General features: G+C 42.1%; 1 protein-coding gene across 4 annotated transcripts; it reads left to right on the top strand.

The window, feature by feature from the left end:
• Positions 1-20,360: 20,360 nt before the first annotated feature.
• Positions 20,361-35,297, top strand: THNSL2 (threonine synthase like 2). 4 transcript variants are annotated; one of them, XM_090269929.1, is made up of 9 exons: positions 20,361-20,476; positions 23,347-23,580; positions 25,022-25,216; positions 25,641-25,793; positions 28,668-28,898; positions 31,674-31,822; positions 31,933-32,058; positions 33,432-33,583; positions 33,981-35,297. In XM_090269929.1, exons 2-9 carry the CDS (start codon positions 23,358-23,360, stop codon positions 34,204-34,206), a joined length of 1,455 nt encoding a protein of 484 aa, XP_090126055.1. In that variant the 5' UTR covers positions 20,361-20,476; positions 23,347-23,357; the 3' UTR covers positions 34,207-35,297. The 4 variants fall into 4 exon arrangements, with proteins under 4 accessions (XP_090126055.1, XP_090126052.1, XP_090126053.1 ...); XM_090269926.1 differs by having other exon boundaries at positions 20,408-20,660; XM_090269927.1 differs by lacking the exon at positions 28,668-28,898 and having other exon boundaries at positions 20,408-20,660.
• The last annotated feature ends 36,792 nt before the right edge of the window (positions 35,298-72,089 follow it).

Genomic DNA, 72,089 nt, shown 5'->3' with positions numbered 1-72,089 from the left:
TTGAGTTTATTCTCGTGTGTGGTGTAAGTTGGTGGTCTAGTTTCATTTTTTTGCACGTCCCTGTTCAGTTCTCCCAGCACCATTTGTTAAAGAGGCTCTTCTCACTCCATTTTCTGTTCCTTCCGCCTTTATCAAAGATTAGTTGACCATAAAGGCCTGGGTTTATTTCTGGGCTCTCTATTCTGTTCCATTGATCTATATGTCTGTTCTTATGCCAGTACTAGACTGTTTTGATCACAGTGGCTTTGTAGTATTGTTTGATGTCTGGTATTGTGATTCCTCCTGCTGTGCTCTTCTGTTTGAAGATTGCTTTTGCTATTCAGGGTCTTTTTTGGTTTCATATGAATTTTTGGAGTATTTGTTCTAGGTCAGTGAAATATGTCATTGTTATTTTAATAGGGATTGCATTGAATCTGTAAATTGCTTTGGGTGGTATGGCCATTTTGATGATGTTGATTCTTCCCATCCAAGAACATGGTATTTGCTTCCATTTCATAGTTTAACTTTCAAATGAAAACAACCTTTAAATGAAAATAAACTTTAAAGACAGTTAGCTGCACTAGTTTATAGTGTACCACTGAGCATAATGATTATCCTTGAATTGTGCTTTTCCTCAAGATTACCCTCCTTTTCATTAAAGGGACCACATTAAATCCAGTTTTAATTTATCCTGTTTATTTGCATAAACATAATAAGACAAGTAAATGATCACATATGATCTTTAAGTCTGCTTTGCTGCAACTTACACAAGAAACACTTAGGGTGACTTTCAGTCTGTCTCTCAGGGCACAGAAGCTGAGCCACATACCTGACATTCAGCCTTACCTGTAAACACCTGTCTTTTCCAAGTCCTTCAGGTTTTCCATTGTGCCTTAAGGTTCCTTCTAGCTATCTTTCAGGAAAGCAATCTTTGTTCCTTCCCTGGAAAGATTGCCATGAACTGCACAACCAACCAAGGTACCAGGCCTTTTATCTCATGGGCTTTTATTACCTTTGAAAGTCATTCCCAGTTCCTCAGGGCTTTTTGGTAACAACCAGAGCCCAAGCATGTCTCCTTTAGGCATGACGTTTCAAAGTCTGGGTTAACAAAACCTCTATTAACAACTGATCTTATTAGTTTTATGCAAAGAATCTTATAACGTTACTTCTTCAGAATGCCCAATTCTGGAGAGATCAGATAGGGAGAAAAATATACAGTGTGAAGGAAAATCCTTGTCCTTCTAATATTCACTAAAATTGCATTTCCATACTTCACATTTTCTTTTGTTCACTACTTACACATGAGGTTCTTTGGGGGAGGGGGAAGGGGGATTTTCTGGCTCACATATTAATTTATTTTGCTTTCATTTTTTCCCCCCACTAAACATTTTTGTTTGTTTTTCTATTACAGTTGTCCCACATTTTTTGCCATTCTTTCCCCGCACCCTGCCCAGCACTTCTCCCACAGTCAATCCCCACCCAGTTATCCATGTCCATGGGTCATTTATACATTTTTTTACTAGATCTTCCCCTTCTTACCCCCTTCTCTCTCTCCCCCTCCCCCTTGTCACTATTAGTCTACTCCTTGTTTACATACTTCTGGTTCAATTTTTTTCATTTGTTTGTGTTTGTTCATTAGTCCCCTGTATTAGGTGCTATCATATGGTATTTTTCTTTCATTGCCTCGCTTATTTGGCTAAACATAATTCTCTCTAGTTCCATCCATGCTGTTGCAAATGGTAGCAATTCCTTCTTTCTTTCTGCTACATAGTATTCCATTGTGTAAATGTACCACAGTTTTTTGATTCACTCATCTACAGATGGGCACTTGGGCTGTTTCCAGCACTTGGCTACTGAAAACAGTGCTGCTATGAACATAGGGATGCATAGGTTTTTTTGAATTGTTGTTTCAGGATTCTTCAGATATAATCCTAGCAATGGAATTGCTGGTACAAAAGGCAGTTCCATTTTTAGGTTTTTTTAAAAGTAAATTTTATTGATTATGTTGTTACAGTAGTTCCAATTTGTTTCCCTTTGCTTCCCTCTGTCCAGTACCCACTTCCCTCCAGCTATCCCACCCCGCTTAGTTCATATCAATGGGTCGTGCATGTAAGTTCTTTGGCTTCACCCTTTCCTATATTATTATTAACTTCCCCGTGTCTATTTTGTACCAGCCTATTATGCTTCTTAGTCCCTGTACCATTTCCCCATTTCTCCCACTTCCCCCTCCCAGCTTATAACCCTCCAAATTATCTCCAAACTATGATTCTGTTCCTATTCTGGTTTGCTTAGTTAGATTTTGTTTTTATTTTCTAGATTCAGTTGTTGATAGTTGTGAGTTTGTTGTCATTTTAATGCTCATAGTGTTGATCTTCTTTTTCTTAAATAAGTCCCTTGGATATTTCATATAATAATAGCTTGGTGATGATGAGCTCATTGTCTTGAAAGACTCCTGTGTTTGTTTGCCTCTGTGTCTTAGGTAGAGCTGTCACACCTGTTATTTTTGTAAGGGGTAGAGCCTTAGGTATTCATCAGTACAGGATGATGCAACATGTTGTGGTGCTGTATAAGAGAAGGGGTCTGAGAGGGAACAATGCCTCTTGTGTAGCACTCGCCCCTTTTACAGGCTCTTTTTCCACTTCCGTATGGGACTGGTGCCCCTCTAGCTGTTGTCCTGGCCATCGTTCCCAGAGTGGGTGGGTTAGTAGATGTTTTAGGACCATGGGGGCCCTTTAAACAAGTGGACTCTACTGAGAGACCAGCAGTTTCTTCCTCCGTCCCAACCTGCACTGGTTTGCACAGTCAAAAGCAATCAGGCTTTACTTTCCCTGGCTCTGGACTGTGAACTGTGCAGTTTGGCCTGATGCTGGGAGTGCTTCGAGGGGTCCCTCCCAACTATTTAAAATATGTGGCTGCACTTTCTGCTCGCCTGCCACTGCCACCACTGCTGCCACCACCATACCACATCCTCTCCACCCCAACTCTGCTCTTCCTACCTGTCTGGATGAGTATTTCTTCTTTATATCTTTATTTGCTGGACTTCCATGCAGTTTGATTTTCTAGAACTTCTGGTTGTTTCTAGTTTTGAGGTAGTTGTATTCCTTCTTAGTTTGGAGGGAGATGCAGAATGTCAGTTTACACCTCCATCTTGGCCGGAAGTCCTTCTGCAGTTGTCTTAAAACTTCTTCAGTCTTTTTTTTTTTTTTTTTTTCATTGTCTGGGATTTTTTTTTCTACATTGTCCTCCAGCTCTCTGATCCGATCTTCTGCTTCCTCTATCCTGCTTTTAATTCCTTCTACTGTGTTATTCAATTCAGAAATTGTATTCTTCATCTCCTCCTGGCTCTTATTGATAGCTTCCATGTCCTTTTTCATGCTGGTGTAATTCTCAGTAAGTTTCTTTTAGTTTCCCTGGAGTTCTTTTTAGTTTTCTTTGAGCTCACTGAGCTCCTTGAGCTTCCCTATAATCCGTGTTTTGAATTCTATGTCTGATAGCTTGCTTTCCTCTATTTCATTTAGCATTCCTTCTGGGGATTCCTCCTTTCCTTTTGATGAGGGATTGTTTCCCCATCTCCCCATTTTTGTGTGTGTGTGTGACTCTTCTTGTTTGTTGCTGCTTCTTAGATTGATCTGCACTTCCTAGATCTTCCCCTGGTGGCATTAGAATGTGAACCAGTCTGGGCCTAGGCATCCTGTTGGAGACTACCAGAGATCGAGTGCCTTTGTCTGTCTCCTTTAGTTGTTAATCTATTCGATCTGTGATCAGCAGGCAGGCTTAAGCCCTGGGTGGGGCTGATTAATTCCTGTAGGTGAGGCTATGGTTTCCCCTCAGGCTGACCCCACTTGGAGGGGAGAGGTCTGCCTGCAGTGTGGGGAATGAGTCAGCTCTGGGACCCGGTCGGCTGTTCTCTCAGCTCTCTCCTCAAAGCCATTGCCCCAAACTCTCCTTAAGGTGTCTCTAGTACTCTCTGCCCTCCCTCTGCTTGAGCCCAGGGTAAGAGAGTGCCAAAATATTTTTGTACATGATCCCTTTAAGAGCTCTTTGTCTCCAGCTGTTTCTTTCAGGCCAGCAAAAAATAAAAAATAAGAATACAAAATAATCCTGCGACTCTTCAGTTTTTGAAACTGTTCTGTTGCTGTAGTCTGGGAAGCCCAGCTGGGGATTTAGATGCTGCCCTTCCCAGGGATAACCCACAGCTGCTGAGCTGCTTCTCAGTCCCTTCAGCTGCCACCTGTGGGAGCCCAGCCAGCCCTTTCACGTCTCTGCACTCCCTACCTGTCACGTTGTGATGAAGCGGCCTTTTCACTCCCTCCATGGTTATAAGGCTTGTCTCCAGCTAGTGTTCAGTTGGTTATTTCAGATGATTTCTCCACAATTAAGCTGTAATTCCGGATCAGTCCTGGGGGAAGGTTAGTGTAGCTTCCACCATCTTGGATCTCGCCAAATTAAAATTTAATCTTATTTAGCTTAAGCATACATCAAATTTCCTTTTTCAAGATTCCTTTTTCATAATCCTTTCATAACTCTTCTTGCCTCCTTTTCTTTTCTTACTCATTCAGAAATAATCAATTTATTCAAGACAAAGTGCTTTTTAAAAATTTCCTCAGAAATGCATTTCATACCTTATACCCTGTGTTACCAAAAGAATATTATATTTGTCCATTCAAAGTTTTTTCTATTGTTACTTCTATTATTCATTTACATATATTTATTAACATCCAAATTTATCTTTTAGCTCATCTGTAATAAGAATTCAAATGTAGGTAAACTAAGATTTATTTAGTAGTTAATGTTCCAGTATTTTATCTTATTTGGAAATGATCTGGATATTCAGTGACTATTCATCATTTATCTTAGCTGGAAAAACTTTAAAGTCTGAAGTTACTAAATGATTTTGAGAAGCTATTTTTAATTACAACTACTATAACATATAATCATTACTAAAAATTTACAACTTAATAACAACCTTTTCATCCTACTTATATCCATCTAATTTACTAGATTTTAACAATGATTGATAGATTACTTATAAAAATTTCATCATACCAAGTTATTTTTCTTGCTGACAAAATTTTGCAATAAAGATGAATGAACGTATTTAAGTAATAAACCCAGATAGAATAAAAGTATTACACTTAATGTAGATATCTCCAAAGACAAGCCTATTTAATTAAACCAAACCCAAACCAGCTCCAATGACAAATATTTTTCCAGATTATGTGATCCTGTAAAGCATTTGGGTTAGTTTCTATTATATATATTTTTGAAAGCCTCAACTTTTTATTTTATTTTAATTAATTTTATTTTTATCCTCACTGGAGGATATGTTTATTAATTTTAGAGGACAGTGGGAGAGAAAAAGAGAGAGAAACATTTTGCCTCCCTAATCAGAGATTGAACCCACAACTTATGCATGTGCGCTAATTAAGAATCGAACCCACATCCTTCTGGTTTACGGGACGTAAGTGCTTAATTCCTTTAAGCCAATTAAGTAGAGTATTTTACATACCAATTTTAGTAATATCCTTCAGAGGTAGCCATACATGCACAAACATATACACAAACATACCAGAGACTTGATAGTTTCATTTTAAATTTTCGACCATAAGGCAAAACCCCTAATAATGTATAGCAGTTGAACTAACTTAAGTATATTATTTCAGATGTATAAGGTTTTTTCTTATTAATATTTGTGGAGAAGACAATTAAAATTTGTATTTGTCCTTGCCAAGGAGCCTTGGAGCCATAGCAGCAATTTACACTTTAAGAAATTTTAAAGCACCTGCTCAAGTGCCAAAGTTTCTTCTGGGATCCTTTTAAAGCTCTTTTCCAAAATGTCAATTATATTTATTTATTTATTTTTGTGCACTGTTATTGGAAATGCAGATTGGTGTAGCCACTTGGAAAGCAGTATGGAGTTACCTCAAAAAATTAAAAAGGGACCCTGGCTGGTGTAGCTCAGTGGTTTGAGCACCAGCCTTTGAACTGAAAAGTTGCCAGTCCATTCCTGGTTAGGGCACATGCCTGGGTTGCTGCCCAGGTCACCAGCTGGGGCATGTGAGAGATGACTGATTGATATCTCTCATGCATCGATGTTTCTCTCTCTTCCTGCCCCTCTCTCTAAAAATAAATAAATAAATAAATCTTAAATTAAAAATGGAACTGCCACTTCAGGGAATTTATCCAAAGAAACCCAAAACATATTTGAAAGAATATAGGCACCCCTATGTTCATTGCAGCCTTATTTACAATAGCCATGATTTGGAAGCAGCTCACATGCCCATCAGTAGATGAGTGGATAAAACAAATACAGTACATTTACACAATGGAATACTACTCGGCCATAAAAAAAAGAAGAAGAAAATTTACCATTTGTGACAGCATGGATGGCCTGGAGAACATTATGTTAATTGAAATAAGCTAGTCAGAGAAAGACAAGTACCATATGATTTCATTCATATGTGAAATCTGATGAACAAACTGATCTAACAAGTAAAATAGAGACAGACTCATAGAGAGCAAGCTGACAGCTCCAGGAAGAGGAGGTTGGCAGGTGGAGGGATCAAGTTAAAAAGGAAAAAAAGAGAGAGAAAAATAACTCTTGGAAATGACAATATGTGGTGACTGGGGGTGGGGGCGTGTTAGGTGGAGGTGGAGGAAGGGATGGGGGGATAAATGGTAATGGAAAAAATACATTTAAAAATAAATAAATAAAAAGTCATTCTGTCTTTTAGAAGCTTCTGCATATCAATCACATTGTCTCTAAGAAGTTTGGATTCCTCTTCTTTAGAGGAGGTGGGCCCTCCAGGTGGACTTAGTTTGAAAGATCCTGAAGTGGCCAGTGTCATTCTAAATTGTCTTTTGTAACAGAGATCCATCAAGATAGATAATTATCAGAGGATTAACCATAATATTTAAACATAAATCCAGGTGGTGCTGAAGATGCTGGGGGTTGTCGTTCTATAGTAGGTTTAGATAAAGAATGCCCCATTATAAAAAACTGCTATCAGAAAACCCACTAATAAAAGCTCTAAGCCTCAACCAAAGTGGGGAGAATAGAAACCAAGAGAATTCACTACTGGATCCTTAGAGTCATTGAAGAGAAGACAAAGTACAAGGAGTTCAAGCAGCTACCTTGCTCAAAGCCAGCAGTATTGCTGAATCAAACAGAAAACTCTTGAATTTCACAATGCTTACACCATAAATGTCAATAGAGTACAAAGATTCAGAAGACTTTGTCTAGAAATTAATGATAAAAATTTACTGAGAGGTTTTAGAGTTTGAAAACTGGAAATAGAACTAGGCAAAAACCCAGAAGTGTTTCCAAGAAGAAAAAAGTTGAGTTTTATAGTAAAAGTTATATCCTTGAGAATATTCAAGGATATAACTGCATTCTTAGCCCTTGGGTTGGTCCAGGACTATTATTAGTCAGATGTCAGGAGGTCTGGATGATGGGTGCCAGGTGGCCTGGTCGTGTCCTGAACCCTTTAGGGGATAGGCAGAGGGCTATCTGTAGGGTTAATGTATTTCTAGGCTTGAGGCACAATAAACTAGTGTATATTGAAGTACTGACACGGAACTGCAAAGTTCAAAAATTTAAGTTCCCAGGGTAGTTAAGACAAGAAACGAATAATTTACTCAAACCTTAACCTTCATAATGTTAATAATGTGGCAGCTTCTTTAAAATAACAGCATTTTATGTTTTCCCTGTCTTTGCTCTTAGAACCTGTGCAGTAGGCATTCCTCCAGCAAGTTTTGTGCTGGAGCAATGTCTGTTGTGGGGCCCAGCACCAAGCACCACACAGTCTTCTATGAAGCAGCCTCTCCCACAGGGGTTACTTTCAGGAGTCTACCCTGGGGTGGCAGGTGCGACACAGCCACAGCCAATCCTATTTGCCTTATGGGTGCTCAGGTGTCTTACTGATAGTTACCCCAGCTACACTCACCACTAGGCCCTAGCAAGGCAGTCCAGAAATCTGGAGTTCTGCGTTTTGGAAGAATTTCTTAGTAAATATTTTAAGGCTTGGGAAAAGGCATATGCCTTGACTCCCCACCTATGACCCAACCTCTCCCGACTGTACCTAGCTGTAATTCCCTAGCTACCCTGGCCTGCTCTGTACGCTTGCACAGTATGCTCCCTTTCATCATGCTTTGGGCAGTAGGGGCCCTTTAAGCCTGCAGAGCTTGGGCCTGGCCCCAACCACCAGATAGTCTTCATTGACTATGTGGACCACCTCTAGAAAGTTGCCCTGAAGAGCAGCTACAAATTAAGGAAGGTCATTCCTTATGTGGACTCCTGGCATGAGAAATCCTGGAATTTTCCATCACTCATGGTCTCAGGTGTCTCTTTTGTGATGATTCCCCTCAGCCAGCCTGGCCCTACCCTGACAAATAGGCCAGTATCCTCTAGCTTTGCTTTCAAGGAAAATATGTTCACTTGTGTAATTTGGGCTTAGAGGAAGGCAGCTGTCTTGCACAAGTTAAAGATTCTATTCCTGTGGCATTACCCCACCCTCCTACCCCCTACCTATTCCTTAGCATAGGCCCCTGTACAAGTAGGGCATGCATGTGCAGTGTGAACTGTTTCAGCAGGCTTTGGGCAGCAGGGGTCGCCCACTGGTACATACCCGGACCAGGGATGGAACCCGCAACCTTTCTGCTACGGGTCGATGCACCGATAAACTGAGCCACATTGGCCAGGGCCACAGGCAGTTTTTGGGGGGACTTGCCACTTGAGGGTCCTTGCCGGGCTTCTCTGGCAACTAGTGGTCCCAGCTGTTTTTATTAAATGCCTGCTCAGTCAGCCAGTCTGGCCCACCCTTGCAGGGCAGACCTGTATCATCCATCTCTATTTTCAAGGGGAAATATCTGACTTGTGTAGTTTAGAGATTGAATTTGCACACATACTTGTGTCCACAAGATCCTATTTTTGTGACTCAGCCTCTCCTAACCCATGCGTCGTCCTCTCCTTCTCCTTCTCCTTCTCCTTCTCCTTCTCCTTCGCCTTCTCCTCCTCCTCCCTCTCCCCCTCCCCTCCCCGCCTCCTCCCCCTCCTCCTCCTCCTTCTTGTTTTTTATTCTATTACAGTTGTCCCATTTTTTTTCCCCCTTTGCCCTCCTCTGTCCCACTCCCACAGTCAATCCCTACACCATTGTCCATGTCCATGGGTCATTCATACATGTTCTTTGACTAATCCTTTCCCTTTCCACCACCCCCCCCCCCCTTTCCTCTGGCAGCTGTCTTTTCCTGGTTTCCATGTCTCTGGTTCTTTTTTGCTCATTACTTTATTTTGTTCATTAGATTTCTCTTATAAGTGGTATCATATAGTATTCATCTTTAACTGACGGGCTTATTTCACTTAGCATGATAGTCTCCAGTTCCATCCATGCTGTCACAAAGAGTAGTAATTCCTTCTTCTTCTTTCTGCTGTATAATATTCCATTATGTAAACATACCAAAGTTTTTTAACCCATTCACCTATTGATGTGCACTTAGGCTGTTTCCAAAACTTGGCTATTGTATATAGTGCTGCTATGAAAATAGGGGTACATAAGTTTTTTTGAATTGTTGTTTCAGGATTCTTAGGGTTTATTCCCAGCAATAGAATTGCTGGGTAAAAAGGAAGTTCCATTTTTAATATATTGAGGAAGTTAAATATTGTTTTCCACAGTGGCTACACCAGTCTGCATTCCCACCATCAATGCATTAGGATTCCCTTTTTCTACATCCTCACCAGCACTTGTTTGTTGACTTATTCATAATGACCATTCTGACTGGTATGAGGTAGCATTTCATTGTGGTTTTTGTTTGCATCTCTCTGATGGCTAGTGATGTTGAGCATCTTTTCATAAGTCTATGGGCCCTCTGTATGTCCTCCTTGGAAAGGTGTCTATTCAAGTATTTTGCCCATTTTTTAATTGGATTGTTTGTCTTCCTGGTCTTGAGTCATATGAGTCCTTTATATATTTTGGGGGATAAAACCCTTGTCCAATGCAAATATGTCCTCCCATACAGTTGGTTCCTTTTTGGACCCCTGGCTATTCTTATCAGCTCCACACATGCAGGGGCATAGATACCTAGTGACCATCCTATGGCAAGCCAGTGCTTTCATGGCCAGGGGATCTGGGGGTAGTCCCCAACCACCTACATAACCTCCAGATGTTGAGGAAGCCCACCTCATCTTGACAATAGTCAGCACCCATTTGGGCCTTCTGCCCTGTGGTGTCCTGGGCTTCTCCAGCTATCAACTCATCCAGGTGTCTAATTCTGGGGAGGGAAGTTTGGCTTTCTCCAGCAGAGCCTTCAGTGGGAATATGCAAGTTGAGTAATTAAGGGCTACGATCTGCCTTGTGCTCCATACGCCAGCACCTAAGACCCCTGAACTCTCCATACACCTGCCTCTTGTTCCTGGTTCAGGTTAGACTGACTGGCAGAAGCCCAAACATGTACAATATGAATTCTGTCTGCCTGCCTCTAGCAGCACAAGAGCTAGAGGGTATTCCCCAACCACCCACACAGCCTCCAGAGGTGAAGGGTGCTTCCCCCTAACTGGAGCTAATCCATCCTTCCAGGGAATACTGTCTCGTGGTATCCCGCCCTTCTCCAGCTGTCAAAGTGTTCAAGTGTCTCAATGAGGGGAACTGTGGCCAGCCAGGCCAACCACGCGCCCTGGCTGGGCAAAATGTCTGGCTATTTTTAGCTCAGCCTTCAGAGGGAATATGTGCTTTTGAATAGGTAGAGGCATTTAATTTTGCATCTGCTTTGTACCTGCATTATTCTGCATCTGTGCTCTTCATCTGCTTCTGACACCTGCCTCTTGTTTCTGATCTTAGTAAGCCTGACCTGCGGAGGCCCATTTCTGGACAGTATGCACCTTATCAGCCAGCCTAGGGAAGCTTTGGTCCTCAAGGCCACAGTAACTGGGATGGCCTTTAGCCATGTGCATAGCCTTCGGAGGTGAAGGTAACCTACCCCTGTCTGGAGATTGTCAGTTCCATTTTGACATGTTACCCAGTGGGGTTCCATGCTTCTCTAGAAGTCAAGTCTAGATGTATGTTATTGACGGTCCTGTGGAGGACCAGCATGACTAGTCCTGTCTTGGAAAGGCAAAGCAGTTCTACTCCTTCCTGCATTGACAGAGCTTTTAATTAGGCATCTGCCTTGTACTAGATGAGCCGGCACCTGAGACGCTGGATCCCTCCTGACACCTGCCTCTTATTCCAGTACTCATTACCCTGAACTGCACTGGCCAGAGCATGGGCAGCACACACTGTCAGCTGACTCTGTGGAGCTGTTGCCCTCAAGGCCAGGGGCTCTGCGGTAGTCTTCAAGCACTCTTAGCCTCCAGATATGGAGGAGCACCACCCCCTTGTGGTGACAGTCAGTTCCCACTTAGACATACTGCCCTCTGGTGTCTGGGCTTCCCCAGCAGTCACAATGTCCAGGTGTCTTACAGAGGGGAGTCTTGGCTCCCCAGCCCAGTGGCTCCTTCCTGGACAAGCTTGAAGTCTAGCCTTTTGCAGCTCAGCCTTCAGAGTAAATATTTGGTTAGGTTAGGACCTTTAATTAGGCGTCTGTTTGTATACCCAAAAGCCAGAGCTTTGTGGCTTCCTTGAGACACTAAATTAGTCCTAGACTCATGGTTTATACCTTGGTTTCTTTGGGGTTCTCTTTCTAGGAGCCAAACAGTATCCTAACTGTTATGCGTCCCAAGCATTTCTGTGTTTCTGTTCCTCCATCCTTGGTTTGTGGCTTTCCTTATGGTGTAAGATAGCTTCTGAGTCTCTGGGTGTTGAAAGAAAACTCTCCATGAATGTGACATAGTTTTGCATGGTCTAGGATTTCTGAGCAAAGACATGTTTCAATAGCAAATTCTCGGAAACTGGAGATAGTGTCTCCCTAAAGCTAGAGACCTCCAGGGAGATTTGGAGAGTTAAAACCCTCTCCTTCTTCATCCTGGAGACATTTCTTAAATTGCAAGTTTACAAACCTAGTGGTGCCTTCCTTCTCTTTCCTGGAGGAGATTTGATTAAAGAGTAATCTGAAGGGGCAAATGTACCAACATCTTATAAAACTCCTAACTTTGGGGTTCCCTTACTGTGATGCAAACCCCATTGTGTGTGCAGGTAGCATCCGCTTCTCACCGCATCCTTCCCTGGGGGTTCGGAAGCTGCTCCTAAGATGCTGCTCTGACTGCTTTTGTCCTGAGTAATCACCTATTTTTCTGATCCAGAACACCTCAGGTCTCCTGTCAATATATTTACAGAATATGAACTGTGGCAAGCTAACTTGTTAGCTCACAATTAGGGCAATATCTCAGACCCTTCAGTTTCTGAATTAAGAAATCTGGGTTTCAGGTGCACAGGCTGAGTCTATTTCTTATAAAAACCGTCTTAGGACCTTTGGTTTATATAATTGTCAGAACTTGACAACTTAGCACTCCCAAAGGCAAAGAAGTTTCTGGGTACACGTGAGTGTTCTAGCTCCATGTCTTGCCACTACAGACTAGATTAGAGTTTGATATCAAGGAATAAGGTGACAATAGATGTTAGTGATGCATCTCGCAGTTGTTTATCCCAGGAAGATTGTTATCCTGCTGTTATGCTGCCATCTTTCCCAGGTTTACACAAAGTCTCATCAATGGAAAAATATTTTCCAAGTTCTAAACAACTTACAGTTGTGATGGGAAATAAAATTAAATAGGAAATGGGTAGACCTGTGTCTGAGTCCAGCTGTGCTGTTTACTAATGGTGTGTCCTTAGGAAGGTCATGATCCTGCTCAGTCTCAGCTCCTGAAAAATGAAAACGATGATTAGAAATTCCAGACATGGTGACTGGGAGGGAAACGTGCCAATGTATGTGAAGATTTGTAGTGAGCATGAATCTCAGCTGAGAGACTGGAAGGTGAAGGGCAAGTCCGGGTCGCATGGAGCTGAGTCATCTTTCCGAGTAAAGCAAAAGTCTGCTCCGGTGACGTCACGCATCCTAGTTCACAAAAGGTCAGCAGAAGACCTCATGTCCTGATAGCAACGATATCCATGACTGCTAAACTGTATAAGCAACTTACAGTTACTACCTCTCTGTGGGAATAATGCAGAACACAGAGCGCCAGTCTGGACAATGGCCTTGAGATAATGGAACAGGAGTCCAGGCTTTCACTTGATGCTCCTTCAGTGGAGATAACTGAGTAGGCATGCGTTCCAATTTTCATAAACAAAAGTACCTTTCAACTTGGCAAAGATGCTTTCATACATACAGAGCAATGCTTAGCATTGGCCAGGAGAAGGAAAAACATATGACTGAGAAATCAGCATCCAGTCCTTACCACAAACATCTCTTAAAAAACACACTCTGGCCCTGGCTGGTGTGGCTCAGTGGATTGAGTCCAGGCTTGCAAACTAAAAGGTTGCTTGTTCGATTCCCAGTCAGGGCACATGCCTGAGTTTTGGGCCAGGTCCCCCGTTGGGGGTATGTGAGAGGCAACCAATCTGTTTTTTTCACACATGTTTCTCTCCCTCTCTTTCTTCCTCCTTTCCCCCCTCTCTAAAATAATAAATAAAAAAACTTTTTAAACACTTATTAAAAAAAATACACACTCTGGTCAGATGGCAAAAGAGTAGCACCTGAAGTTATAATAACAACTAAAGTATTTGTGAGACATCACTGATTTGTATTAATTATATATCATTGACTCCTATTCCAATAAAGAATGCATAATTAATACGCATAAGAAAAAAGAGCATAATTAATACATATAAGAAGCTCCAATGATGAAAGATGCTTGTTTGTTCTTTTCTGGGTTTTTATAAATGATTTCTAAAGTTTTTACTGACAAATTAGATCATATCTGAATGAAAACCATTATCTGATTGTTTTGTACCCCAGTGGAAACAGCCTGCCCCTCTCCAGGACTGTCTGCCCTCTTAGGCCTTAAAATCTTTCCTCTCTGGGCAGCTGTTTGGATAATGTGCCCTGACTCCTGGACAATCAGTCGTTGTAGTTCTTTTTTTTTTATAATTAAAAAATATTACAACTGATTCAGCCAAGGTGGAGGCGTAGACAGACACGCTGCATCTCCCTCCACAACTGAGAAGGAATACAACTACCTCAAAACTAGAAACAACCAGAAGTTCCAGAAAATTAAACTACATGGAAGTCCAGCAAACAAAGATATAAAGAAGAAATACTCATCCAGACAGGTAGGAGGGACAGAGAGCATGTGGTGTGGCGGCAGCAGCAGGCCAGCAGAAAGTGCAGTCACATGTTTTAAAGTCAGGAGGGACACTGGGGGAGCATTTCTAGCTCCTCACTGGACCTCAAAGCTCACGGTCCCAGCACCGGGGAAAATCAAGCCTCATTGCTTCTGACTGTACAGACCAGTGGGGTTGGGGGGAAGCAGAAACTGCTGGTCTCACAGCAGAGTCTGCTTATTTAAAGGGCCCTCACAGTCCTAGAGGGTCCACAGATCCAACCACTCTGGGAACAATGGCCAGGGCAACAGCTAGAGAGGTGCCAGTCCCATACAGAAGTGAGAGAAGTGCCTGGAAAAGGGGGGAGTGCTAGACAGGGGGCATTGTTCCCTCTCAGACCCCTCCACCACATACAGAGCCACAACGCTGTGAAACAGGTCGCCCTGTACTGATGAATCCCTAAGGCTCCACCGCTTACAATGTAACAGGAGCAACAGCTCTACCTGGGATGCAGAGGCAAACAAACATAGGAGCCTGTCAGAATGAGGAGACAGAGAAGTATGGCCCAAAAGGGGAAACGGATCAACGTTCCAGCGGGAGAACTAAGCGACAAGGAGATAGCCAACATCACAGATGAGGGGATAGACAACCTAACAGACACAGAATTCAAAACGCTGGTGATAAAGATGCTCACAGGCTTGACAGATATGCTTGAGTAAGGCAAATGCATAAGAGAAGAAGTGAAGGCTATACTAAGTGAAACAAGGAAAAATCCACACAAAACCAATGGTGAAGGGAAGGAAACCGGGGTTCAAATCAATGATTTGGAACATAAGGAAGAAAAAAACAGTCAACCAGTGCAGAATGAGGAAGCAAGAATTGAAAAAAATGAGGAAAACTTCCCAAATTTTGCGAAGGAGTGGGACATACAGGTCCAGGAAGCATGGAGGGTCCCAGGTGAGCTGGACCCAGAGGGGACTACACCAGGATGCATCATGATTGATATGCCAAAGGTGAAAGATAAATACTGAGTCCTGTGGGCAGCAAGAGAGAAGCAGAGAGTTGCCTACCGGGGTTTGCCTATAGGACTATCAGCTGATTTCTCAGAGGACACTTTGTAGGCAGGAAGAGACTGGCAAGCAGTATTCAATGTGATGAGAGGCAACCTGCAACCAGGATTACCCTATCCAGCAAGGGTATCATTTGGAAAGGAAGGACAGATGAAGTGCTTCCCAGACAAGGTAAAGCTAAAGGAGTTCATCATCATCAAGTCATTGTTATATAAAATGTCAAAGGGACTTACTTAAGAAAAAGAAGATCAATACTATGAACACTGAAATGACAACAAACTCACAACTATCAACAACTGAATCTAAAAAATAAAAACAAAATCCAACTAAGGAAACCAGAATAGGAACAGAATCATAGGTATGGGGATCATTTGGAGGGTTATCAGCTGGGATGGGGGTGGGGGAGAAATGGGGATATGGTGCAGGGATTAAGAAGCATAATCAATTGGTACAAATAGACAGGGGCAGTTAAGAATAATATAGGAAAGGGTAAAGCCAAAGAACTTATATGCACGACCCATGGACATGAACTAACGGGGGTGGGATTGCTGGAGGAAAGAGGGGTACTGGGCAGAGGGGAGCAAAGGGGAAAAAATTGGAACTATTGTAACGACATAATCAATAAAATGTTCTTAAAAGAATAAAATAAAATAAAGTAAAAAATATTACAACTTTAAGTGTACAATTAAATACCTTTCGTATATTACATATTGTGCAACCATCAGCACTAGCCCTAGAACATTTTAATTATTCATAAAAGAAACCCCATTCTCCTCAGCAGTCTCTCCTTATTTCTCTCTCATCTAGCCCCTTGCAACCACTAAACTTCTGCCCCCTAAAGATTTGCCCATTCTGGAGATTTCATATAAATAGAATAATGATATGTGGGCTTCTGTGTCTGCTTTCTTTCACTCAGCATAATATTTTCTTTTTCTTTTTCCTTTTTTGTATGTTTTATTGATTATGCTGTTACAGTTGTCCCAATTTCTTTTCCCTTTTCTCCCCTTGGTCCTGCACCCACCTCCCTCCACCAGTTCCTCCCCCCTTAGTTCATGTCTATGGGTCATGGAAGCATAATAATTTCAAAGCTCATCTGTGTCATAGTATGTTCATCCATGCTCCAGCATTCCTTTTATAGCTGTTCATTGTATGAACAGACCACATTTTTTTTTATCCACTCATTAGTTGATGGTCATTTGGTTTGTTTCCACTTTTTGGTAGTTATGAATATGTTGCAATGAACATTTGTATACGAGGTTTTATATGAAGATATGTCTTCACTTCTTTTGGGGATGTACCTATGAACAGAATTGCTATGTCATCTAATAAAACTCTTAACATCTGAGGAATAGGCAAATTGTCTTTCAAAGTGGCTGTACTAATTTGCATTCCCACCAGCAATGAGTTCTAGTATGTATATGAGGATTCCATTCACTCCACATCCTCACTAACATTCATTATCTGTCTTTTTGATTCTAGCCATCCTAGTGGGTGTAAAGAGGTACCTCATGATTTTGATTTGCATTTCCCTAATGACTAATGATATTAAGATTTTTTTAAGTGTTTATTGGCCATTTTTACATTTTATTTGGAGATATCTATTTAAATCCTTTGTTCATTTTTAAACTAGGTTGTCTTCTTTTTACTGAGTTGTAATAGTTTTTTATGTATATTCTGGATACTTGACTCTTATTAGATACATGATTTTCAAATATTTCCTTTCAGTCTGTATGTTGTATTTTTACTTAATAGTGTACTTTGATGTGCAAAAGGTTTTAATTTTTATAAAACACAAATTGTCTATTTTTTCTTTTGTTGCATGTGATTTTGATGTCATATCTAAGCAACTGTTGCCTATCCAAGGTCATGAAGATTTACATCTATATTTTCTTTAAGTGTTATATAGTTTTAGTTCTTACCTTTAGATCTTTCATTGATTTTGAGCTAATTTTTGCAAATGGTGTGGGGTAGGATCCAAATTCACTCATGCATGTGGATGTCCAGTTGTCCCATCATCATTTATTGAAAGCCTATTCTTTTCCCATTAACCCTGGCTGGTTTGGCTCAGTGGATTGAGCGTCGGCCTGCGAGCTAAGTGTCGCTGGTTCGATCTTCCAGTCAGGGTACATCAGAGAAGGAAAACTCTGACTCCAAAAAACCTCCGCTGCCTTGCGGCATACCTCTTCAGGGGAAAGGCTAAGGGAGTAAACCCCGACAGAAAATCCGGAGCCGGAGTCCCTAAGGCGGTTTGACGTTGTAGTCAACACCGGCAACTCCTGCGGCGCACCTGAAGCCAAGCTGTATTGACTCCGTCTTTCCCTTGGACCCTTCAGCTGCGAAGAGAGGGGAGGTCTGCTGCATGGGCAACAGCAGACACTCCATATCACCCTGCCCAGGCTCTGTAGCTTCAGCTTCACTGGAGAGGACACTCCAGCGTCATCGCAAGATGTCGATTCAACACGGGAGGAGACAGATACCATGTCACTCCCGAGTCGGACTGCACAGCCATTCTCGGCGGTGCAGACAGACTCTTAAGAAGCTACACCATCGTCTCTCGAGACGGACGGCTGCCGACGATTCTTTTCCCATTGAATGATCTTGGCACACTTGTTAAAAATTAATTGACCAAATGTTTATTTCCAGACTCTCAATTCTATTCCATTGATCTGTGCATCTGTTCTTAAACCAGTACCACACTGTCTTGATTTGCACTCGCTTTATACTAGGTGTTAAACTCAGGAAGTATAAGTCTTCCAACTTTATTCTTCTTTTTTAAGATTGCTTTGGCTATTCTGAGTCCCTTGCATTTCTATATAAATTTTAGGATCAACTCGTCTGTTTCTGTAAAAAAAATAAAAAATAAAAAAAGGCAGTGGCATTATGCCAGTCGGTTTTTGCTTGATAATTAATTTGAGACTATTTATTAGAAACCCTTACTTAGAGAGTCAAGAACTCAGCGATCTGAGGGTGACTCAGAGTACTTGAGCTTAAATATTACCCCATCTCTTCAAACAACCACCATACACAGTAAATGAAATGATTGATAGTCAGTTTAGAAGGACCAACTGCCCAGAGAGGCCAAGCGTGTCGTAACTCTGAGCATTGTCTGCTGTCCCCGCTGCCTTGCAGTCCTTGCCAGCTTGGACTCAAGGAAAAGCCTCAGTTCTGGCCTGTGGCCTGCACAGACGGGCAGAGGACTTATGGCAGGTCACTTTCTACTCCAGCAGTGCAGGCCCTGTATGCTATTGCATCTTCAGAGAGGGCTCTGGTTCCTAACTCCTACATCCCAGCGCACGGAGACCCTGTGAATCCTCTGTGCACCCAGTCCCGCAGAAGCCTCCCTTATGAGGGCCTTGCATGGACAGCACTATGAGGACACAGGGCTCTGATTTGAAGATTGCTGGCTTTAAAGTCACAGACAGCTAAGCACTCTGATCCATGAAGGCAAAGAGCAAAATAAATAGCTAAAAGCAGTTTTTAATCTTATAAAAACTAGATATTGATCCATGTAGGAGTGTCAGAGAACTATACATTCCCACTGCTCTTTCTTGGGACTCATAATTCTGTTTTCCTTGTGGGCCATGCAGTTTTTATTTTCTGTAGCTGCATCTTCTGAGAGTACTGCGCAGGGATTCCCAGTGAACTGAAGCTCTTGTTCCCTGAGCCTTTTGCTCCTATCCTTTCTCAGGGAGTTAGAGTACGATTCACAGAAGAGCTTCTGGCCTCTTCTCCTGCTCATAGAATCGTGAAGACCTGCAGGTCTCTGTGAGTCTGTCAAGGGGCCTGGGGGGACAGCTCTGTGGAAGGTACCCTTGTCCTTGCAATTCATTTTGAGACTCCACCCTGGATGTTTATGAGCACTGTAAAAAAACACTGCTGTTTTGGATGGGAGCCTCAGTTTCCCTGGCCTTTGAGTGATTAAGTACACCTGATGCCGGGGTGGACACTCTTTGAGAGTCTCTAGTTGGCCTATATCCCTTTCTGGGAATGGAATGGACCACCTGGGCTTCTGTGTATCTTCCATGACTACAATCCATTAGCTGAGCAGTGACCAGTCATACTCTCTCTGGAATCTGAGGACTACCCAACCTGGAGTCATTCAATGGTAAGTGCATGGGCTTGTGTCACTATGTCAAATGGACACTAAGTGTGGGCCAAAGTTTGGAGAGCAGGTAACTTGAGTGAGCAGAGAAAGTAATATACAGGAAGAAAGGAAAAGAGACAAAGGGCAGCCATCCATGCCCACACTCCCATAAGGCCCAGCTGGGCCTGCTATAGTGAAAAGGCCTAGCCCAGAGGCAAAACTAAACCTTAGACAGCATCTGTCCTGTCTAGCTTCTCAAACTTTGCTACTTAAGTGGGTCAGGATCCAGGAGCATGAATGTGAATCCAGGGGTACCTGGGCATATCTTGAAGATATTTTTTAGGTATCTTGCCTATTTTTCTTTAAAATAAATTGGGGAACCCTGGCTAGTTTGGCTCAGTTGGTTGGAGTGTCGTCCCATAAACTGGAAGGTTGCGAGTTCAATTTCCAGTCAGGGCACATGTCTAGGTTGTGGGTTCGATCCTTGGTGGGGCACATACAAGAGGCAACCAATCCATGCTTCTCTCCTCTCTCTCTCTCTCCCCCCCTCCCTTTCTCCTTTCTCTAAAATCCTCAGGTGAAAATAAAATAAAATAAAATAAAATAAAATGAGCCAATTTACCGTAGAACAAATATATGCTTAATGAAGACTGTTTTCCTACAAAGAATTTTTAAGCTAAAAGGGTGTCGTGTGTCCCCTGGGTTCTGAACGCCTGACTCACTAGCCCCACTGTCAGAAACAAGGAGTTCGTCAGGTGGCTGATCTTGCAGTTGAGAGGATGAACCGAAAGACAAGGATCTTTTTTCTTTCCACCTTCCCTTCAGTTTTCTAATGTGAAAAAATGAGATTATATAGTGCTTCAAAGGCTGTAATGAAGATTGAGACTGAATAAAGCACGTAGCAAGTGCCTTATAGGCATGCGAAGTGAGGAATAAATGGTTGTACTCTCAATTATCATTGCCCTTAGCTCCCTCCTCCTCTCCCCGCCCCCCCTTTCCTCCGCCCTCAGCTCGCTCCTCCGCCCCTGCCCCCCTTCTTGTCCTTCAGCCGGAAGCCTGTGCCCTGCACTCTTCGGGAACTGGGCCGCCCCGCGACCTCCACACCGTGGGCCGGGAACCGCTCGCAGTCCTGGCCGACGGTACTCTGCCTGCAGGTCCGGGCCACCACCGTTCCGGGCGCGATCGGGGGTCCCCGCTAGCGGCAGAGACCACACCGCCCTACTCCAGCCAGCCGGCACCCCAGCGGCCTAGTTCTCCTACGCTTGGGTGCCCTCCTTGCCTTCCTCCTTGTGTTCCTCCTTGCGGATTGCGCATCGTCCTAGGAAAGTCGGTTTATCGGTATTTCTAATCTCTTGAACTTCTTTCAACCCTGATTTCAGCAGAACTGTGTCGGCTCCTGCCCCATTCTGTAACTAACCTTTGATTCAGGCACTGCAACTTTTTGGGACCTAGGAGGGTTGAGGCCTTGCTATGCTTTGCCCCCAGGGCAGGGTTTCTGCGGTGTTTTCTGAGGCTGGGAGTGTAGCCCTATCCTGAACACCTGTTCAGAACCCTCCTGGCTCAGGGCCTGGCTAGACAGAGGACGAGTGAACAGTGACCCTAAAGAGGCAGATGCATGTGTGGGTCCTGCAGGGCCCTCCACCCCAAGGGACACAGCCTATGATCTGCCCACAGTGGTCAACGGTTTTGCTGCTGGGATCTAAGTCTCCACCCTGCCCCACCCCCTCACAGAAAAATCTCTCCACCTCTCAGAGGAGCCCTTCCTCAAAAGGTTCCCATAGAACAGGCAGTCTCCTGCTTCCCGTGTTACTCATCAGCTTACTGGTCAGTGTTTCTGACTCATCTCCACTCTAGAATAGGATGCGGAAAGAACCACAAGGGTAAATTATAAAATCTTATATTTCAGAGGTCACTTAGTCTAGTCCCCATCAGATTGTGTGCTTGGAGTCTCCATACAACAGTCCAACAAAATTTCTTCATTTTCTTCCTCAACTTCATCACCTTCTGTGGCAGCTACTTCTACTTCTGGGCTTCTGTGTTTGGTTTATCTTACATTGAACCCAATGATGTGTATTCTCTATAGCTTTGCCCTACTGGCCCCAGAGTGCTGGCCCCTGGGGTCACTGGACAGAGCAAGAGTAGTCTTTCCCAGGCAAAGGTCATCACCTGCGTGCTCATCAGTCCATTTCTTGACACTGACGTGTGCAGAGCCTGTTGTCAGGCTCTCTCCTTTGTTCCTGGGTGTTTGTCCGCATTCTTCAAAAAATGCAGAGCCCGGTGGCCCAGGTGTGATGTAGTCCAAGCGATCCAGGGAAAGGCCTTTCACAGATCCTTTCTGTCTGTCCTTATAACCCTTCCTGCCCCTGCCCCTGGCCTGTGACAGCTGCTTTGGCAGTTCAATTGCCTCCTTTCCTTTAGTCTCGTCCTATGAAGTGTCCAGGAAGGATCTCCTTGTTACCCCAGGGCCTTGAGCAGTTGGCATTGACTGAACTTGCCTCAGAATTACAGAAATTCTTTCCCTTATCAAAGGTGTTGCTGGACCCCAGTCTCCCTACCCTGGTTCTGTTTTGTGACATACTGTGCTTGCTTTGCTTCCCTGCTGCAGTTGACTTTTGGGGTTACCCCAATTTCATTTCTTTGACATGCATCCCTGTACTATATGTCCCAGTTTGCCTGAGACAGTTCGGACTTAGACCTCGGCATAATTATTAATAGTACCCACTTTCACTTTCAGAATATTCATTATTTGGATAATTGTACTTGTCTCTCTCTAAGCTGGATTCATTTGTATTTGAAGGCAGGGGGTGGCACCTGGCAGCCCTTGTAGGACTGGCACAGGGCCCAGAGACATCATCCACAGTCTAGAAAACTAGAGTCCTTCAGGTGGCTAGCTCATACCTTTTCTTATAGATGGGAAGCTTCTCATGATTTTGCCCACAGGGTTCCATTCTGCTCTGGCCCTGGCATAGAAATGAGTCCAGGCTGGTCCTGAGAGCTATTGTATACCTGGTCAAATTCATCCCCAGAGGTGCTATGGGGCTTTAAAATCAGGGTCCCTGAATTTATAGTTATGACCCAGAGAAAGATATCCAGAACTCAAGCCCAGCTTCTTGATGTGTTCCTGGTTCCTGGAAGTTCAGCTACTGTGGCAATGTGACCCAAATTAGCCCTGAAGATCCCTGGGTCAGCCTCCAGTCTGCCCCAAGCAGAGGCCTCTGGGTACACACAGGCCAGTCATCATAGCTAACGTATATTGAGGGGAGCATCTCAGCACTTCTAATTTCTCTTCTAGGATTAGGCTGAGATAGGGCACTGGTTTTCAACTAAGATGACTCACTGTTCTAATTTGCCTGGTACTAATGAGTTACCTGGAACATAAGACTGGGAAGACTGGGATGAGCTAGTCACCCTATTCTTAACCCTGGCTGCCCATTAGCCTCAAAGCAGGAGCCTCTCATTTAGAGATTCTAAATTAATTGACCCAGGTAGAGTCCAAGGTAGAAATATTTTTTTTAAGCTCCCAGTTTGATTCTAATGAACTTCCAGAGTTGAGAACCACTAGGTTATAGGCCACATGGCTAAATATCCATTGGAATTGGTGATTTTTCAGCAGAAGTGGCACAAACTTCTCTAAAGGGTATGTGACCAAGAGTGGTGACCTTCTCCTTATCCAAAGGATTATCAAAATGACAGTTACTTTCATTTCATTATCATCTTTCCCCACCCAAGGCCTTCCTTGCCAGTGAGGACCAAGCTGTCTTTCCTGGCATACTCTGGTACCCCCTCTCCCAAGGTGGGAAGTCAGTGGGATTGCCTCATTTTGACCAGATGGTTCATGACTTGCCTAGTCCCAAATGAAGCTGGAGTGAGACTTGAGGCAGGAGGGCTCCAGTATTCTGGTCTGGGACACTCACCGCAATGAGTGGTGATCCAAGAGCTAGCTGAGTGAGCTGTGTATACTTCAGCTTTGCCCATGGGGTGCTAGAGAAAGAGACCAGGTATCTCTGGACTGTCCACTCTGCAGGCTCCAGGATCATGCGGTACATCAGCACCAGGGGGATGGCCCCATGCGTTGACTTTGAGGGGGCCCTGTTTTCTGGCTATGCACCTGATGGGGGCCTCTACATGCCTGAGAAGCTCCCCCAACTGAGCAGGGAGACCCTGTGTCAGTGGAGTGCACTCTCCTACCCTGGCCTGGTGATGGAGCTGTGCGCCCTCTTCATTGGTCCTGAGCTCATTCTCAGAGATGACTTAAATGGTGAGCACCCATCCCAATGCCACTTTCCTACCCCTGCCAGCGCAGCCCCCACGAAGCTGAAAATCTGTCACTTCCTTCCTAGGAGATCTTTGGTCACATTTCTTAAAATTTAGTGTTTTTTTTTTCAAATGCTAGAATTCCAGAACTGGAAATATCCCAAAAGAGTTAATCTATTCCACCTCCTCCCACCAGCCAAAATGATCTGCAGAGAAATTTTATTTATTTATTTATTTATTTAAATCTTTGCCCAAGGATATATTTATTGATTTTAGAGCGAGAGAGAGACAGAGAGAGAGAGACAGAGAGACAGAGAGATAGACATTGATGTGAGAGAGAAACATTGGTTGCCCCCCATACATACCCCAACTTGGGATTGAACCTGCAACCTAGGCATGTGCTCTGACTGGGAATCAAACCTGCAACCCTTTGGTGTAAAGGATGCCGCTCCAACCAACTGAGCCACCTGGCCAGGGCTGTTTTAGTTTATTCTTAAAGCACCTTTCAAGACTAGTAGCTTACATGTTGGGATTTTTCCTTCCTGCATATAAGGTACACAGACTCTCAGATTGCTATTTTATTTTTTTGATTGGTGATTCCAGAAGGGATTTTGAGTGTCCTGGACCTGCTAGTCTCAAACTAACATGTGCACATGGATTCTCCTCAGAGATCTCATTAAAATGCAGACTCTGGTTGAGCAGGTCTGGAGTGAGTCTGAGAAACTTGCATTCCTAGCAAGTGTCCAGCTGAGCCAGTGCTGCTGTTCTAAGGACTCGATATTTGATATCCATAATGTAATGGTGAGAGTTTGGGGCTGGGAGGGGAAGAGGACCATTCAAAATGTGGTCTGATGACCAGCACTGATGGCATTACCCGGACACTCATTAGCATTCTCAGATTCCCTCAGACCTACTGAACCACAGTCTGCATTTTAAGACCCAGGGGTTTAGTTTGCCAATTAAAGTTTGAGCAGTGTTGTTCTAGACTGCCCCGCCTCGGGTAGGGTTGTATGCAAACCCTCCAAAGGTTCCGGCATCATAGGTGTGAGATGCAACGAACAAACAATATTCTGTCTTACGAAGAAAAATTAGAAGAGATGAGACATTGATTTGTTTGTCACATAACTTTAATTGGATCCTTTATTGGAATGTATGCTCACAAGAAATCTAAATGATAAAGATGTTTATAAAATAAAAAAGTGAAAGTCTTAGTACCATTTCTGCTTTCTCAGGGAATCACAATGAAGACTCTATCAACAGTTGGTGTATGTCTTTCCAGACTTTCTATAAAATTATACAATTATATTCATGTAGGTATTTAGGATAAAAATTTCTGCTCTTTCTATCCTGTAAAAGAGATAAAAACTTCAATTTCGAAAGTGTGAAGAGACTGACAGAGAACGGGAGGGGAGACAAATAACGCCTTTCACCTGCTGTGCCCACAGATCTGATCCACCAAGCCTTCAGCAGATTCCGCCACAGAGAAGTGGTCCATTTGTCCAGGCTGAGGAATGGGCTGAATGTGTTGGAGCTGTGGCATGGGGTCACATATGCATTTAAGGACCTGTCCCTGTGCTGCACAGCACAGCTCCTGCAATACTTCCTGGAGAAGAGGAAGAAGCACGTCACAGTGGTTGTAGGTGGGTATCATAGGAGCGAGCACTGGAACCCCTGAGTGCCCCAACTTTCCTGTGTTCACCCACAGCAGATTCTCTGCTGATGTCTCTCAGGGAATGTGATCCTGGTTCTTCTAGAGCAGGGTTCTTAACCTTTTCTCGTGCCACGGTCCCCTTTGACAGTCTGGTGGAGGCTACAGAATCTTCTCAAAATTTTAAAAAATATATAAAATATATAAAACCATGTGGTACCAAATTCACAGATGCCATGAATTCTATCCATGGGTCTCTTGGTGGTTCATGGACCCATTTTAAGTACTAGGTTCCTACCCTCCAAATATTTCATACTAGATATTGCCTGATTTGGCAACAGTACTTTTAGGGACCATTTTTTGCCTTTTATATCTCCCTGGTTCTAAAGGGGTGGTTCTGTTTTCTTCCCATCCAGGGACTTCTGGGGACACAGGGAGTGCTGCCATTGAGAGTGTTCAAGGTACAAAGAATGTGGACATCATTGTTCTCCTGCCCAAGGGTCACTGTACAAAGATCCAGGAGCTCCAGATGACCACAGTGCTGAAGGAGAACGTCCATGTGTTCGCAGGTGAGTACTGGGACAGAGGCTCCAGGGACAGCGTGGCCTGTTAGAGAAGATGGGCTGGGACAAAACAGGTTATTGACTAGCTGACTGTCCCTCCTCATCCTCTTCCTCCTTTCCTCTCTTTCTTAAACAGCCATATTTTCAGATTGATAATATGCCTTGGCTTAGCTTTGGGCAGGTTCTTGGCTACACAGTCCTATAAACTTTTAGAGGTGACAGATGCATAAACCAATAATGACAGTACAAACTAGGAAGCGCAAGTTTAGAAGCATGCCCCAAAGAACACCACTCCCATTCAGTTCAACCTGCCAGTGTCATGTATATGTGCAGTAACCCAGATCCATACCCTGAGCTAAGTGACCTGAGTTTTTTTTCCCCCCAGGGCATTGAAGTTTAGAGGGCAAGAATGTGTTACAAAATTATTTTAAAAGAATGTGTCATTACAGGTTGACAGCTCATGTCCTTCCTTATAGTATGGAAATAACTAAGCCATGAACTTAATTAGCAGGTCTAAGTATTGAAAGTAAGAAGCTCCTCAGCAGACTCATCACTGGTGACACCTTTCTTGGGCCACATCACGAATCATAGCATTTTGGGAAAGGCAGAAAATCATCTCCTTTAATGTCAGGCCATTTATTCCAAATGAATTTAATCTTTGTGGAGATTTAAGAGTGAAGAAAGAGGGGGTGAGTTTTTGTTTTTATCTCTCCTACAAGACTCCAAGTAGCTCCAAGGTAAGGGTCTAGGTGAGATTTTATACACTGTGGCCTTGAGCAGGCTATCCAGACATCCTGGCTTGGTTTGGTCACATATCTATGAGGACAGCAAATGTGGTAGAAGACATTCTTTCTATAGCTGGCCTGGCCTCCTGCTATAATCTTATAAAGGCCGTTTTTATGTGACACCAAGTTGTTGAGGAGCAAAAATGCAGTGAAAACAAACCTTACCTATGAGAATAACATGAATATCCTTTGTCTGTTTGTTGAAGATCAAGGAAAAAGTCATCTGTGCTTTTTCTTTAGCAAGCTCATACACATTCATGATTTAGCTAATGTAGGTGTTGTAAAACCTTATATATTAGTCTTGTTAATTGCCTGTGTTTGACTGCATTTTCCTGCAGTCATTGCAAGGTTTTCATGCACAAGATTCAAGATTCAAGTTCCTGAGGGTCACTGTTATACCCCAAGCTCCAAAATTGTTAGTTGTAGAACTAGGACCATCTTTTCCTAGAATAGAAGCAATGAATGGTAGCTTTTTGTACCTCTGTCCTGCCACCTACACCCCCTCACTTTGTACAGATATTGAAAGACTTTTACCTGAGGGTGTGCATGAAAGCTGCATTCCTGACCATGAGTTGGAAAATGGTGTCCATTTGCAGAATAATGGCAGAAAAGCGCATGGTGATGAGTGCAGTTTGTCAGAAATGTGTTACTGCTGAGACCAAAGGGCATTTCTGTTTTGTACATGTTCTGAGCTTTAAGAAAATAAAGCAGCAGAATTTAAATTAGTTTTTTGGTTCTAGACATCACTGTCCAAGTTCTTCCTTTCCTTTCTAGAATTTTCTGATTTGGTTTCCAGGAGGATGTGTGTTAGTTCAGGAACAGTGAATATGTATTTTCTCTTAGGCTGGTTAGCTCAGGGAGTAGGGGTGGGTCACCTGGATTGTTATGTGTTAGATACTGTTTTATAAGTCATTAATTTCTATTATTACATGTGTGGTTCTTCTTAAGCACAGAATAATCAGCACATGCTAGTTATATATTATTTGGGATGGTTTTGGCTGGAAGTAACAGAAAATCCAACCAGCTTAACTGAGAATACTTTCCAGGTTATATAACTGAAAGTCCAGAGGTGGAGTGGTCTGCTGATTGGTTGATTCAATGACTCAGCAGTACCTTCAGGAACCTAGGTTCTTTGCATTCCCTGTTCTGCTTTCCCCAATCCTGCAGCCCATTCTTCTTGTGGCCTTCGATGGTTACTTGAGATAACCAAGTCTCTCTCCTCCTGTGGTTTTCTTTTAAAAGCAGTGACTTTTTCTGAAACCACAGCAAACATTCCCTTTGGCATGGTTCTAGAGTCATCCCTCAGACTGCATTGCTGTTGCACAGTGGTGGAGGTAGAATGGATAATAATCTCAATGTGTACTGTGGCACTTCTCCCAATAAATCTTACCAGGCTGTCCTTCAAGTTAGGAGCTAAGGGAGAAATAAATCCAGATTTCAGATACGAGATCAATATTGGCTTAATTGCTGATTGAGCTGGGTTAGAGGATGCAGCTTGGACTAGTAGCCGATTCACTCACAAATTTACCCAATTCATCTGTTAATTAAACTATGTGTATAGTAGCTCAGGGGGGAGATATTCTTCCTGTGCTAGCTTACCCATCACGTTGGAGCAGAGAACAGAACCTCCACCCTTGTGATCTAAATGAGGGAAGAATGGTAGAGCACATAGAACAGTGACTCTTCCTCCTGTAACTCCTGATAGAGGACCGTGGAGTAAAGGATCAGCCTCTTGTTATCCCACTACCTGACAAACCATTTTTTCTTCTTCTCAGAGAGTCAGGGTGGTAGGCATGGAGTAGCGATAGAAACTCTTTTCCCAGTATCCCAGAAGGTTGGCACTTTATATCTTATTTTATATAATGGTAAAAATATCAGAAACATGACCGCAAGAATATGAGACATGGTTTCTATCCTTGAAGAGTTTAATTTTGAGTGTAGAAAGCCAGGCCAAGATACATCAGGGAAAGAAACGAAGGCCGAGCCAAAATCCGTGCTGGATAGGCTTGGCCTGGAGGGCCATGTTGTGGGAAGTGCTGACTGCCTGGGGAGCTTTGTGCACCCAATAGCTGCCCTCTTCTCTCTCTCCTGACAGTGGAGGGAAACAGCGATGAACTTGATGAGCCAATCAAGGCTGTATTTGCAGATGTGGCTTTTGTCAAGAAGCACAATCTGATGAGCCTGAATTCAATCAACTGGTCCCGGGTCCTCATGCAAATTGCTCACTACTTCTTCGCTTACTTCCGGTGTATGCCATCCCTAGATATGCACCCTCTGCCCCCTGTGGAGGTGGTTGTGCCAACAGGGGCTGCTGGTAACCTTGCAGGTAAGGAGACCCCTGAGCAGAAATGGGATTTCCAGAAAAACATCTGTGGCCCTAGTTCTTTCAGCTGCCCCTTGCCTGCAACTGTGAGGAGAAAGATTGAGTTGTAGCTCTGAATGTGTTGGGAAACTATACAGAAGAAGCTCCCAAAAAACTTCCCCCTAATACTTTGGGGGGGACATCTGGCCTCTTGCTGCAGGGTGAGACATCCTCTGGCCAGCTGACCTGATGCCCTAGCTTGGCAGAGTGTGGAGAGATGAGGTCAAGGTTCAGCCACTGTGCTTGGCTGGCAGTGCCCTCTTCCAGAAATATGGACGTCACTCCTAACCTCAACCAGCTGCCTGTGATGAGGGCAGCAGCTCAGCGGGCAGAAACATGTCCGAGGCCTTGGCAGTGGAAGAAGCTATGGATGTCAGGCCTTGTCCCGTTCCAGCCTCCACCAGCAGAATAGGCCCTCAGGTGTAAAAGCGGCAGTGGGTCACTTATCATAGCTCTCGGGACCACTTCGAGGTGCAGATAAGATTATTTTGTTTGTGTATGACCTTTGTACAGCTGCATGATATTACAATCATTTTCTATAATAATTAACATTTATTAAGCACTACCTATACAGCAGGCATTGCTCTAAGTGCTTTTCTGTATTAACTCATTTAATTCTCACATGTCCTATGAGAAGGACAATACTATTATTTCCATTTTAGAATGAGGAAACTGAGGCACAGGGAAGTTAGTTGACCTGCCCCTGTGTCTTAGGTGAAACCATGCAGGCATCTCCGTGGTCAGGAGTCTTCCTGAGTCCTTCCACAGTTAGGCAAAGATGACTCTGCCTTCTTTATCACCCACGGGGTGAAGCCCACCATGCTCTACATTTGCCTCACCCTCAGTGAATGATGCCACCTAGACATGTGCAGCCTGCACGTGTCCCTGTGCCTACCACAGTGCAGAGGGGGTTTCTAACTCTCCTTGCTCCATCAGAAACTAGCTGTTTGACCTTAAGCCCCTTGATCCTCCTGAGCCTCCATTTCTCCTCTTTCAATAAAGCTACCATGACATTTTCATGAGGATCAAATGAAATAAGAATATGAAAGTGCTTTGCAAAATTAAGACTGATATTGGGGTGGTGTGGTTTTCCTAACTTCTCTTAACTACTCACCAGAGATAAAGCATGAAAGTATATGGGGTGGGCAAAAGTAAGTTGACAGTTGTAATACAACTAAATAAGGCAATAATTAATAAATAGTAATGCAAGAATAAATTTTCACAGACTTACAACTGTAAACCTACTTTGCCCACCCTGTCTAATACCTTCCTAAACTCTGTTACTGTTCTGGGCTTCTCCACCTCTCAGGTGAGGAGCTCCTTGTTTGTCCCATAAACACAAGAGCTGTGTTAGGTGGAGCCAGGGGCTGCAGCTTAGTCATACCTGGGTTCATCTCCAGAAGATGCAATCTGAAGGTGCTGTTCTAGGAGGCTGAGTCAGAGGACCAGTGCATGTGTCTGGCCTTAGACCTCATTCAAATCTCCACTCTGCCACTTAGCAGGCTTTGGATGGATCATTTAAACTTCCAAGGACCTCTATTTTCTCTTCTGCAAATGGTAGCAAGCCTGATGGGGCAGGACATGGTGACATTCTCTTCCTCCTCTTCCCTTCTCTGTTTTTGGTAGCAGCTAATTGCTATTTGATTAACCGTACAACTCACCAATTTAAAGTACATAACTCAGTAGTTTTTAGTATATTCAAAGATTTATACAATCATCACCACAATCAACTTTAGAGCATTTTTATCACCCTAAAAAGAAAACCTGTTCTCACTAGCAATCCCCCTGCATCCCCTCATTCCCGCAGCTCTAGGCAACCATTAATCTATTCTGTCTTTATAGATTTGCCTATTCTGCAAATTTTATATAAATGGAATCATACAATATGTGGCCTTTGGTGTCTAGCTTCTTCCACTCAGTATAATGTTTCCAAGATTCATCTGTGTTGTTACATCAGTACTTCATTCCTTTTTATGTCTAATAATATTCCATTGTATGGATAGACCACAATTTGTTTATCCCTTTATCAATTAATAGACATTTGGATTATTTCCATTTTTAGCTATTATGAATAATGCTGCTCTGAACATTTGTGTATAGGTTTTCGTGTGAACCTGTTTTTAATTATCTTGGGTGTATATACCTAAGAGTGAATTTCTGGATCACATGCTAACTCAATGCTTAACTTTTTGAAAAACTGCCAGATTGTTTTCCTAAGTGGCTGCACCATTTTACATTCCCACCAATAGTGTATGAGGAGTCCAATCAATTCACACCCTGACTAAGACATGGTATTATCTGTCTATTTTATTCTAACCATCCTAGTGGGTATGACGTTATATGTCATTGTAGTTGGTTTGTATTTTCTTGATGACTAATGATGTTAAGTAACATTTCATGTATTCATTTGCCATTTGTATATCTTTGGAGAAATATCTATTTAAGTCCATTGCCTATTTTTAAATTGGATTATTTATATTTTTATTGTCAGGTTGTAAGAGTTCTTTATATATTCTGGATAGAAGTCTTTTATCAGATGCATGATTGGCAGATAGTTTTTCCCATTCTGTGGGTTGCTTTTTTATTTTCTTGTTAGTGTCCTTTGCAGCACAAAAGCTTCAAAAACACAGAAGCTTTTAAATTTTCATGAAGTCCAATTTATCTGTTTTGTTTTTTTTCTTTTGTCTGTGCTTTTAATGTCACGCCTAAGAAACCATTGTTCTCCTCTCTCATCTTAAGCCGGGTGCATTGCTCAGAAGATGGGCCTGCCCATCCACCTGGTTGCGGCAGTGAACTGCAATGATATCATCCATAGGACTGTCCAGCAAGGAGACTTCTCTCTGTCTGAGACCATCAAACCAACCTTGGCATCAGCTATGGACATTCAGGTGGGACCTATGGGGAGGCATGGAGTTCTGGTCAGGTGGTGGTTGGGTGGGTTTAAACAAGGGCTGAGATCAGAGTGCCCCCTGGCACCAGCTCCTGCCTTTCTGTGCAGGTGCCCTACAACATGGAGAGGATTTTCTGGCTGCTATCTGACTGCAACAGCCAGGTGACAAGAGCCCTCATGGAGCAGTTTGAAAGGACCCAAAGTGTGAGTCTACCTAAGGAACTGCAAAGCAAGGTCAGTCACCACTCGCACACCATAGAGAAAGAAAGGGTGTAGCTCCAAGACACAACCAGATTTTGGGTTTGAGAATCTGTTCAAGTGATGGAGACACCTGTTTCTTGAGCACCTGATATGAACCTGGAATTTTGCAGTCACTTTATTGAATGAGGAAAGGAAGTAGAGAGTACTGGTTTAGAGTCATATGGGGCTCAACTCCAAGCCAGCTGTGAGACCTTGGACCGGTTTTTTAAACTTGGTGCCTCAATTTCCTCATCTGTAAAATGAGGATAATTAGAATGCCTACCTCAGCCTTGTTGAAGATTTAAGTCAAATAATAACCATGAAGTACTTTGATTACTACCAGGCGATATAGGGCTTGATATATTAACTATTGATATTTTAATTTTTATTATTGTTGATTTCCAGTAATAGCAACAACTGGAAGTCACTTTGTCCATCCACTGTGAGCAGAGACCATTGTCCTGTTAGTTTTTTTTTTTAAGGAGGTGAAATTTTATCTCCTTAGTGGTAGGAATCTAGTTGGGAGGGATTGCTTTCATTTTAATGCCACCTGGTGGTCAGTTATGCAAAAAAAAATTTTTTATATGAAGTTGCGTTTAATTTTGTGGTCATTCAGACTGTGTATATCTCCAGGGACCATGACCTTACTCCCTCACATCAGCTGTAATCATTACACAGTTCTTTACATTGAACTAGAATCTGCTCCTCCAAGCTTGCAAAATGGGTCAGTCTCATTCCCCTACTTAGAGGATCTTTATTTACCCACTAATTCTTCCTGGTTCCTTTAACTGTGTCTAACATGACATAATTTTGAGTGGTCAGTGTCCATCTTAAAGGGTTGTTCCCAAAACTAGATACAGTCTCTGGGCTTAGCTATCCACACAGAGCAGAATGGACTTTCTGTCCTCTGGAGTCTGTGCTGCTTTGATGTAACCTGTTTTACGGTCTGAGAACAGTGAGGGGGTTTCCTAGAGGAGCTGCTGCATGAACTCAATGGGAACTGATAGGAAGGGGTCTCACACTCACAGAAAGAGGACGCACCAATGACAAAGCACTGGGAATGTTTGAATGCTCTTACCCTTCTGTGGTTTTGAGGTTATTGAACCAGACTGTGTATTTGCTGATTCATGAGCCAAATCCTAAGTAGGTTTATTGATCTGAAAGTCAAATGCATTCTTCCCTCAAGTTGAGTGAATCAGCTTGACAACTGGGAGATGTGAGACTTGGCTGAATCTAAGCCATTCAATCTGAACATTTCCCTTGGGTGTCATGTTGGTCTGGCTATGTTATTTAATGGGTTTTACTCACCTTTTTCACTGCTTTCCTCCAAATCTGATTCCCACCCCTCTGGCTCTGGGACTTGTCAGCTTTCATTGGCAGTGACAACTGAGTCAGTGTCAGATGATACCATCATCCAGACCATGGTCCGCTGCTGGAAAGAGAACCAGTACTTGCTATGTCCTCACTCGGCCGTGGCCGTGAGCTACCATTACCTGAAGTTGCACAGGCAGCCACCCAGGTATGGCCATAGGTACCTGGGTCACTGGGAGGAGGTGCCCTTTGGCTTTCAAGCACTCTCTTCTTCCTCAAGAAGGGAGACAGGAATGTGAACAGATGGCTTTAATGAACATAATAGATGCTCTGTGTGCCCCAAGAACCATGGTCCCAGAGAAGGGTTCATGATAGATATCCCACATGAGAGGTAGTGGCTGAGCTGGGCCTCCAACAAGAAGCAATTTGCTCAGCAGTCATTATAGGGATAAGTATAAGGTACCAAACATGTCTCTCTCTTTCTCCTCTGTGCCCCACACTGTCTCTAACCTTCTTCTCCTCCCTCCTCCCCTCCGCCTTTCTGTGCCTGTCCCCTCCATCTGTTGCTTCCCACCCACTTGTCTCTACCTGCTCTGCCCCCACAGCCTTCCCAGGTGTTGTCTGGCCCCAGCCTCTGCAGCCAAGTTCCCAGAAGTTGTCCTGGCTGCTGGGCTGACCCCAGAAACTCCCTCGGAGATCTTAGCCCTGGAGAGAAAGGAGACACGATGTACCCCCATGAAGAAGAGTGATGACTGGATGCTGATGCTTCGGGACACAATTGAAGACATAAGTTGGCAGTGGAGTGATCGCTTCTTGAATGCTCCAGAATAGCCAGACTGGAGTTGGCTTCCTGTAGGCTTCAGACCCCAGGGTGGGGTGGGGGTGCCCTCTGTGCTACCTTGAGAACCTTCACCCTGTTAAGTGTTGATGTAGGAGGTTCCCAGGAGGCTGTGCAGTGGGGTCTGGAGCCAGTGGCTTTGTTGGTTCCGTGGCTGCTCTGTGCTCTCACCTGTGCTGTGGTACCTACTCACCAGGGAGGCTGGGCAGGGGTGTGCATGGTCACTGGAGGGGCACCCCAATCACTGGACAGTGCAGTGGCCATTGCTGCTGCATGGGAGTTTCAGGGCCTGCACATGAAGTGCCTTGGGCACAGTCAACCTTGGTTCCAGGGTTTAGAACCCTAGACCCTAAAACCTTTGTAGGTGGGGGCTTCATACTCCATTTGCACAGGCTTGGGGATCACAATGTCTGAGCCTGTTCATCCAGAGGTCTTGCCTGCTTTGTCAGTTGCTGCCACCCTGTTGAAATGTCAGAATTCCTAGGATACAAGTGCATGAACGCTGTGATGGTGATTCTACATGGCCTGCAGGCCCAGGATGGTGGCTGCTGAGGGGTGATGGTGGTGCCGTGGTGTATGCTACATCCACCAGCTGCTTCAGATTAGCCCAGTGTGAGGGTGCAGCAGAGCAGGCAGGGGGGAACAGGTGGTGGTGGACAGGGTTGAGATGTGGGATCATCAAGTCTAGCCATGTGGGAGTGTGCTCCTCAAGGTGCAAACTGAGTCAGGTTGCCCTGTTGCTCACCTATTGATTCACCAGTGCATGTGTCATACCATCAAGAAGCAGCGATCCTTCTTGAGTGCTAACAAAAGGCCAGTTACCCACATTTCCATCAGAATCACAATGACCCAGAGAAATCAAATTGTTCTTTTCTCTGAAAACATGACTCATGCTCTCCCCTCTCCATGCCTCTGACCTTTCACTTGCTTCTGTGACACTGTCCTTTGATGACATCAAAGACCCATCCCACAGACTGCTTAAGTTTTGTTTCCCGTGTCTTGTTTGCTGTGGAGCTGGCCCTCATCAGCCTAGCTGGAAACAATGATTCCTGTACTTGATTAAACAGACTTTATTTACAAATAATTTTCCACAGTACAGTATGCTTTATTTTCACAAAACCACACTTTATTGCTCCCACTATTATTCCGATCTAGCCCTGCATTGTCCAGTTTGGTAGCCACTAGCCGTTTGTGACTGTTGAGTACTTGAAATGTGAATAGTATAATGAAGGAGCTGAATTTTAAATTTATATAATTTTAATTTACACTTAAATTTTAAAACTATTATTTGATTCAGTTACTGAACAACTTTTTTTTCCCTGAAAACCCTTTTATTTATTTTTATTTTTTATTTTAAATATATTTTATTGATTATACTGTTACAGTTGTCCCAATTTCCCTTCCCTCTGCTCCCCTCCTCCTGGGGGCCCCCCTCCATCCAATTGTCCCCCCCTTTTAGTCCATGTCCATTGGTTGTGCATATAGTTCTTCTCAACCTCTTCCTGTCTATTCCATTCCCTCCTACGATGCTTCTTAATTCCTGTACTATCTCCCTCCCTGTCCCCCTTCCCCCTCCCTGCTGACCTTCCCCCTGTATGTTCCCCATACCTATAGTTCTTTTTCCACTCTCATTGCCTATTTAGTTTGCCTTTGTTTCAATTCCTTAGCTTCTGTTGTTGGTTCTTGTGATGCAATTTTCATTTTAATGTTCATAGTTTTGATACTCCTTTCTCTAAACCAGTCCCTTTAATATCTCATATAATAGTGGTTTGGATCTTTCAGCTTATTTTTTCCTGGAAGCACTTCCTCTGCCCTTCTATTCTGAATGACAATTTCGCTGGATAGAGTATTCGTGGCTGTAGGTTTTGGATTTTCATTACTTTGAATCTTTCTTGCCAGTCCCTTCTTGCCTGCAGGGTCTCCCTTGAGAAGTCAGCTGATAGTCTAATTGGGACCCCTTTGTACATGATTCTCTTTTTCTCTCTTGCTGCTTTTAAGATTCTCTCTTTATCTTTAATTTTTGACATTTTGATTATAATGTGTCTTGGAGTGTTTCTCCATGGGTCCAGTTTTTCTGGAACTCTCTGTGCTTCCTGGACCTGTAAGTCTATTTCCCCAAGTTCGGGAAGTTCTGCTTTATTACTTTTTCACGTAATTTTTCAATGTCTAGTTCTTCTTCTTCGCCCTCTGGCAATCCTATAATCCGTATGTTCGATCTCTTATAGCTTTACCAGAGGTTTCTGATCCTCACCTCACTTTCCTTGCTTTCTGTTTTCTCTTTCCGTACTGGTTGACTGTTTGTTCCTTCCCTGTGTTCCGGTTTGTTGATCTGATCTCTGGATTTTATTTCCTCACCACTTGTTTCGTATGTGTTTTTGTTCTTTTCAGTATGAGTGGCTTTCAATCCTTTCTCGTCTTGTTCCAATCTTTTGTTAATTCTGTAAGCCATCTAATGACTATAGATCTGAATTAAGCCTCTGAAAGGTTTCTTATTTGTTCATCTGTCAAATTCTTCATCTATTGCCTGGTGAGCTACGTCATCAGGGTTTCTATAGTTGTCTGCTTCATTTTGAGGGATTTGTGTTTTGCTTTGCTTCTTGAGCAGGCTATAGGGGGCGGAGGCCGTGTACTCATCACAACCCGGAGACCAGCTGCAATTCGCAACCTTTTTCGCTGCACTCTGGCACTTTGTTGTCACTACGTGGTGACCGGCTGCTATCCACAACCTTTTTCACCGCACTGCGGTGCTTTGTCGTCACTGCGCAGCGACCCGGTGGTGATACGCAACATTTTTCACATCGCTGTGGCGCTTTATGTGGGGGCAGGGGTCCAAAATGGATTACTGCTGTTATTCTCCACTGGGAGACCTGGATCCCTCCTCCCCCCTTCTGGGTCTCACCCTCCGAGGCAATGCGGGTGCTGCCTTTCCCAGCGTTGGGGTCGCGAGCTGCCAGGAGTCGACTGCAGCCGGGATTGCTCTCCCTGCCGCTGTCCCTGGTGTGACCGCAAACAGCACCGCCCGATTTCCGCTCTTCCTACCTGTCTGATGAGCACTGCTGGTTTATAACTTCGTACGTTGGGCTTCTGTGTAGTTTTATTTTCTGGAATTTCTAGTTATTTTTGTTAGAAATAGTAAAAACTGAAACTAAGGAAGCTGAGATGCAAGATTTATTAAGAGGAACCTGCCAGGCTGTCTCAAAGGAGAGAAGAGCAGCTGGCGTACAGGCTGACAAGGTTTTAAAGGGAGGGATAGAGGATGACTGGAACAGGGTATCGGGGTGCCTAGTGATTGGTTGGGCTTGGGGGTAATGGTGGGAACAATGGGTTGGGTCTGGAGGTAACGGCAGGAACAATGGGTTGGGTCTGGGGTAACCGTGAGCGCAATGGTGGGAACAATGAGGCACTTGGTATTTTGCTGGGTATGTTGCTGGGGAGAAGGCACTTGGTGATTTATTGGGCATGTGGCTGGGGAGAAGAATAGAATAAGGGAGTAAAAAATTTTCTACCCCCTGGCCACCTCCGGAGCCCGAAGAGAAAGACTTCTGGCCAAGATGGAGGCTTAGACGGACACGCTAGGTCTCCCTCTACAACTAGAGAGAAATACAACTACTTCAAAACAAAGGATAACTAGAAATTCCAGAAAATAAAACTACACGGAAGTCCAACATATGAAGTTATAAACCAGCGGTGCCATTTGGGCAGGTAAGAGTTAAAGAGGGCAGTGCTGTTTGCGGTCGCACCTGGAGCGGTGGGCAGCGAGGAATCCCAGCTGCGGCCAAGCCCCTGCTGGTGCGCGACTCCGGCGCTGGGGAGAGCGGCCGCCGCCGCATCGCCTTGAACAGTGAGACCCAGGGGGGCGGGAGAACGGATCCCGGTCTCCTAGCTGAATAACTGTGTGAATCCATCTTGGACGCCCGCCCCCAAAGAAAGCACCACAGGGCTGCGAAATAGGTCGCGGACAGGCAGGCGCCGGCCGGTCGCTGATTTGTGATGCGTACACAGGCACTGCCCCCGACAGCCAGCCCAAGAAAACAAAACGCATCTGTCAAAATGAGGCAGACAACTATAGAAATCCTGGTGGCGCAGCTCACCAGACAGCAGATAGAGAACCTGACAGATGAACAGATAAGAAACCTGTCAGAGGCTCAGTTCTGGGCCATTGTTATCAGGTGGCTTACAGAATTCACAAAAGAGCAGGAAAAAGATATGAAAGAAGCGAAAAACTTTCATAACGAAAGGAACAAAACCGCATACGAGACAGAAGGAAAGGAAATAAAATCCAGAGTTCATTTCAACAAACTGGAATATGGAGAAGGAACAAGCAGTCAACCAATGCAGCGAGAGGAAATGGGAAGCAACAATGAGAGGATCAGAAACCTCTGGGACAGCTATAAAAGGCCCAACATAAGAATCATTGGTTTGCCAGAGAATGAGGAAGATGAACTAGAACTTGAAAAATTGAGTGAAAATATAATAAAGGAGAACTTCCCAGACTTGGGGAAGGGAATAGACTTGCAGGTCCAGGAAGCAAGGAGAGTTCCCAAGAGACTGGACCCAGGGAGAACCTCTCCAAGACACATTATAATCAAAATGTCAAAAATTAAAGATAAAGAGAGAATCTTAAAAGCAGCAAGAGAGAAGAAAAGAATTATGTACAAAGGGGTCCCAATTAGACTATCAGCTGACTTCTCAAGGGAAACCCTACAGGCAAGAAGAGACTGGCAAGAAATATTCAAAGTAATGAAAATCCAAAACCTACAACCACGAATACTCTACCCAGCGAAATTGTCATTCAGAATAGAAGGACAGAGAAAGTGTTTCCAGGACAAAATAAAACTGAAAGAGTTCATTAGATCCAAACCACTGTTATATGAGATGTTAAAGGGACTGGTTTAAAAAAAAACAGAAGCTAGGGAGATGAAACAAAGGCAAACTAAATAGGCAACGAGAGTGGAAAAGAAACTGTGGGTACGGGAAGCATATTGGGGGGAGGTCAACAGGGAGGGGGAATGGGGAAAGGGAGGGAGATGATATAGGAATTGGGGATCAAGGTAGGAGGGAATGGAATAGACGGAGAGAGGTTGGGAGGAACTGTATGCACAACTAATGGACATAATCTAAAAGGGGGGGACAACTGGAGGGAGGGGGGCCACTGGGTGGAGGGGAGCAGAGGGAAGGGAAATTGGCACAAATGTAATATTTTAATCAATAAAACACATTAAATCTGAAAAAAAAAAATACCCCTACAGAAAACAATGAATTTTGGACAACAGTGTTCTTTAATTAAGGGCAATAATAGAACTCTAACAATAAGTGCTCTGAATACTTAATTTGATCCATTCATAACATTTAAAAATATCTAGAACAGTATTTTTCAACCTGTGTCCTAAGAAATGAGAAATCAGTAGTTTATTACTTAAAGTGAGATTCTGAGCTCAAATAAGTTTGAAACAGCTGAGTTAGACCAGTTTCGATAGTTTTTACTCTTCCTTGAGTAATGTTCAAGTTCACTCTTTTAAGGGGGGATATATTTTGTGACCTTTTCCAAATTTATTTGACTATGGAACACAAATTGAGAACTACTGAACCTATAGTAATGGATGGATTGCCTATTCTTCAGGCAGTTCTTCATGAGAATTTCCTGCAACTAAAGTTTGATAGGAATTGGAAAGCAAAGTTTGAGGTTATCCAATTTGGTAAGAACCAAAGTGAAGCTAATGTAAAAGTTAGAATTTTAATATACTATATATTTAACACATTGTTGACTGGCAATTTTATGCAGAAGCTGTCTCATGTCACCGGCTATTATTTCATAATTGAGTATGAAAGTGAAACAATCTAATTAACTTCAGTATATTTTATTTATACATATTGAATTGAAATGAAACTTTGTACATATCTTCTATATAAATTTTAATAATTTTTTTGGTATGATAAACTGTATAGCAATCACCTATGTGCAATGGTACACAACAGGTTTTATGAATATATCTGGTTTTGCTGCGCTTTCCTTCTGAAGACCATACTCTGCATGTTCTAGTTGGATTCTTTTTTACATCAGTGATTATTTTTTCTAAAACGTGGTGTTTTAGTTGTCCTGAAAGCTTGAATGGTGAATCAATGCTGAATTCATTTGAATCAGCAGCTATCCATTCCCTAGCTACTTCTAGTAGAAAGTTTTTGTATCTTATTTTATTTTGAAAATTGTAATTACAGTAAATTTTGAATGCATTGAATAAAGTGCAATTAATCGGAAAAAAAAAAAAAATTTTCTACCCCCTACTGGTGTTTTGCAAGATTTGAGGAACTTTTCACTGGACTCCTCAATAGTCATTGTTTGTGGTTTTTACTTCCTGCTAATCAACTTATTGGGGGTGGGGGTGGGGTTGAGGCTCTTACTGAACCTAAGAATTTTTTGTTTTCAGGTAGTTGTATTCCTTTCTAGTTGTAGAGGGAGACCAAGCGTATCAGTCTAAGCCTCCATCTTGGCTGGAAGTCTGTTACTGAACAGCTTTTAAGTGTGGTTGGGAAAATGCTGGAATGTGAATCTACTTTTTCAGCTGTAAGTTTTACGAGGTACATAAAATACAGATAAGTATTTCCAATGAAATTAGACACTAAATTAGAACATTGAAGTATGTCATAACTGTAAAATACATATTGAACTTCAAAGACTTCAAGTGAAAAAAATCTAACAATAATTTTATATTGATTACTGATGATAATATTTTGCTGTTTTGGGTTAAATAAAATATCAAATCAATTTCATTAGTTTAATTTACAAGGATATTTAAAGTTATATATGTGGCTCTCCTTTGTGGCTCACAGTGTATTTCTGTGAACAGCAGTGATCTCAAGCTTAACCTTGGTTTTGTGTACAAATAAACACACAGCACATAGTTGTGGGTTTAGTTATATAACTGGATTCAAATTCAGTAGTTACACAAACACCAATACATGAATGTCAACACAAGCCTCATTCCTGCCCTGGACACTGGGGGTCCCTGGAAGGCAGATGAGGCAGGCACTGTATGCATGGAGATTTTAGGCCCCTCGAGGCCACTGTTGCCACCACTCTGATGGCTGCTGTGGAAGGGCCCTGTGGGTATCTGGCCTCCGGAGCCCCCTTCCCCTGCCCTGGGGTCTGAAGGAGTTAAGTCACTCAGGCTGATGTCTGCATGCCAGCCCCACATCTCCGTGGTACCCAGGGACTGAAAGGAGAGGCCGGAGGCCACCCTCTTCCTGGAAGACTTGACCTTGCAGTATGGTATTCAGTGCAAAGGTTCCAGACACACTCCACGTTGGAAGGAGCATTTCTGAAGGAATGATTATAACCCTTAGAGGCCACAGCACTGGACGGTTCCTGGGATACTTGAACATCCACAACATCATACATGATAAACCTGTTAGGCACAATAGGCCCAATGCTCTGGGGTCATGATACATTTAGACAACTATAAAAGTGTTTTAATTTCTTTTAAATGTACAAGTGTCCAGGGCCCACAGATGTCATAATGCAGCAGTGATAGTGTTTGTTACAGAATGGGAGTCTCCAAAAATCCCCAGAACCTGTGGGTTGGGGGATGGGGAAAGGAAACAGCTTTTAAGATGCCTTCACATGCCTGTGGCTAGTGGCTAGTGTCTTTGTTACTCAAATGGTTTTGGTTCTTCCAAGGCCCCAAGAAGATGGGAGGGGTTTTGGACCATGGAATAGTACAGAAAGAGCACACAAAGCCTGTGTAAGGTTCTGTGATGGTCAGAACCCGTTACCATGCCCACTGCGTCACAGGACGCAGTCAGGGATTTAAAAATAAGCAGCAGACATTTTAGGGGAGAACACCATGTGGCTTTGAAAGGAAAAGGGAAAACTCCATGCAGTTTACTAGGAGGCTGGAAGCTCCACATTGTTCTGCATTTAGAAGCAGGAGGGCACCACAACACAGACAAAACCTCCCCAATGAGGATCGAATGACTGGGAGCTGCCGGTAAAGCTAAACTGTGTCTGGGAAGTAGGGAAACTGTATCTTTGACTTTTCTAAAACTAGCCTGGTTTGGTAGGGGGAGGCAGAACTATGTGTTTGTGGGTGTTTTAAAGAAAATAAGATTTAACGGCAAAATCCACAAATAATCTAAATCTGTATAACCATTAAATAAACAATTCTTTTTCTTTTCACCAAAGTCTGGTACTGAGTTATGCTTCTGGCAGCAGGCAATCGGGCCCCTGATAACAGAACAACCCATGGGTTCTGTTTCAATTGGAGCAGCCCGTGGATTCTGTTACAATAGCACCTACTGTATTAGTTGAAAAATTAACTAATTTAATCCTGCCAGCAACCTGTGAAGCAGGTGTTACTACTGTCTGCATTTTAGAGACAAGGAAATGGAGGAGCTGAGGTAAGGTAACCTGCCAGGGTGGCAGCTCTAGGGAGCAGAGAGGCTACTACTTGAACCTAGGCATGTGACTTCAAACCCAGTGGGTAGCTTTCCTCACACCATGTTGAATGTAGCTGGTCACGTTCTGCTGTGGTCTGCCACTATCCGTCCCTCCCCAGATCATAGCCCTGTCTCTAGGCCTCCTTCCCCCTCCCCTTTTTAGGGTGGATGTGGGAGCAAGGCTGGAGGAAGCCCACCAGGGGCTGCTGCAGTCTGCTTTTTGGCTCTCTGTAATAAACACTGGTCCTGCACCCCAGGCCCTCTGTGAACATCAGAGCCAGAGGTTCCTTCTCCTTTGCTGCATATTTCTGAGGTCCTCAGGGGGCAGCTTGGAGTCACAGGTCACAAAATCCCTTGTCCTCTGGATGTAGCTCTGAGAAGCCACGACACCTATGAAAAGGGGCCCAGAATAAAGCCACTGCACACAGCTGCAGGGCTCAAAGGAGGAAAGCTGACTGGCCAAGAAAGGGAGGTGGTGGAGGAAAGAAGGCTGGGCTGAGTCTCCAAGGGTCTCCTAGGTAACAAGGGGATCCTCCTAGATTCAGGACTGTTTCCTCAATGGTTTGGTCATCACAAAGGTCTTTTACAAGCTTATACCCTGGAGGGGGAATGGAACCTCCTGTCATAGCAGAACAGTCTGGGAACTTAGGAAAGGGTTAATTTCCTCTGAACGCAGCTCTGGATGAGGCCCTGTAATAGGTACAAAGCTGAGAAGTGAGGCAGTGCTCTGAGTCCTTCAGGCCCGGGTGAAAGCCCTGGAACCTCCCCTTGATTTGGCTACTAGAGGGACACAAGAGTGTCACTTCTGGGCTGTCATCTTCACCTTATCACTTGCTTGGATCACTGTCTTCCTTCTACCATTTACAGTGCCTTATCCAATCCTCTGCCCCAGGCCAGAACAGCACTTGCTTATAAAATTGATTCAATTTAGGCTTGAAGGGTTGGGAAGGGTTGGGGCCCACTCTGTGCAATGTTTCTGCAAACAAAGGTCACTTAGAGCTTTAATTGCCCCACCTCCCTCCTCTCCCACCACCTGTGGGTATCCTGCCAAATTCTCCAAGCCCAGGATGAGCCCAGCCAATTATTCGCATGGCCAACAGAGGGCAGCAGAGCAGTTCCTATCCACTCCCATACCTCAGCCCCTGGGAATCAGCCCCTGAAGGTCAGAGGCAGGGACAGGCTCCAACTATTTTTTTAGTCTATTGTTTCTCAAATTTAATATTGGGAACTCTCTATTTTAAAGGTAAAGGATCATTCACATTTTCTTCCAATGTTGTTTCAAATGGGTTTTCTGTTTTTTAGTGATGCTACTCAGACATAAGGAAACCTGTAAGCTACTTATTGTATACTGTATACCGTATACTGATAACTGCCATACAAGGATACACATAAATAAAAATTCAAATTATTTTTTCTTATTTTTATTGTTGATACTGTTGCAGATGTTCCCTTCCTCCTTCCTCTCCCCACTCCACCCAGCCCAGCCCCGCATTCCCTCTGGCTATCACAACACTGATGTCTGTGTCTATGGCTTATACATATATGTTCTTTGGGTAATCCCTTCACCTTCTTTCATCCATTACCTGCACTCCTCTGACAGTAGTCAGTCCGTTCCATGTGTCCATACCTCTGTTAATCAAAAAACTTCAAATTAAGTGCGAACAAATAAACAAAATCAATAAAATTCAAAGTCATCTCGTTAATGTACATGATGCACTGCGTGCTTCATTCAAATCTCCTGTGCATGATTTTTGTTGTCATTGCTTATTTATATTTTATTTGTAGAATAACTATGCTCTTCCATCACTTTTTCTGTTCTAACCATAGGGAAACATCCCAAGCACAGCACACTGTGATGTGATATAGCCTTTACTTGGCACCAGCTCATCATATATGTGTCATATCTGTCTGCTTCTCCTTATTGGTTTGTGGTAATTGAAATAGTATTGTTGCTTGCAATTGTAAATAGCAATGACAATTCAGACATTGAAATATATAAGACTTAATTGTAAGGTGTCCAGACAGATGATCCAGAAGATGTCTTTAAAAAATTATCAAGGTAAAAATCACACACAGAGAGAAGCATACCATTCATTGAAAATTCTTAAACATCAAGAATACATGTCTGGAGCCCTATCTGAAAAACATCTCTTCCAACACTTCCTTTTTATAGATGAGCAAACAAGCTCAAAGGGGAGCATTGGCCTAGCCAAGGTCACTCAGCTAACCTGGTGGAACAGCTTGAGAACTCTGGACTCTCATTTTGCAAGGCTTTACTCCCATCAACACCCTCAAGCAGCCCTCACAGGTATGGCACAAGGGAAGGAATCCTGAAGATTCTCTTAGGGTTCAGCCCTTGCAATTTGAGTTGAGCTTCCTGTAGGTTCCAAGTAGCCATCCTGGCTTGGAACATGGAAGAGACTGAATATATATACACAGACACCGCCACAGATGAGAAGGACTTGTCTAAGCCCTTCCAGACTCCAGGGTCTGCAAAGAAGGCCCCATCTGCACTGCCCTGTGTGTGTTCTCATTTTCTGATATGTACACACTTATTAGTCCTTTCAGGTATGGAGACCTTGTTGGATACTATTTTTAGGGCCTGGGGAAAATAGACCACCTCTGCCCCAACAGCAGGGCAGGTTTTTAATTTAAGGTTTGTTAACTCCCAAAGGGTCCATGGATAGAACTGCGGTGGGGCTGGGAAGTTGACTAGGAAAAACTGCATCTTTACTTTTCCTAGCCTGTGTTTGACTGTTAGCACTTTCTTAAAATATAAATGTTGACAACAAACCAATTAATACTAGCAGCATCTGGGACTTTATCAGCAATACAAATCACAGACATTTTCACATGATGTTGTTACAGTTATAGGTATCTTCAAATATCATGAACAATCATCACTACTTTGAAATAATATTACATCTGACACTATATTGTTATTTAACAATAAGAAACATATCTTTCTATATTAGAAGTATTTTTAAATATTCTGATAACCATCTTTTGATATAATTTGTTTTATTTCTTATCCCATGTATTTTATTTTATGCATTTGAAAATATTATTCCAGCCTGTCAAAGTAGTTCACAGCACAAGAAAAGCATCATTCATCTGGGGAAAACAAATCTTTAGAGTTACCATTATTTGGGCATCAACTAGAAACTGGGCACGTTCTCAGTGTTATATGTACATTATCTCTAAATTTTGCAAGAATAAAGTAGACATTGTTACCCCCCTTTTATACACAAAGAAACAATCTCAGAGACATGCTCAATGTCATAGATTCCACAAAATGTAATAAGTATAGAGAGATGCCTAATGTGATATACTTCACAAAATGTAGTATGTGAAGTACTACTATAGAAATGGAACAAAATAAAGGTGTCCATTTTTGTTCACTACTGTATTCCTTATGCTTGGTACCTCCTAGATGCTCAGTAATTGGTTGTTGATGAGAAACAATCACAAAACCATGCTGATTTCCAAATTTGGCCTGTCACCTGGGCCTGGCCCATGAAATGCAAGAGGAAGCTCACCAAAGACTGGCTTTGCCTGTTGACTTTGATGTGGGCAGTGGAGACACGTATAGCCACTGCAGTCATCTGTTCGCATGACGATGGTAGAGCAGAGGAGGAGTGAGGCTCTTGGTTTTCAGCGAGGCTGTGAACCTCAGAATGGAGCAGCTCTGGAGTTCCCACCTCTGTACTTCTAGTAAGGGGAGATAACAAGGTTAGTTATATTTAAATACATTTTAGTTGAGTTTTCTGTACCTTGCAGGTAAAGGTATCTTAGTGAGAGAGTATGTGTGAAGAGGAAGGCAGGGCCATATTAGGAAAGATTTCCATATGCTATTATTCTAGGGAACTTGTGGTTTATCCCTAGAGCTAATAATGTGGGTGGTGGGATGGGGATTTAAATGATTGGAAAAAGGGACCGAAATGGTGGGATTAATGCTTTAGAAAGAATACTTTGGTGGTAGTGTGGAAAATGGGATAGTGGAAAATGGTTAATAAATAAAATGGTAAAATAATGCAAATCTTGTAAATAAGCAAATTGGGGTGAAGCCTAATTCTATTCTCAACTTGATGAAAAGAGAAATGGAATGTGTAAGCATGTCAAAATTGAAAGTTTATTGGACAACTCTGGATATTAACACCCAGATGTGTTAGCAAATACATTCTGCCATTCTGCGGGTTGTCTTTATTTTGTTGATGATTTCCTTTACTGTGCAAAACCTTTTTAGTTTCATGTAGTCCCATTTATTTTTCTTTTGTTTCCCTTACCTGGAAAGACATATGTGATTTAAAAATTTCTATAAACAACATCCAATATTTTGCTGCCTGTTTTCTTCTAGTATTTTTATGGTTTCAGGCCTAACATTTAAGTCTTTGATCCATTTTAAATTTATTCTTGTGTGTGTTGTAAGAAGGTGCAACTAGACCTAGTTTCATTTTTCTGCACATATCTGTCCAAATTTCCCAACGTCATTTATTGAATAAACTATCTTTAACCCATTGTATGTGCTTGCTTCCTCTGTCAAATAGTAATTGACTATAAAAGTGTGGGTTTATTTCTGAGCTCTCTATTCTGTTCCACGGATCTATGTGTCTGTCTTTCTGCCAGTACCAGACTGTTTTGATTACTCTGGCTTTGTAGTATATTTTCATATTAGGTAGTGTGATTCCTCCACCTTTGTTCTTCTTTCTCAGGATCACTTTAGCTATGCAGGGCCTTTTGTGGTTCCATATACATTTTTGAAATACTCTAGTTCTGTGAAATATGACACTGGAATCTTGATAGGAATTGCATTGAATCTATAGATTGCTTTCGGTAGTAAGGACATTTTAATGATGTTAGTTCTTCCTATCCATGAACATGATATGTGCTTCCACTTATTTGCATCTTCTTCAATTGTTTTTTTCAGTATCTTATAACTTACCATGTATAGGTCTTTTACATCCTTGGTGAGGTTTATTCCTAGGTATTTTATTCTTCTTAAAGTAATTCTGATGGGATTGTTTTCTTAATTTCCTTTTCTGTTAGTTCATTATTAGCATATAAAATGCAACTGATTTCTGGATATTAATTTTGTATCCTGCTACTTTAATGAACTCATTTATCAACTCTAATAGTTTCTTGGTGGACTCTGGGGTTCTCTATGTACAGAATCATGTCATCTGTAAATAAAGATAGTTTCACTTCTTCCCTTCCAATCTGGATGCCTTTTATTTCTTCTTCTTATCTGGTTGCTTTGGCTAGGACTTCCAGTATTATTTCGAATAAGAGAGGTGAAAGTGGATATCCCTGTCTTGTTCCCAGTCTTAAGGGGAACACTTGTAGTTTTTGCCCATTGAATGCAATGCTGGCAGTGAGTTTGTCATATATGGCTTTTATTATATTTAGGTATGTTCCCACTATTCCCACTTTGCTGAGAGTTTTGATCATAAATGGGTGCTGGATTTTATCAAAGCTTTTTCTGCATCTATGATATGATCATGTGGTTTTTATTCTTCATTTTGTTTAAGTGGTGAATCACATTTATTGATTTGTGAATGTTGTACCAACCTTGTATTCCTGGAATAAATCCCACTGGATCACGGTGGATGATATTTTTGATGCATTGCTATATTCAGTTTGATAATATTTTGTTGAGATTTTAGCATCTATGTTCATCAAAGATATTGACCTATAATTTTCTTTTTTTGTAGTGTCTTTATCTGGTTTTGGAATTAGGATAATGCTGGCCACATAAAATGGGTTTGGGAGTATTCCCTCCTCTTGAATTTTATGAAATAGTTTGAGAAGGAGAGGTGTTCTTCTCAGAATGTTTGGTAAAATTTACCTGTTAAGCCATCTAGTCCAGGGAATTTGTTTGTTGGGAATTTTTTTATTACTGATTCCATTTCCTTAGGTATAATCTGTCTATTCAGAATCTCTATTTCTCCCTAGTTTGTTTTTAAAAGATTGTATGTTTCTAGGATTTTATCCATTTTGTCCAGGTTGCCCAGGTTTTCCAGTTTGTTGGCATATACTTGTTCATAATATTTTCTTACAATCTTTTGTATTTGTTTGGTGTCAGTTGTTATTTCTCCTCTTTCATTTCTGATTTTATTTATTTGTATCCTTCCTCTTTTTTATTGATGAGTCTGGTTAAAGGTTTGTCAATCTTGTTTATCTTTTCAAAGAACCAGTTCTTGTATTCATTGATCTTTTGTATCATTTTCTTAGACCCTATTTTGTTTATTTCTGCTCTGATCTTTATTATTTCCCTTCCCCTAATCACTCTGGGCTTTGTTTATTGTTCTTTTAGTGTGAAGTTAGATGGTTTACTTGAGCTTTTTCTTGTTTCTTGAGATAGGGCAGCAATGCTATGAATTTCCCTCTTAGGATTTCTTTCCCAGTATCCCACAAATTTTGGGTCATTGGGTCCTCATTTTTAAGATATCTTTTGATTTCTTCTTTGATCTTATTGTTGACCTATTCATAACATGTTTTTAGCTCCCCTGTCTTGCATGTTTTCAGTGTTCTTTTTGTGCTTGATTTCTATTTTCATAACATTGTAGTCAGAGATGCTTGATATGATTTCAATCTTCTTAAATTTACTGAAACTTGTTTTGTGTCCTATCCTAGAAAGGATGTGATCTATCCTAGAAAACATTCCATGTGCTCTTGAAAAGTATGTATATTCTGCTGCTTTTGGGATGAAATGCTCTGAAGATATCAATTAAATCCATTTGATCTAGTGTGTAATTTAAGGCCACTATCTCCTTGTTGATTTTCTGCCTGGAAGATCTATCCATTGAAGTCAATGGGATGTTAAAATCCCCCAATATGACTATATTTCTATCGATCTCTCCTTTTATGTCCATCAATATGTGCTTTACATATTTAGGTGCTGCTATGTTGGGTGCATAAAGTACTTACAAAACTCAACGCCAAAAAAACAAACAACTCAATTAAAAAACAGGCAAAGGGCCTGAACTGACACTTCTCCAAAGAGGACATACTGATGGCCAATAGATATATGAAAATATGCTCAATGCCAGTAATCATTAGAGAAATGCAAATTAAAACCACAATGAGATACCATCTCACACCTGTCAGAATGGCTAACATCAATAAATCAACAAACAAGTGCTGACAAGGATGTGGAGAAAGGGGAACCCTTTTGCACTGTTGGTGGGAATGCAGATTGGTGTAGCCACTGCAGAAAGCAGTATGGAAGTACCTGAGGAAATTTAAAATGGATCTGCCTTTTAACCCAGCGTTCTCACTTCTGGGAATATATCTGAAGGAACCCAAAACACTAATTTGAAAGAATATAAGCAATTCCTATGTTCATTGCAGTATTATTCACAATTACCAAAATATGGAAGCAGCCCATTAATAGATGAGTGAATAAAACAACTATGAGACATTTACACAGTGGAATTTTACTCAGTCATAAAAAAGAAGAAAATTTTACTTTTTGCAACAGCATGGATGGATCTGGGGAACATTATACTAATTGAAATAAGCCAGTCAGAGAAAAACAAATACCATGTGATTTCAGTCATATACAGAATCTAACGAACACACTGAACTAACAAGCAAAACAGAGACAGACTAATAGATGGAGAGCAGATGATAGCTATGGTGGAGGGCGAGGTTTGAGGGTGGAGGGATCGAGCAAAATGGAAAAAGAACTAATGGGTATGGACAACAATGTGGTGACTGCTGGGGGGAAGGGGGTGTACAGGGACTAAATTGCAGTGAAAAAAATACAATAAAAATTAAATTTTTAAAAAAGAAAGTTTATTGTACAACTCAACTTGCAGCAGAAACTTTTGACTGGGTTCAACCTCACAGACCTCACAGAGGACAAGATCCTGGAAATGATGCTCAAAATGGTGACAATTCTCAAAATGGTGACGATGAGCCCTGCCAGCACCAGTGGGGCCATCGCACCATTCCAGAAAGGATTGGTCTGCCTGGTGCCATTTTAGTACCAGGAATCTTCCCTTCAAATGGCTAAAATTTTTTGAAAAGTGATCATCTTTCTATGACTTAAGTGGTTACTCTTAATGAGCCAGAATGTCCCTTTTTTCTAGTTAAAAGGAAGCTTGGATATGTGGGTCTGCGCTATAATCAGCTCCAGGGGTTGCATCAGATGGTCCTGGGCATTGAGGCCAGTCCTGGGGCCCAAAGAGTGTCCTGAGCATCAGGAAGCTCCACTTCTTTTCCTGCTCCTGCTGCTGTCTACTTTATACTTTCTCTGCTACAGGTCCTTAGTCTGTGACTAGTGGAGTTGACCCATGTTCTTTGTGTTCTTTCCTGGTCCTTACACCTCTGGACTCTGAGCAGTTTCTGTTGGGCTGCATCTTGTTCTTTAGAAGGAGGGGATGGGATTCCTCAGAGCAAAGACTTTTGTTTCAGTCTCAGTTTTGGTGCCAGTTGCCATTTGAACATTTAGTGTTTATGTAAATCCCCACCATGTGCTTCGTACCCTGACAATGAAGACAGTACTCTGTTCTCCAGTAGTTCAGAAGACCTGTGTACACATACATGCACATGCACTCACATGTGTGTGTACACACACAGACATGAAGTTGGAGCCCTAGGTAACTTTCTGTGGTGGCTCTGAGAAGGGGGGATCCCTGGTACACTGTTGGGCAGTTAATGAAATCTTCCTAGAGGAAGTGACTCAAGTATATCAGCTGTTGTGAACCAAATAGTGTGTGCCTCCCTCAAAATATTCTTATGTTGAAGTCCAAAACCCCAATACCTGAGACTGTGACTGTATTTGGATATAGGGTATTTTAAAGGTAATTAAGATAAAATGGGTTAATTAGGGTAGGCCCTAACTCAATAGGACTGGTGTCATTATGAGAAGACTAGATTAGGATACTGCCAACATACACACAGAAGATAATGTGAGGACACAGGGAGAAGACGGCCATCTACAAGCCAAGAAGAGAGGCCTCCAAGGAAACTAGCCTTGCTGACACCTCGATCTCAGACTTCTAGCCTTCAGACTGTGAGACAATATATTTCTGTCATTTAGGCTACCCAGTTTGTGATAATTTATGGCAGCCCCAAGTACTTTTTTTTTGTCATAGTATATATAACTATAACACTTTTCTTTCAAGTCTTCAAATAAAAGTTATGTTCCTGGAAGATACCCATGCTTAGTCTGTGGTCTGAAAGTATATCTGTAGCCCACTCCACATACATGGAAAGGCATGGACTTGGACTCATACATTCAACAAATTTTTAAGGAGCACAGGCTATAAGTCAAGTACAGTCTAAGGCCCAGGGATATAACAGATAAAGTACCTCCTTTTCTGGAGCTTTCACTTCAGAAGACAGGGAGCTGGCAACAGAGAAATAAATAAACAAGCAAGGTAATTCCAGACTGTGATAAGGCTGTGGAGGAAAATAAAGAGAGGGTGAAGATGTGATGGAGTCGGGGAGGGACAGGACCAGCTGTGGGTCGGGTGGTCAGGGAAGGGTCTTTGAGGAGCTGCCACCCAAAAGATAGCCAAGCTCAAGAGCATTCCAGGGGGAAGTCACAGGTAAGAACAAGAGCAGAGATGGGATGTGCTTGGATGTTTGAGAGCCCCAGGGAGGTAAATGTGGTTTTGGTAGGGTGTGTAAGATGAGATGAACAACCACCGTGCAGACCCTTGAGGCCCCAAGAGAGGCTTGGAACAAAATGGTTTAGTTTGCATGCTTATAAAATCAGTCTTTACCATATGATCCAGCAATTCCAGATCTAAGTTTATACCCCAAACAATTAAAAACAGGGACTTGGACAGATATTTGCACAGCCATGTTCAGAGCAGCACTATTCACAATAGCTTTCAAAAGGTGGAAGTTACCCCAAGTGTCTATGGGCAAATGAATGGATAAACAAGATGTGGTTTATCCATACAATGGAATATTAGCCAACATAAAAAGGAAGGAAGATTTGATACATGCTACAACATGAATGAGCCTGAAGATATTATGCTCAGTGAAAGAGCCAAATATCATAATTCCACTTTCATGAGATACCCAGAATAGGCAAATTCATGGATCCAAAACAAGAGAGGTGTTCACCCAGGGATTCAAGGGAGGGGAGAATGAGGAGTTAGTTTTTAATGGGTCCAGAGACTCAGTTTGTGAGGATGGGAAATTCTGGAAATGTATAGTGGTGAGGTTGCATAACACTGTGAATGTATTTAATGTCAGTGAATTTGTATACCTGAAAATGGTTAAAATGGTAAATTTTATGTGTACTTTTCTACAATTAAAAAAACAAACAAAACACAAGATTGGTCTAATTGTAGCTCAAGAAGGAAGGCAAGAGCAAACTGGAAACCAGTGGGCAGCCCAGGCCGCTTCCATTCCTCTGTGCCCTTCCAGGCAGGCTCTAGAGTTGTCATCCAGAGAACTTTCCCAAGTTCCAGTGCTATGGGTATTGAACTTGGCAGAGGCCATGACTTTGGATCCCACAAGGGAATCACACTGCGGCCTGGCATTGGGTTGTCATGTTATTGCTGAGAAAGGGGAAGCTGCGGGGTGGGGGCCTGGGGCTGCCAGCTGCTCAGGCCCCTGGCAGCCTCCTCAGGTGGAGATCCCAGAGGCAGCAGACAGCTCCTGCAGGCTCTGTTCTGCGCCTGGCGCTGCCTGGGCAGGCCCACATAGGGGAATCACCTTGCCCTGGGGTGGGGATGGGGGGGTCGGAGAGAGAGGGAGAAAAGCAGCACAATTAAAATCTTAGTGTATGAATAATTACATTTTAAAAATCCCCACATTTTTTTACATCAAAAGGAAATCTGTAATCAGAGGTTTAATTTGCAGATTTACTGGCATTTGGCAGGTTAAAAGTAGATGCTGTGAAGTGAGTAAGCGTGGGATTTGGGGCTGGAAGGAAAGAATAGAGGAATCTGCTCTGCCAGAAATCCTGGCTTTGAGCTGCTTCTGAGTTGTTTGGTCTCACTTCCTCTGCCCACAGTCACCCTCGGACTGTGCCTTGCTTGCTCAGGGGAGGGAAGGAGGGAGAAGAAGAATCAAGCCCACCAGCCCTGACTCTTTGCTTCCTCCTTTAGCTTCAAAATAGATTCATTGGGTTTTTTGTTTTTTGTTTCCTTCCTCTGATGATTTGCTCATTGCAGGAGAAAAAAAAATCCTGAAATTATATAAAAACAAAATAAGAAAACAAAGATGATCCACAGTATCACTGCCTGAAGGTAGGGGTACATTTCCTCCTCTCAGAGATAATGAAGATAGAACCCCTTTGTCAACTGGACTGGACTTTGCAAACATACAGATTGATTATTCTCATCCTACCTACCTTTCTCTTTCCCTCTTCTCTTTTGGAAATCTCTCTCTCTTTTCTTCCCCATGAAAACCAAGACAGGAGCTTTGACATATGAAGATCAGGAAGATCATGAAACTTTTCAAAAATGGTGCTGGCAGAGCAGCCTCATAAAAGGGGTTCAGAGTAGGGAAATCCTGTTGGGTGAGGAAATGGGGCAAGGAGGGTAACAGAGAAGAGTAATTCCAGGGTGGCCTTTCGAGTGGAAGGGAAGGGAAAGAAGCAGGAGTGGGCAATGCTTACCCCCATATCAGCCAGTCATTTGGATGCAGTCTATCCCAGGAAGAAAAGACCTTGTATGAGGTGACTCCTCAGCTGAGAAAATTTCCACATAGGGTTAGGACTCAGGGCTTCCTGCAGCAGAACTCCCGACAGTGGGTAGGGCAGGGGGGCAGTGGTGCCCTTCAGTCCTGAAGAGAAAGAGACAGAGAGATAAAGGGATAAAGAGAGAGATAGACTGCTGGCAATCACTATGGCAAAAATGTAAAATCAGTACAAGGCAGCTGCTTCTGGAGAAACCTGACCAGTCCCCAGGCAGTGTGAAGCTGCATCTGTAAAGACAAATGAAGGAGAAAGACAATAGTTGGGCTGCCCTGCAGCTTACGGAGATAAAATCACAGTCTTGGGACAACATGGCAGTTTGGGGAACAGGAGAAATGAGATGAATCCAGGACTCTCCAGAGGAGCTGAGGCTATTGGCTCCACAGCATCTCCATCACCACTCCTAGACAGAATCTTTCCTCTTGCAGACTGCAGATACCTAGCAAATATTAATGGTTACCATTACGTTAGCATGACCATCTTACCCTCCAGGAAACTGGGGTTCTGCCCTTGTACTAAGGCTAGACAGTGAACATTAAGATGGACACCAAGAGAGGGTGAGGAACTTGCCCCAGATGCACAGGGAAAAATGCTAAAAGGAGGTTCAAACCCAAATGTCCTACACATGTCCACCAGCTCTTGTGACCCTGGATTGAAGGGACACCAAGATAATTAAAATGCATTAAGCTGCTGAATCACATCAGACACACAACATATTAACTAATTGTAGAAATAAATTATCAATAGAAGATTTATATATATATATATATATCCACCATTTTTAAAGTATATTTTGTTGATTATGTTGTTACAGTAGTCCCAATTTTTTTCCCTTTGCTCCCCTCTGTCTAGTACCCCACTTCTCTCCAGCAATCCCACCCCCCTTAGTTCATGTCCATCGGTGGTGCATATAAGTTCTTTGGCTTCACCCTTTCCTATATTATTCTTAACTTTCCCATGTCTATTTTGTAGCAACAAATTATGCTTCTTAGTCCCTGCACCATGTCCCCATTTCTCCCCCTTCCCCCTCCCAGCTGATAACACTCCAAATGATCCTCATACCTATGATTCTGTTCCTATTCTGGTTTGCTTAGTTGGATTTTGTTTTTATTTTTTAGATTCAGTTGTTGATAGTTGTGAGTTTGTTGTCATTTTAGTGTTCATAGTATTGATCTTCTTTTTCTTAAGTAAGTCCCTTTAACATTTTATATAATAATGGCTTGGTGATGATGAACTCCTTTAGCTTTACCTTGTCTGGGAAGTGCTTTATCTGCCCTTCCATTCTAAATGATAGCTTTGCTGGATAGAGTAATCTTGGTTGTAGGTCCTTGATTTTCATTACTGCTTTTCATTACTTTGAATACTTCTTGCTTGCAAAGTGTCTTTTGAGAAATCAGTTTATAGTCTTATAGGCACCCCTTTGTAGGTAACTTTCTGCTTTTCTCTTCCTGCTTTTAAGAATCTCTCTTTATCTTGAACCTTTGGCATTTTAATTATGATGTGTCTTGGTGTGGACTGTTTGGGTCTAGCTTGTTTGGGACTCTGTGCTACCTAGACTTGTATGTCTATTTCCTTCGCCAAATTTGGGAAGTTTTCTTTCATTATTTTTTTCACATAAACTTTCAATTTCTTGCTCTTCCTCTTCTCCTTCTGGCACCCCTGTAATTCGGATGTTGGCACGTAACGTTGTCCCAGAGCTTTCTGAGACTCTCCTCATTTTTTTAAATTCTTGTATTCTCATTCTGTACTGGTTGACTGTTTTTTTCTTACTTATGTTCCAAATAATTAATCTGAACCCGTCTCCTTCCCTTCACCATTGGTTTTGTGTGGATTATCCTTTGTTTCATTTAGCATGGCCTCCACTTCTTCCCTTATGTGTCTGCCACACTCAAGAATATCTGTCAAGTCTGTGAGCATCTTTATCACCAGTGTTTTAAACTCTGTGTCTGTTAGGTTGGCTGTCTCTTTGTCTGTTAGGTTGGCTATCTCCTTGTCACTTAGTTCTCCCATTGGAGCCTTGATCTGCTCCCTCTTTTCGGCCATACTTCTCTGTCTCCTCATCTTGACAGGCTCCTGGATTTGTTCGCCTCTGTGCCTTAAGTAAACTATCACTCCTGTTACAATGTAAGGGGAGGAGCCTTAGGGATCCATCAGTACAGGTGACTTGTTTCACCACATTGTGGCACTGTATATTGGGGAGGAGCCTGAGAGGGACAATGCCACTTACTCAGCACTCGCCCCTTTTCCAGCCACTTCTCCCATTTCCATATGGGACTGGTGGCCCTCTAGCTGTTGCCCTGGCTGTCATTCCCAGAGAGGGTGGGTCTGCAGATGTCCTAGGACTGTGGGGGCCCTTTAAACAAGCAGACTCTGCTGAGAGACTGGCAGTTTTTTCCTCCACCCCAACCCCCACTGGTTTGCACAGTCAGAAACAATGAGGTTTGATTTTCCCCAGCACTGGAACCATGAGCTGCTGGTCTGGTCTGGGGCTGGGAATGCTACTCAGGTATCCCTCCTGACTTTTTAAAACATGTGGCTGCTCTTTCCTCTGGTCTGCTGCTTCCAGATCTGCCGCCGCCAAAGCACCGCATCCTCTCCGCCCTTGCTCTGCCCCTCCTGTCTGTCTGGATGAGTATTTCTTCTTTATATCTTTGTTTGTTGGACTTGCATGCAGCTCGATTTTCTGAAACTTGTGGTTGTCTCTAGTTTTGAGGTAGTTTTATTCCTTCTTAGTTGTGGAAGGAGATGCAGTGTCTGTCTACGCCTCCATCTTGGCTGGAAGTCAGAAGATTTATATGTTTAATTTAAAATAGAATTGGCAAATTCTAGAACTTAAACTGTCTTTATTTTGTTAATAATTAAATAGATCAGAGGCTGTGAAGGTGGAGGCTTAGACTGACATGCTCTGTCTGCCTCCACAACTAAGAAGAAATACAACTACCTCAAAACCGAAAATAACCAGAAATTCGAGAAAATAAAACTACATGGAAGTCCAATGTATGAAGTTAAAAACCAGTGGTGCTCATCCAGATGAGTAGGAGGGACGAAACTGAGGCGGAGAGGTAAGGCTCTGTTGTTGGCGGTAGCAGTGGGGATAGCGGCGGGACTGTGAGAAATGCCAGGGGAGCAGTCGTGGCTACAGTCGAGACCCGTCAGCTCACGATTCTAATGCTGGGGAAGGCAGACCCCCATTGCCTTGGACTGTGAGGCCCATAGGGCGTGGGGACGGAGGAAGAGACTCCAAGTCGCTCAGTAGAGAGTAGCGGCAGAAATCCATCTTGGACCCCTGCCCCCACACAAAGCGCCAGTGTGGTGATAAAGGTCACCGGGTTCTGACGTGTGCTCAGGGCGCTGCACCCAATAGCATAGGAGGTATGACAGCCCCATCCAAGAAGGAAAGATAAACAAAAACAGAATGACAGGAATAATAATTTAAATACCAGTCATGAAGCTAACCAAACAGCAAATAAAGGAATTAACCAATGAAAAAATAGAAAAACTTTCTGAGGCTATGTTCAGAGCTATAGTCATAAGGCAGCTTACAGAATTAACAAAAGATATTGAACACGACAGGGCAGGAATGAAGGCTAGCCCTGCTGAAATGAACGAAAACACATATGAGACAAGTGGTGAGGAGGGGAAAGCCATGGATCAAATCAACAAATCGGAACATAGGGAAGGAACAAATAGTCAACCAGTGCAGAAAGAGGAAACAAAAAATGAGAAATATGAGGAGAGGCTCAGAAACCTATGGGACAGCTATAAGCAAACAAACATTAGAATTATAGGTTTGCCATAAGGTGAAGAAGAAGAACTAGCAATTGAAAAATTATGTGAAAAAATAATGAAGCAGAACCTCCCTAACTTGGGGAAGGAAATAGACTTACAGGTCCAGGAAGCACAGAGAGTTCCAGAAAAACTGGATCCAGGGAGAAACACTCCAAGACACATTATAATCAAAATGTCAAAAATTAAAGATAAAAAGAGAATCTTAAAAGCAGCAAGAAAGAAGAGAATTATGTACAAAGGGATCCCAGTAAGACTGTCAGCTGATTTCTCAAAGGAGACGCTGCAGACAAGAAGGGACTGGAAAGAAATATTGAAAATAGTGAAAATCCAAAACCTACAGCCACGAATACTCTATCCAGTGAAATTGTCATTCAGAATAGAAGGGCAGAGAAAGTGCTTCCATGACAAAGTAAAATTGAAGGAGCTCATTAGATCCAAACCACTGTTATATGAGATGTTAAAGGGACTGGTTTAGAAGAAGGAGGATCAAAACTATGAACATTAAAATGAAAATTGTATCACAACAACCAACAACAGAAGCTAGGGAATCAAAACAAAGGCAGACTAAGTAGGCAACGAGAGTGGGAAAAAATATATAGGTATAAGGAACATACTGGGGGGCAGTCAGCGGAGAGAAGGAAAGGGAGGGAAATGGTGCAGGAATTAAGAAGCATAGTAGGAGGTAATGCAGTAGACAGGAAGAGATTGAGAACAATTATATGCACAACCAATGGACATTGACTAAAAGGGGGAACAACTGGAGGGAGGGGAGTCACTGGGTGGAGGGAAGCAGAGGGAAAAGAAATTCAGAGAACTGTAACAGCATAATCAATAAAACATATTAAAAATAAATAAATCAATATTTTAAATATGTGTTGTATATTTTTATCTTAAATGAATACTTTAAATATTTTTCAAGCAAAAATATTGCTAATAGAGCTTTGAACTATTTTTGTGAGTGAAACATCTATTACATGAAGGTTTCATCTTTGTCTCCATGATAATTTGGTAAAATCATGCTAATTTGACCCAGTGCTCAACAAAGTAGTAAATATTCTGGATACCTTAATAAAAGACATATTCAGGGATTTGTTATCATGATAGTTTTTAAGGGTACAGTGATCCGAGGCATGGCCAGGATAACCCCTCCAACATAAAAGACAACATATTGTTCCTTAAAACTCCTACTACTGAGAAAGAAACAACACTTGGCAGGCTTCGTTAAGTTTTGGAAGCTTAAATATCCCACTCTTAGCAATCCCACTACAATGCATTCATTAGATGACACAAAGAGCTGCTAGCTTTGAGTGTGGCCCAGAGCAAAAGCAAGCTCTGTGGCAGGTCCAGCCTATAGTACAAGCAGCCTGCTCCTTGGCTCTACAGTCTGGAAGCTCACCAAGCTAGCATTGAACTTGTCTTTGGTAGAGAAAGATGCCAGGCAAATCTTCTGTGCACCCCAATGAGGAAAAAAGAATACAACCCTTAGGGTTCTGAAACAAGGTAAAGGCATTAACAGCAGAGAACTATGTACCATTTTTGCAAAAACAGCTCGATATGTTACTGGGCCCTTACAGACACTTAACCTCTGACTATAAAAAGGCAGGTGGCCATGAGGCCATGAGCTGGATATGGTTAGAGTCACCAAGTCATATGGCTGGGGAGGGGACCTAAAGGAATCTATAATAAAATGAAATTGATACATTGAGAATTGGGCTTAGACAGGTCCGGTGAGTGTGTGTGTGTGTAACAAATGAGCTGCACAAATGGATGGTTCGGACACCCATAGCGTTTATGATTATTGCTCAAACACATCACCCCCAGCTCTCTCTTATGCAGGGAAGAGGATGCTCCCTATGACCAGCTGACAAAGCGGGCAAAGAGGATGGTTCATAGATGAGTTGACTCAGTGGTAAGTGTGAGCCCAAAGTGAACTGCTGATACGTCACAGCCTCTCTCAGGGTGGCTTTAAAAGGCAGCAGTAATGAGACCTGCCAATGGACACTTGGTCATCCTCTTTGTGTAGACAGAGAAGTTGCCTAGAAAAGAGACAACATAGAATCGTGGGCTTTGGAGGGAGGGCAGTCACTGGGTGGAGGGGAGCTGATTTGTCAGAGGCCTGAAAGGAGCAAAATAGAAAGATCAACGACAAAGAGGCTTGGAGAAGAGATCTGTGGATAGACTATGGGAGTGAGCACCTAGGGTGAGACTCTCTGTATTGACCCATTAATGTCCATCAGGGAGCACCTGCTGCAGAAGTGGAAGCAAATAGCTAAGAGATGAGGATGACCCAGCCAGTTGATTCAGCCCACTTCTGTCCTCAGCCAGCCAGTGTTTTCGCAATGGCTGGTGAACAGAGGAACTCTGGTGGCAGAGGTGAGATGAAGGTCATGCATGGTTACAACAGGACTCCTGGACTCAATCGCACCAGGGCTGTTTCCTACTTTCCATAAATAGCTGCAGGACCTAAATCCGATCAAGCCTCTAGATCCAAATACTAATTTACAGAAAACACAGAGGAGGCAGGAGAGAAGAAAATGTTCTCACACCAGAGGGCTGCAGTCAGTAAAAAACCGAACTGTGAGGAACTCCATGCTACAAATGCCTGAATTTCCTCAACAAGTAAGCTATAAGATCAGAAGATTATTCTAAAACTTAACAAATTGTAAAGTGTGACCCTTACTTGGATTATAATTTTTTAATGGAAAAAATTCTGACACTTACCAAACAATTGGAAATGTAAATGCCAAGTAGATATTTGATGATATTAAATAACTATACTTAATTTTTTGGATATGATAATGGTACATATTGTGTTTATGTTTTAAAAAGAGAAAAAAATAATCCCAACCTCTTAAAAATATATTCTGAAATGTTTATGGATGAAATGATATGATGGCTGGTGTTTGTTTCAGATAAAACCAGAGGAAAACATGAATGAGGTATAGATAAGACAGAACTGGCCATAGGCTGATGATTATTGGGATTGGATATTGGATACTTGAGGGTTTGTCATATCCTTGGCCAACTTTTATATATTAGAAATTCTCCACTTGAAAAAAAAATTGTGTGAGTTAGACTTGTTTCCTTACCTATAAAATAGGATAAAAGAAACATCCTTCAACTTACTTCAGGGAATGTTGAGAGAGTAAACTAAGATAATATATATGAAAAAAGAAAAACATTGAACAGTTAAGTTACTATGAATTTACAATTAAATAATATCATAGACAAAACTAAATAGGGCTTGACTCAAGCCAGTGTGTAAAAATTGGAAGAATTTCCCATAATCCCAGGACTAGAAGCACTCTGGGTTTGTCATCCTGGCTCTCTAAGGTCATCGGTGTCCCTGCAGAGGCCTCAGGGAGAACTGTCTCTAAGGCAGTTCTTGTTATAATGGGCTCAGGATCAGATGAAGACTTTTAAGGCCCCAAATACTGAGAAGATTGTGATGCCTCTATTCTCACATACAGCTTGTTGGTAATTACTGGCATTTAAGTAGCTCATTTTTAGTTTTGTTGATAGAAAAATAGTTGCTCTGTTTATTTAAGTGGAACTTTTCTCTCTCATTCTTCTTACTTTACTGGTGTTCAGAGCATATATTTATGCTTAGTATGCCTTTTGGGTAACCACAGCATTGACTGTTCACAGAATATTTCATTTAAAAAGGAAATTTCATTATTTAAACTTTGATAAAATCTAATGTCTAATTAAATCCTCTCTCCAATAGCTTACCAAACATTTCTTCAACTTTGGCTTTAACACCTTCCATATCAGAAACTTACTATCTACTGAGTGACTGTAGAACATCTTCAGATTATTATTAGAAAATCTTACGTTGTGGCCGACTATGTTGCCTTCTAGCTTCCACCATGGTTCTTCTGCTGTCCTCATTGCCACACTGAACAAGTTGAGTCCCCTTCCACTGTTTGGCTTGGCTCAGCCAGGGCCTTGAGTGAAGTGCATGGAGTCACCTTTCTCCTCCTCTCCAACATGACTCCTCAAATAGTCTCTCCAGATAGTAAGAATAATCACAGCCACACAGATGAATTCACTACCTGCCTCCTGCCACTCACACAGCTGGAGGACTTTAGAGCCAAATGCTAGTTTGTCTGATTCTGTGGTCTAGGTATTTAGCCTCTACATTATGATTCTAACCATCCCAACTAGTATGAAGCAACCTCAAAGTGCTATCTCTTTAGAACATTCAGGAACAGCTAGTATAGGAAAGAACTTCGAAGTACCCCTTCAGACTTTGACAATGAAGTATTATCTAGAATATGAAGTATTGAGTCAAGGAGTCTTCACTGTCAGTCGAAGACTCTAACCCTGAATTGGATAGACTAATGAATATGCTCTCTTCTCCTTTAAAAAGGTATCTCTCAGGTGCAGGAGGGTAGGGCACCACAGTGGCTTACTATGGCCTTGTAGTGGCAGGGCAGAGTCCTTGAACCTGCTGAGTGTTCTGGGGGTCCCTACTGATATCTGCATTGATCTCCTATCCACCTGGGTGATATTTGATTGACAGAAAGTTTATGACTGAGGTATGGGATGGTGTCATTGGCACCTCATTAAAGCCAAAGGCGGTAGGGGCTTCTGGTTGGCTAGCTCTGGAACCATGTCAGTGGTCTGACTGTAAAGAAGCCTGAGTGAGAAATGTCATGGGTTACTGCTTTCTTAATGTGACATGGGCTTTTCTTTTCACCAAGAGATGGGGAGTTCTTCCAATTAGGAAGAGAAATTAAAACCCAATGCATTGAAAAGTGTCCATGCCTCCATAGTTATGAAATAGTCTTTTCATTTAATGAATCAACACATTTGTCAAGTCCAAGGTCACTGTAAGGCACAGTGAATGGAAGGTGGCTGTCACATTTAGTTAAAACTCAGATCTCCAAAGAGATCAAGTCCTTCAGTTCCTGCATGCACCAAGCCTTAACTGAGCTCTCTATTTAAAAGACCAGAGGTCAAATTGGGAAGTAAGGAATGATTAAAGTGGCTTACCTTATCCTATCAGCTTTAGAATATCCAGCTTAAAGGCCCAAATTCTCATCCTACTGTCACTTACACAGGACTGTCAAGATGATATTCCTAAAACATATATAAAATTGTGTTACCTCCACAGCTCAAAAATCATTGATTAATTTCCATTACTCAGAGACTAACTCATTCATTCACTCAAAGTGTATTGGTGCCTATAAAGATGAAAGCAGCGGGCCCAGCCCCCAAGGAGTTCAGGTCGTAGCCAAGGAAAAGGACATGACCATATTTACATCTGGAGACATGGTAGCACATGCAGCTCTGTGTCTTCGGTGCCTCTTGCTGAAATGTCCTCCAAAGCACTGCAGCACCACCTCCCATACCTGTGTCCTGTAACTCCTGTGCTTCTTTCAAATCTAACTTGTACTCCTGGGAGATCTTAGATGTTTCTCTGTGTATTCTGAATGCTGGAATTCTCTGTATAGGGAAAAGAAAGTGGGGCCCACAGAACTTTTTACTGTGTTCCCTGCATTGCCCTGCAGAACACACTCTCAGTGTCTAACAGAATGAGCCCTCTGACTCCTCTTCCCCCTAAATCAACAGATGTTTAGTGATGCCTTTCAAGAAGATGAAAATATGTTTCTTCTGATGGAATTGCTCTCCAAAGTCACATTTATCAGGTGCCCTGCACCTGGTAGGCACTCAGTAGGTACTGTGAAGACCATCTGAGGGGTTTGTTCAGAGGCTCAGCTCCCATCCCAGTTAGGCCTGTGCAGCATGGAGCTCTTCATATGGGGGCTCCCTAAGCCAGCTGGGGGCTCAGGGATAGCATCGCTGCTTGGGAGGCCACTCCACCTCCATCAGCTCTAGGTGAGGAAACTGGGCCCAGAAGATAAACGCCTTCCTGCCTGATGGGACTTGCCGCTTCTCAGATTGGCCAGTGAGCTTTGGTTTCTGGCCAAGTGTTCAGTGGGCTTCCCTGCTTTGATGTGGTTTTACAAGGAAAACATCTGTAAATGAGCAACAAGCAACAGTCTTTTTCCTCTCTTAGTCCACCTCGAGTTTATTAAAAACAGTGTTAATTAGTCTCTTGAAGTTGATTGGGGCTGAGGGGCCATAGTCCCTCAAGAGGAGCGAATGGGTGCAAACTTCAGAGTCTAAATATCAGCAAAAATTTAGATAAAGTTAGGATTTCTTAAAAAGTTACTCAAATGAACGTAATTGGTAGAAAATGGGAAGAGGAAAAATTGGAGTTAGAGACCTGGGTCTTAAATCACTGATGATCTACCTGTTAGTTAAGGTGTATAATTTTTATATCTGAGCCTCAGTTTTCTCACTGATAAAATGGAAATACCAAAGTAATGCCTCAGTATAATAATCTCCAATGAAATGATGCCTGTGAAAGCTCTGCGTGATCGAGGAGTAGTCTCCAGCTAAATATTAAGCAGGGAGAAATACCAATCTTAAAATAAGGCAAAAAAATTCTTTATTAGTGTTAGAGGCAAGACAATTTGCACATTGTTTTTGAAAAAGGCTTTTAGTTGAATTCAATATGCTTTAATATCACACAGCGATAACATAGCCTATAGAAATAGATTTAATATTAAAATATTTTCACTTGACCTCTTTTTGTAATGGTGCAGAATGGTTTCTTAACTTTGTATTTTGAAACAATTGTAGATTCAGAGGAAGATGCAAAAACAAAATGTGTGGGGAGGTCTGTGCCCCTTCGTTCAGCCTTCCTCAGCATGAAGGTCTTGTATAACTGCAGCACACCATCAAAACCAAGACACTGACCTTGGCATAATGCATAGAACTTGTTCAGACTTAACCAATTTTACATGCACTCATTTGTGTATGTGTGTATATAGTCATGTGCTATTTTATCACACATGTAACTTTGTGTAACCATGTCCACAATCAAAATCCATAACTATCCCATCACCTCAGGGCTCCCTCCTGCTGCCCCTTTATAGATTCACATCCTCTCCCCTCACCCCACTCAATCCCCAATGCCTGGCAACCACTAATTTGTAATCTATCCTTACACTTTTGATATTTCAAGAATGTTGCATAAGTGAAATCAAGCAGTATATAAAGTTTGAAAATGAAATTTTCTTATTCAGCTTAATTCCCATTAGATCCACACAGTTGCTGCATGTATCAATAGTCTGTACCTTTTCTTTCCTGAGGAGTATTTTTTTAAATATGCTTTATTGATTATGTTGTTACAGTCATCCTAATTTCTTTTCCCTTTGTTCCCCTCCACCCAGTGACATCCCTCCCTCCAGTTGTGCCCCACCCTTAGTCCATACCCATTGGTTGTACATATAGTTCTTCTCAACATCTTCCTGTCTACTTCACTCCCTCCTACTATGCCTCTTAATTCCTGTACCATCTCCCTCCTTTTCCCCCCTTCCTCCTCCCTGCTGACCTCCCCCCATAATTTTCCCCATGCCTATAATTCTGTTCACACTCTCATTGCCTACTTAGTTTGCCTGTGTTTCAGTTCCCTAGCTTCTGTTGTTGGTCGTTGTGATACAGTTTTCTTTTTTTTTTCTTTTTTCTTTCTTTTATTTTTTTGTTTTTCAATTACAGTTGTCCCATTTTCCCCCCATTGCTCCCCTCACCCAGCCCATTCCTTCTCCCACAATCATATCCCACCCCGTTGTCCATGTCCATGAGTCACTTATACACGTTCCTTGATTAGACCCTTCCCTTACTTATCCCCTTTCTCACCCTCCCCCCTCCCCCCTACTGACTACTATTCTACTCTTTGTCCGATATAGTTTGTTTGTGTTGCTCTTTAGTTTCCTGTATTAGGTGATATCATATGGTATTTTGCTTTTTTTGCCGGCCTTATTTCACTAAACATGATTCTCTCTAGTTCCATCCATGTTGTTGCAAATGGCAAGAGTTCCTTCTTTCTTTCTGCTACATAGTATTCCATCATGTAAATGTACCACAGTTTTTTGATCCACTCATCTACAGATGGGCACTTAGGCTGTTTCCAACATTTAGCTATTGTAAACAGGGCTGCTATGAACATAGGGGTACATAAGTTTTTTTGAATTAGGGTTTTAGAATTTTTCGGGTATAATCCTAGCAGTGGAATCGCTGGTACAAAAGGCAGTTCCATTTTTAGTTTTTTGAGGTAATTCCATACTGTTTTCCATAGTGGCTGCACTAGTCTGTATTCCCACCAACAGTGCACTAGGGTTCCCGTTTCTCCACATCCTCGCCAGCATTTGTTGTTTGTTGATTTGTTGATGATGGCCATTCTGACAAGTGTAAAGTGGTATCTCATTGTGGTTTTTATTTGCATCTCTCTGATGGCCAATGATGTTGAGCATTTTTTCACGTGCCTATGGACCTTCTGTATCTCCTCTTCGGCGAAGTGTTTGTTCAGGTCCCTTGCCCATTTTGTAATTGGGTTCTTTGTTTTCTTGATGTTGAGTCATATAAGCTCTTTATATATTTTGGAGATCAGTCCCTTGTCTGTGATATCATTGGTAAATATGTTTTCCCATATGGTTGGTTTCCTTTTCATCTTGCTGATGTTTCCTTTTGATGAGCAGAAACTCTTTAGTTTGATGTAGTCCCATTTGTTTATTTTTTCCTTTATTTCTCTTGCCTTAGGAGATGTATCAGTGAAGATATTGTTACGTGGGATATCTGAAAGTTTCTGCCTATGTTTTCCTCTATGACTTTTATGGTGTCACGGCTTACATTTAAGTCTTTAATCCATCTCGAGTTTATTCTTGTGTGTGGTGTAAGTTGGTGGTCTAGTTTCATTTTTTTGCATGTCCCTGTCAAGTTCTCCCAGCACCATTTGTTAAAGAGGCTCTTCGCACTCCATTTTATATTCCTTCCTCCTTTATCAAATATTAGTTGACCATAGAGGCCTGGGTTTATTTCTGGGCTCTCTATCCTGTTCCACTGATATATATGTCTGTTCTTATGCCAGTACCAGACTGTTTTGATCACAGTGGCTTTGTAGTATTGTTTGATGTCTGGTATTGTGATTCCTCCTGCTGTGTTCTTCTGTTTCAAGATTGATTTTGCTATTCAGGGTCTTTTTTGGTTCCATATGAATTTTTGGAGGATTTGTTCTAGGTCAGTGAAATATGTCATTGGTATTTTAATAGGGATTGCATTGAATCTGTAAATTGCTTTGGGTAGTATGGCCATTTTGATGATGTTGATTCTTCCTATCCAAGAACATGGTATTTTCTTCCATTTATTTGTATCTTCCTTAATTTCTTTCTTCACTGTTGTGTAATTTTCAGTGTACAGGTCTTTTACCTCTTTGGTTAAGTTTATTCCTAGGTATTTTATTTTTCTTGTTGCTATAGTAAATGGTATTTTGTTTTTTGCCTCTGTCTCTGATATTTTATTGTTGGTGTACAGAAATGCCTTAGATTTCTGTATATTTATTTTGTACCCTGCTATTTTGCCAAATTCACTTATTATATCGAGTAGTCTTTTAGTTGAGTTTATTGAATTTTCAAGGTATACTATCATGTCATCTGCATATAATGATAGTTTTACTTCTTCTTTCCCAATTTGGATGCCTTTTATTTCTTTGTCTTCTCTGATTGCTGTGGCTAAGACTTCCAACACTATGTTGAATAGAAGTGGGGAGAGTGGACAGCCTTGTCTAGTTCCTGATTTCAGGGGGAATGCTTTCAGTTTTTGTCCATTGAGTATGATGTTGGCTTCAGGCTTCTCATATACAGCCTTAATTATGTTAAGGTATGCTCCCTCTATTCCCATTTTGCTGAGTGTTTTAATCATAAATGTGTGTTGTACTTTATCAAATGCTTGTTCTGCATCTATTGATATGATCATGTGATTTTTGTCTTTCATTTTGTTTAGGTGATGTATTATATTTATTAATTTGCGAATATTAAACCATCCTTGCATCCCTGAGATGAATCCCACTTGATCATGGTGTATGATCTTTTTTTTTAAAATGTATTTTATTGATTATATTGTTACAATAGTTCCAATTTTCTCCCCTTTACTCCCCTCCACCCAGCATCTCCCTCCCCCAGCAATCGCCCCCCCAAGTCCATACTCATGGTTCATAAAAAATAACTACCCCTCCCTCTCAGATATTAAGACCCTTTGTAATCTTGTAAAGGACAATGGGCGAAGGTCTCGAGCTCCTCTAGCTGCTTAAAGCTGGACATGGTTGTTGTCCTACCTGCCCTTGGGTCCAGAAAACCCTAATAATAGTGGGGGTGTGGAGGGGATGATGGCCTTCCCACATGGGGAAGGATTGTGCAGACTCCAGGTCAGTTGGCTGTCTCTGGTCAATGGCGTGCTTGGTTTAACAGGCTGGTATCCTTGTTGTACATATTCTGGGGGCAACAGATTTGGCGAAAAGGGTTAAAAGACATCATTCAATCCATAACTACTAGATGTCAAAAGGTAGGGATTAATTTTTCAATGTTTCATATCAGGAGAAAGAAAAAAAAAAGAAAAAAAGGGCTTCTTTGGAGGAAGGTGTGCCAGGCACATCTCAGCTGTCCAAAACACTTTTGCCCATTACACTTAGTTTGGGCTGAGGGAAATAGTTTAGGTTTCCCCCCTCTCAGACCCCTGGGCCCTTTCTGTCCAAGCCATTAGGATAGAAAAGAGAAACCAGTTTTAAAGTGAAGCCCACAGACCACCCCATTCTTCACCAATCCAGCCATTTAGTTCAGCCAAATCATTGAGTCTCAGGAGGCAGCGCTGCAGAGAGGATTAAGTGAGGCTTATGTGTACAGACAGTCACTCAGGTAATGCTATCATAGGTTTATGTCCTTTGAAAACAGAAAACACATGTTAATTTATGTAACATAACCCACAAACAGGTCTCTAAATCTATAAGACTGTCTTATTGAGAAGACATCCAGTTGCAAGACACTTGACATTCTACTTGCCTGCAACTTGATTATCTTTGATGATATCACAGACATGATTTAATTTTCAAGTGAAACCATATTTTAAATGAGAAGAAACTTTTAACATGGTTAGTTGCCCTATTTTATAGTCTACTACTGATCATTGTGATTTTCCTTGAATAGTGATTTTTCTCCCTAAGATTACCCTTCTTGTCTTTAAAGGGACTACATTAAGTCCATTTTTAATTTATCCTGTTCACTTGCATAAACATAATAAGAGCAGCAAATGATCACTTATGATCTTTAGTTCTGCTTTGCTGGAACTTACTCAAGGAATATTTAGGGTGACCCTCAGTCTGTTCTTCAGGGCACAGAAGCTGAGCCACATACCTGGCATTCATCCTTGCCTGTACACACCTGTCCTTTCCAAGTCTTTCTGGTTTTTCATTGTGCCTTAAGGTCCCTTCTAGCCATCTTTCGGGAAAACAACCTTCGTTCCTTCCCTGGAAAGATTGCTGTGGACCGCACAACCAACCATGGTACCAGGCCTTTTATTTCGTGGGCTTTTACTACCTTTGAAAGTCATTCCCCGTTCCTCGGAGCTTTTTGATAACAACCTGAGCCCAGGTATGTCTCCTTTAGGCTTGACATTCCAGTCAAAGACTTGGTCAAAAAAAAAAAAAAAAAAAAAAAGAAGAAGAAAAGAAAAGGAACCTCTATTAACAACTGGTCTTATTATTTCTATGCAAAGAAACTTATGTCATTACTTACTTGTTTAGAATGCCAAACTCTGGAGGGATCAAATAGGGAGAAAAATATACAACGTGAAGGAAAATCTTTGTCCTAATATTCTCTGAACTGGCATTTCCATTCTTCATATTTTCATTTTTCCCCCACTAAAAAAAATATTTTTGTTTGTTTTTCCATTATAGTTGTCTCACTTTTTCCCCCCTCTTGCTTCCCTGCATCCTGCCCCTCCCTTCCCCCACATTCAGTCCCCACTCACTTGCCCATGTTCGTGGGTCATTTATACATGTTTTTTGACTTGACCCTTCGCCTTCTTACCCCCTTCTCTCCCTCCCACCTCCCCCCTTGTTACTGTTAGTCTACTTCTTGTTTACATGGCTCTGGTTCAATTTTGCTCATTTGTTTGTGTTGTTCATTAGTTTCCTGTAATAGGTGACAGCATAAGGTATTTTTCTTTTGTTGTCTGGCTTATTTCGCTAAGCATAATTTTCTCTAGTTCCATCCATGTTGTTGCAAATGGTAGAAGTTCCTTCTTCTTTCTGCTACATAGAACTCCATTGTGTAAATGTACCACAGTTTTTTGATCCACTCATCTATAGATGGGCACTTAGGCTGTTTCCAGCACTTGGCGATTGTAAACAGGGCTGCTATGAACATTGGAGTGCATAGGCTCTTTTGAATTGGTGTTTCAGGATTTTTCGGGTATAAACCTAGCAATGGAATTGCTGGTTCAAAAGGCAGTTCCATTGTTAGTTTTTTGAGGAAATTCCAAACTCTTTTCCACAGTGGCTGCACCAGTCTGCATTCCCACCAGCAATGCACCAGGGTTCCCATTTCTCCGCATCCTCTCCAGCACATGTTGTTTGCTGATTTGTTGATGATGGCCATTCTGACAGGTTGGAGGTGGCATCTCATTGTGGTTTTTATTTGCATCTCTCTGATGTTGAGCCTACTTTCATATGTCTATGGGCCCTTTGTTTGTCTTCTTTGGAGAAGTGTTTGTTCAGGTCCTTTGCCCATTTTTTAATTGGGTTGTCTGTCTTCTTGGGGTTGAGTTGTATGAGTTCTTTATATATTTTGGAGCTCAATCCCTTGCCTGAGATGTCATTGGCGAATATATTTTCCCATATGGTTGGTTTCCTTTTCTTCTTGCTGATGCTCCCTCTATTCCCATTTTGCTGAGAGTTTTTATCATAAATGGGTGTTGTACTTTATCAAATGCTTTTTCTGCATCTATTGATATGATCATGTGGTTTTTGTCTTTCATTTTGTTTATGTGTTGTATCACGTTTATTGATTTGCGAATATTAAACCATCCTTGTATCCCTGGGATGAATCCTACTTGATCGTGGTGTATGATCTTTCTAATATGTTGCTGGATCCGGTTTGACAAAGTTTTGTTGAGGATTTTAGCATCTATGTTCATCAGTGATATTGGCCTGTAGTTTTCTTTGTTGTGTCTTGACCTGGTTTTGGAATTAGGGTTATACTGGCTTCATAGAACGAGTTTCAGAGTCTTCCCTCTTCTTGTATCTTTTGGAATAGTCTGAGGAGGATAGGAGTTAGTTCTTTTCTAAATGTTTTGTAGAACTCACTTGTGAAGCCATCTGGTCCAGGGCTTTTGTTTGCTGGGAGTTTTTTGATTACTCCTTCAATTTCACTAGCTGTTATTGGTCTATTCAGACTTTCTGCTTCTTCTTGATTCAGTTTGGGAAGACTATATGTTTCCAGGAATTTGTCCATTTCCTCTAGGTTGTCAAATTTCTTGCCATACAGTTGTTTGTGATAATTTCTTATAATCCTCTGTATTTCTGTTGTATCAGTTGTGATTTCTCCTCTTTCGTTTCTGATTTTATTTATATTGGTCCTCTTTCTTTTTTTCTTGATGAGTCTGGTTAAAGGCTTGTCAATTTTGTTTATCTTTTCAAAGAACCAGCCCCTACTTTTGTTGATCTTTTGAATTGTTAGTTTAGACTCTATGTCATTTAATTGTGCTCTGATCTTGATGATTTCCTTCCTTCTACTTGATCTGGGTTTTGCTTGTTGTTCTTTCTCTAGTTCTTGTAGCTCTAGGATTAAATTTTTCATTAGAGCTTCTTCTAGCTTTTTTAGGTAGGCCTGTATTGCTATGAATTTTCTGCTTCGGACTGCTTTTGCTGTATCCCATTGGTTTTGGGTTGTTGTGTGTCTATTATCATTAGTTTCCAGAAACTTTTTGATTTCTTCCTTGATGTCATTGTTAACCCATTCATTATTTAATAGCATGTTATTCATTCTCCATGAGTTTGAATGTTTTTGAGTTTTTTCCTTGAGGTCGATTTCCAATTTTAAGCCATTGTGATCTGAGAAGATGCTAGATATAATTTCAATTTTCTTG

The sequence above is a fragment of the Furipterus horrens genome, unplaced genomic scaffold (assembly GCF_987537825.1).
Source record: "Furipterus horrens unplaced genomic scaffold, mFurHor1.1.pri manual_scaffold_3, whole genome shotgun sequence".
NCBI classification, from domain to species: Eukaryota; Metazoa; Chordata; class Mammalia; order Chiroptera; family Furipteridae; genus Furipterus; species Furipterus horrens.
Note: the sequence above shows the minus strand (reverse complement) of the source record. Positions and strands in the feature narration are given on the sequence as shown.

Excerpts from the sequence above, each read along its gene's own strand:
- THNSL2 (XM_090269929.1), top strand. The coding sequence starts at position 23,358 with ATGCGGTACATCAGCACCAGGGGGATGGCCCCATGCGTTGACTTTGAG. Across the intron at positions 31,823-31,932 it reads CATCAGCTATGGACATTCAG|GTGCCCTACAACATGGAGAG; the intron begins GTGGGACCTATG and ends CTTTCTGTGCAG. Across the intron at positions 33,584-33,980 it reads TTGCACAGGCAGCCACCCAG|CCTTCCCAGGTGTTGTCTGG; the intron begins GTATGGCCATAG and ends CTGCCCCCACAG.